The sequence below is a fragment of the Leucopleurus acutus genome (genome assembly GCF_964270905.1).
Source record: "Leucopleurus acutus genome assembly, chromosome: 19".
NCBI lineage: Eukaryota > Metazoa > Chordata > Mammalia > Artiodactyla > Delphinidae > Leucopleurus > Leucopleurus acutus.
This window is the reverse complement of record NC_139161.1, coordinates 22,214,844-22,283,238: the sequence shown is the minus strand read 5'-3', so window position 1 is coordinate 22,283,238 and position 68,395 is coordinate 22,214,844. Positions and strand designations below refer to the sequence as shown.

General features: G+C 53.3%; 5 protein-coding genes across 5 annotated transcripts; 4 read left to right on the top strand and 1 right to left on the bottom strand.

Annotated features, from left to right (window-relative positions):
• Nucleotides 1-12,602: 12,602 nt before the first annotated feature.
• SP6 (Sp6 transcription factor) lies at nt 12,603-13,730 on the top strand (the record flags this gene model as incomplete). The annotated part of the gene is made up of 1 exon (XM_082860560.1): nt 12,603-13,730. The coding sequence occupies one exon, from the start codon at nt 12,603-12,605 to the stop codon at nt 13,728-13,730; it is 1,128 nt and encodes a 375-aa protein (XP_082716686.1).
• A 6,528-nt stretch (nt 13,731-20,258) lies between these two features.
• Nucleotides 20,259-23,880, top strand: SCRN2 (secernin 2). Its single transcript, XM_082860231.1, has 7 exons — nt 20,259-20,865; nt 21,169-21,350; nt 21,945-22,144; nt 22,589-22,804; nt 22,901-23,066; nt 23,159-23,339; nt 23,570-23,880. The coding sequence occupies exons 1-7, from the start codon at nt 20,644-20,646 to the stop codon at nt 23,726-23,728; spliced, it is 1,326 nt and encodes a 441-aa protein (XP_082716357.1). The 5' UTR covers nt 20,259-20,643; the 3' UTR covers nt 23,729-23,880.
• A 585-nt stretch (nt 23,881-24,465) lies between these two features.
• Nucleotides 24,466-28,712, bottom strand: LRRC46 (leucine rich repeat containing 46; the record flags this gene model as incomplete). Its single annotated transcript, XM_082861582.1, has 8 exons — nt 24,466-24,836; nt 25,085-25,233; nt 25,533-25,602; nt 25,792-25,901; nt 26,188-26,234; nt 27,077-27,185; nt 28,497-28,602; nt 28,703-28,712. The coding sequence occupies 8 exons, from the start codon at nt 28,710-28,712 to the stop codon at nt 24,466-24,468; spliced, it is 972 nt and encodes a 323-aa protein (XP_082717708.1).
• Nucleotides 28,713-29,183: 471 nt separating this feature from the next.
• MRPL10 (mitochondrial ribosomal protein L10) lies at nt 29,184-35,422 on the top strand. The gene is made up of 5 exons (XM_082859892.1): nt 29,184-29,243; nt 31,127-31,296; nt 32,532-32,696; nt 32,951-33,095; nt 33,814-35,422. The coding sequence occupies exons 1-5, from the start codon at nt 29,192-29,194 to the stop codon at nt 34,068-34,070; spliced, it is 789 nt and encodes a 262-aa protein (XP_082716018.1). The 5' UTR covers nt 29,184-29,191; the 3' UTR covers nt 34,071-35,422.
• A 1,341-nt stretch (nt 35,423-36,763) lies between these two features.
• Nucleotides 36,764-48,399, top strand: OSBPL7 (oxysterol binding protein like 7). The gene is made up of 23 exons (XM_082859848.1): nt 36,764-36,906; nt 38,247-38,345; nt 38,454-38,579; nt 38,754-38,807; nt 39,419-39,532; nt 39,888-39,998; nt 40,094-40,211; nt 40,889-40,992; nt 41,346-41,438; nt 41,523-41,655; nt 41,744-41,838; nt 42,022-42,117; nt 42,788-42,925; nt 43,517-43,610; nt 44,544-44,776; nt 44,922-45,059; nt 45,909-45,972; nt 46,073-46,151; nt 47,076-47,220; nt 47,319-47,463; nt 47,550-47,676; nt 47,887-48,009; nt 48,178-48,399. The coding sequence occupies exons 1-23, from the start codon at nt 36,895-36,897 to the stop codon at nt 48,284-48,286; spliced, it is 2,550 nt and encodes an 849-aa protein (XP_082715974.1). The 5' UTR covers nt 36,764-36,894; the 3' UTR covers nt 48,287-48,399.
• Nucleotides 48,400-68,395: the final 19,996 nt, after the last annotated feature.

The window sequence follows — 68,395 nt, the reverse complement described above, 5'->3', positions numbered from 1 at the left end:
TGCTTTAGCACCCACGTCTTATATGTCCCAGGTTCCCGAATCAATATTGTAGGGACTTTACAGATGAAGCTTATTCTAGACTTTAAAGTCCCCCTGGGACCAGCTGTCTCCCATAAAAGCAGCCCATGCCCCCGCTGTGCGAGCATGTCCACTATGATAGGCGTCAAGATGGCTGCCCTGTGGGTGGTAGGATCAGGGCAAATTCCAGACAGGCCCCCACCCTGGCCAGAGGGGCAGCCCTCTGCCACCCCCAGAGCTCCAGGTAATAACCTAGGGGCCATGCCAGGCTCGCCAGCACCTGAGCCACCGGCAGCAGATAATGACTGGGGAGCTGGGCAGGCAGAGCCAACCCCTCAATCAGGAAGCAAATTAAAAAGGGGAGGAATCTCTCAGACAGACCACAACAATGAGACTGGCCCCCTTTCCAGGGCACTGCCTGCCTTCCCCCTCCCCTGTCAGATTTCGCCTGCCAGCTCCTGAATCCCAGCCCTCCCCTCTAATTTCCCTCTCGTGGGATCCAGCTGGAGGTTGTCTGGGTGACCCTGGCTGCAGGTTGGTGGCAGTGCCCGGCTGGCCACGACACAGGATGCTGGACCTCTCAGTGAGCCTCGTCCACCAGCCTGATCTTGGATTCCTGACAGGGCCCTGGGCACAGTGAGGGGTGAAAGACAAAGGGTCAAGGCATGCTTTTGTGCTTTTGGTGCCACACCTTGATGCCCATGAGGCAAACTCTGGATGGCTGCGACAATAGGATTTATAGAGAGCCCACCAACCCCCGGCCTGGCAGCCCATTCTCTGCAAAGGGTGTAATTCAATTCAGTGCAACACATATTTATTGCACACTCAGCACTAGTCATTGTACGAGATGCTGGGGGGATACAAAGATGAACAGAGAAAACTCCAGTCTCTCAAAGGGCTCATGAGCTCACACACACACACAACTAATCGTATCACCCATCAGGCAGTGTTAAGGCCTCTATATGTTAGAACTCTAGGAACACAGAAAAGGGTAACTTGGAGAACTGGGAAGTCTTCATAGATGAGGGGGACATATAAGTTGGACTTCGAAGGATCAATAGGAGTTCACAGGCAGAGAAATGGGGAAGAACATTTCAGACAAAGAAGACTATAGGGTGTAACACTGTATGAACAATAGGATGGAGTAGAAGCCCCCTGTGGCTGGAGCCTAGGGAGTGAGAGGGTTGAGGTTGGAAAGGTAGGCTGAGACCAGATGGGGAAATGGGGCTTAAATTCCAGGACCAATGGTACAGATTTTCTCTTGCAAGGAATGGGGAGCTATTGAACGATTTTGAGCTGAGGCATGACATGATCAGGATCCTGCCACCCTGGTAAGAAGAATTTTAACTGCCCACAGAGGGACAAAGAGGATTCTGCTTTTTCTGCCTCTTCTTTTCTCCATGGCTGCTGTCTAGCCAGCCCTTTCTCCCAGCTCCCACTCATTATCCTTGCTCCTTTTGTCCCAAACCTCCAACTCTTTGTTCCAAGCAGGCTGACAGGGCAGAACGCTTCACTCTCTCCCAGCTCTCACCCCAACCCTTCATGTCTCAGACATCTTGCTAGGTCCTTCAACCTCCATCACACAAGTGGGGGAGGGGCTAGGTGATGGGACAGCTGGTGGGGAAGCTGGGCTCGGTTCCTTCATGAATCTTTGGGTGTCAAGGCTTCTGTTGTGTCTTCCCTCCCTACCCAGGTTTCTGCCTTCACCATTACCCTCCCCGCCTAAGGAGCTTCTGGAAGCTTTGATTCCAGGGAAGCACTTTTCCATTCACTCATCTGTGCCCTATCTGCCCCTTCTCAAAGAAAGGTGCTGAGCTAAGGACTGTGTGGCATGAAAAGGATATGGTTCCTGCCCTACAGGAGCCTACCGACCGTAGGGAAGATAAGACAACTCTGTGGAAACAGGGCACATGACAATCAGTGCCAGGGAAGTTCACAGGAGCAAGCCAGTGACGTGCTGGTGAGAGAAGACTTCATAGAGAAAGCGTGAGGCTGGAGCTTGGAGGATGAGAAGCTTTCTTGAGGGCAGGTGGGGTGACAGGGGTGGAAATAGTTGGAGCAAACTAGGAAGGCTAGACATAGTTAGTGAAGATTAAGTCCAGTGGGCTGGGCTGGAGGCTCTGTACAAAGACCATTGCAAGTGCAGACTGGGAAGGTGAGGGAGGCCCAGTAGGAGGGTCTTAAATGTCATGGCTAGCATTGGGGAGCCATTGGACGTGTTGTTTTTTTTTTTTTTTTTTGCGGTACGCGGGCCTCTCACTGTTGTGGCCTCTCCCATTGCGGAGCACAGGCTCCGGACGCGCAGGATCAGCGGCCATGGCTCACGGGCCCAGCCGCTCCGCGGCATGTGGGATCTTCCCGGACCGGGGCACGAACCCGTGTCCCCCGCATCGGCAGGCGGACTCTCAACCACTGCGCCACCAGGGAAGAGCCCCAATTGGACGTGTTTGAGGTGAAGTGTGCCAAGGTGGAGGGACATTTCAAGATGATTAATCTGGTATTGGTCTGCGGGACACCTTGGGTAGGTGGGCAGAGAAGTGGGAGAAAACCCATTGGAGACCTAAAAAATAATCCAAATGAGAAGCAATTCCTGGCAGCTACTCACCCAGGTGGGCCCGCTGTCCCCCTCAGAGCGAACTACCTACCACTTAATAAATCCTCGCTGTGCTCTGTCAGAAAAAAAAAAAAAAGTAATTCCTGTCACCAAGTTGGCACCTGTCTAGAATTTTCACAGATCAGTGCTCATTTCCAACTCATTCATTCGCTCATTCATTCAACAACTATTTAGGCCACACTTACCAAGTACCAAAAACCATTTTAGGCTATTTCTTCATTCTTTTCTTCTCTCTCTCTCTCTCTCTCAGGTAAACTCTCACCTGCGCACATCTGGGGGCCTTAGCCCAGCCTCCTCCTTCCCCCCACCCCCAAGCTAATCCAGTAACTTCTGCCTTTGGAGCGGGTATATGGAAAAAATTAGAGAACTACACACAGTAAGGATTTGGGGGATGGCACGAGTTAGGAAAATCTGAGGGCAGGAGGGTAAGCAGCTTGGGCAGCAGAAAGCTCTTGATGGGAGGGAAAAAGCAAAGTTGACAGCTGAGTGTTGGGGCAACCCGGGATCTCTGGGGGAGGGAGGATGGGGGAGGAGGAGAGAGGTGGAGAGAAGAGTGGGAGACAGGCCTCTGGGTGAGAATGGGGGCCAGGAGGGAGGGAGGGACAAATTAGAGAGCTGGAGAAGGAAGTAGAGTCTTAGCAGCTAGAGGTGGGTGAGGGAGGAGGTGGGGCTGGGAGGCGAGGGCAGAGGAAATGGGCCCAGGCACTGGAGACAAAAGTCTGGGCGTCTGAGCCTCTGAGGAGCCGCCTGGAAGGTGCAGGCAGCGGCAACATCAAACTTGGGATTGGAAGGTTGGCTCTGGGAGTGAGCTGGAGCTGGGGGGGGGTGGCTGCAGGGGGAGCTGAGAGCAAGAGAGGGGCTTGAATCTACCCCGAACCCTGCTGGCTCTTTCCTCTGAATGCCTGGGCTCCAGAGTCCCACCACTGACGTGTAGGTTGAGGCCCCATTGGGCACCGCCCCCACCACTTGCCTACCTCATGACTGGTGGTGGGAGAGCACTTTGTTCCAAGGTGCAAATAGAGAGGAGGTAAGGGGGTCTCCTGCCAGACAGGGTCCAGGTGAATCAGGATCCGGGGAAAGCCCCTCCCCGCCAACCAGGCAGGGTCTCCACACACTCTTTACTGATCAGAGAGCTGGGGAGGGGTGTGGGCCAGCAGGTCCAGGCCAAGGGCTTCATCCTTTTCCTCTGCCCAACCCCCCACCCCACAAGATTCTCCCATTTTGGACTGGACCTGCTACCTAAGCATATGGAACCGATTGAAAGAATTTGTATGCTCACCTTATAATTTATGCAAATCAACTCTGTAATTAACTATAATTTGGAGGCATCCTTTGGTATTTGAGACATTTATCCACGAGGAAATGCCCTAGTGATAATGCTCCGTATTAACATTATTTACTCCACCTGTGTGGTCTCCTCGCCTTGCTTCCCCCCTCACTCTGATTTTCTGGGCTGGAAGGTGGGGAGGGCCAGGGAAGCCCCTCCCTGGAGGCTGCCTCCGTCCTGACGCCTGGGCTCCCCCAGGGAGTTGTACTCGCGCCCTGTCCTCTTAATTTTCCCTGGGATTAAAGGAAAGGGTGCAGCTCTGCCTCCTAAGCCCCCGACCACTCTACTCTCTCCTGCCTGATGAGTGGCTTTCTGCTGAGCTTTTTCACGCTCTTAAGGGCCTCAATGTTCTCACCTCCGAAATGGGTAGAGGAAGGACCTGTTGGGGCCTTTACAGAATAATTACTGCAAAGCTAAAGAGAGGACTGGGAATCTTCAGTCTAGAGATTTCTAGGGGTGTAGGGGGAGGAGCAGGACAAGAGTTCAGGGCGAAGATGCCCTGACTGAATGGGATGTGGTCACGAGAAAAGTCTCCAGGCCACTCTCCTATGTGGGTCACAATTCCTAGTTTCAGAGTGCTTTGGGAAACCAGTCTTATCCTGTTTCATCTGCTTTCCCCTTCCTGGTCTTCTGTCCCTCTCTGCTCCAGGACATGCTCCTATTAGCCTGAAATTCAGTTCACGTAACTCGTTGGGGATGATGGGGGTCCACCTAAATTCACCTCCAGGCCCCTTCTCCCTTTCCAGGCCATGTTCCCAGCCTCTTCACTCTCTTGGAGTTCTGGGATTCCTGAATTATCCATGAAAGTTCTTGGCTGGGCTCTGCCTCTGGTTCTAGGTGAACTCTTGTCCATTCCAAGCTGCCCCATGCTACCCTAAGTCAGGGAGAGGGTCTTCCCTCCCTATTTGACAATGAGAGATCCCAGATCCAAAATGTGAATTCTCTTGGACCCTCCTGGTTGTTCCAAGTTGAGAAGTAACTGAAAAGCAGACAAAGGAAAGGGAGGAGGGACAAGGCTTCAGCAGAGGAGGAGAGACCCGCTTCAGCTGCCAGAGTAGCCAGGAAGACTGCTGGGGAGCTCTGCAGGGAGGGACCATGTGAAGGGGAGAGAGAGAGAGAGAGAGAGAGAGAGAGAGAGAGTGTGTGTGTGTGTGTGTGTGTGTGTGTGTGTGTGTGTCAGGTCTTAAAAGTGGTACTTCTTTCTCTCCCACCATGTCCATGGAGGAAACAAAAGGAGGGAGTTGGAATTTGGAGAGTTCCAGCCATCCCAGCTCTCTCCCCTGGCAATGCTCTCATTTCCTCCATCCTGAAAGAACCACTTTTGTCCCTCTCCCACCACCTGGCCAACCTCTGGGGAGGGAAGGATGTCCTGCTCCTCCCCACCCCGATCCCCACCCCCCACCCTCAGCTGCCTCTTCCAGCTGAAATCCTCCTTTCCTGGCAGACCTCAGAGACTTAGATCTCAGTCCCACCGCTCCCCCAGGAGAGCCGGGGGCCACTGTTTCCTGGATTATCCTAGAAGCTTCCGAGGCCGTGAGGACTTGGCAGCATCCCTGCCCGAGTCTCTCACCTCCCACTCTGGCTCTGACTGTTGCCTCCTTTATAAAGCTTGGCTCTTCCATCACCCCCACCTGCCCCTCACTGCCGCTGCCAACTCTGGGCTCCATGGACTGGTAAGAGGGGCTGTTCCCTGTCCAGTTCAGGGGACAAGAGGATCAGGTCTTCACTCTAAAGTGGGGATCATTGAGAAGGGGTCAAAAGGCTTGATTCTCTCTGTACTGGGGAGGGGGACCTAAGAGGGAGATAGTGGATGCTTGGAGAACGAAAGAGGGTTCCTTGAGGTCTCTGGACTGGGCTGAGATCTGAGGGAGAAGTAGAGTGGTGATTCACCACTTTCACCGGTTAATAGATGACTGGGGACTTCATTCTGAGGAAAAAGATGGGCTAATATAACAGACATACAGGGCACACACTCACCACATGGAAGTTCATGCATGAGAGCATCTCTGCAGAAGTCATAAGGGAGAAACCGCTGTGCATGGCCTGTGGGCAACACCCTTTATGATGGAGGAGAGAGGACAGACACCCCACATTCAAGCCCCAAAGGTACACACTGGTGGGTAGGTACACACTGGTGTGGTGGTTACACACAGGCATGGTGGGTACACACACATCTGTAGATACACACACACACACACACACACACACACACACATAAATGCACTAGCCTCAGCTGGGCTCATCTTTCAGACCAAGAGTGGTTGTGACGCTATAGGGACATTTGGGTTTATAATAGAATTAGTACTCAGGGTAGTGCTTGGCCCTGGGTAGACCCTCAGTAAGTGTTAGTTCAGTGAATAAAGGATGAACGAAAGAAAACCATTTGGCTCCAGCTCTGGACCTTGTCCAGTTTCCCAGGAGGCTTGAAGAGTGTGGGGGAGAGGAGGGGATATGAGGAAGGTGTTAGTGTCCGTGATCACCAGCTCGCAGCTGGCTGAGTGCAGCCTGGAAGCGGGGGATGGGAGAAGAGAAGCGTGAGCAACTAGGAGACCAGGAATCAGGAGACTGGGGTTCTGGTCCCTGCTCTGCTTCTAACTTGTGTGACTTTGAGCTACTTGCCTCCTTGTTCTGAGGTTTAATTTCCCCTACTAGCAAAATGAGGGTTTGCACTGGACAATTTTTATGGGCAGAACAGTTTATAGTGTTCTGCACTATAAGAATGCAGATATCTATATTCTTATAGTCCAATCTCCATGGAGGGACAGTTGAGGTTTGGAAGAGACCACAGCAATCCAATCCAAGATGGGACCAGTTTGTCCTATCTTAGTAACAGGATCTTGATGGCTTTGATCTGGGGAATAGTTTAAAAATGTCGTCCTCTCCACCTTCAGGATATAGGGGAGCTGGACTGCCAGGGCCATCACTGCTGCCATAGTGAGGCCGGATGGGACAGCAGGCAGAACGTGTGCTTTAGAGCCTGACAGATCTGGACTCAGTCTCCTTCTGTCTCTTAACAGCTCTGTAATCTTGGGCAGGTCATTTAACTTCTTTAATCCTCGGCTTCCTCATCTGTACAATGGGGGCATAATAACAACTACTTTGCTCCATGCTCATGAAAATTAGAGATATTTGTGTGAAGCACCTGGAACGTAGTAGGTGCCCAATAAATAAATGCTGGTTACTATAAGCATGGAGACCAATGAGGCTGCTCCAGGTACAAAGTGGATTGCTGACTAAAATGAGGCATGAGAAGCAGAGGGGCGGCAAGAATGGGAGACAGACACTTGTGGCAAAATCTGTCCGTTTACCCCTTTAGTGGAATGAGGGAAAGGAGTAGAAATGGCCCAAGTCCTGGGCAGATCTCAGTGGGCTGCATGGTTCAACTTTGAGGTGAGATGAGAACATGGCAGTGGGCAGTGGTGATCTTGGCAGTCACGTCAACAGATCATGAGCACCATTAAGTAAGGAAACATCTAGAAAGTGGGAAATGGAAAGGGCTGGAATCAAAGGAACAAAAGCAGAGGGGTATCTGGAAGAAAAGAAAGTGCCCTGAGGCAGAGGCAGAAACCCAGGCGGTGCAGGACGTCAGAGCAGCTGAGTTTTCTGAGACAACTGCATTGCGGTTGAATTTCATGCTGATGAGTGCCAGGCAGATGGAGGGTCTTTGCTTCTGGGAAACCCGGGTGGCTGCAGGTCAGGACCAGGTGGGGTGAAAGGGGGCCTGGGGTGAAAGTGGGGTGGGATGTCTACTGTCCAGGGGCTGGATCCCTTTCCATCTTCTTTCCAGGAAAAGACGGAAGGAGCTAGGAAGACAAGACAATCTGGTGCCTATAAATAAATGGGAGAGGGGGCTCAGGTTTCCCATTGAGAGTCAGATCCTTGCTCAAGTGTTAGCACCTTAAGAGCTGCAGCTTTGGGGAACAGCCAGAGGCCAGCGGGCTGCAGGGAGGAGGAGGAGGAAGAGAATGCTTAGGGGTCGAATCAGACTTAACCCAGGAATTCGAGTAGCAGGCTCTGCAATGTGAGTCCGTAACTCTGTTCCGGACATGGCTGGGAACTGAGGTGCAAAACCAGCTAAGTCAAGATTTGCAGGCTGAGTGCACGGAGATAAAACCGTATGGACAGAGAGGGCTGTGGATTTAGCCGTGGCCACAAAGACCCAGAGCGTTTCTTGAGAATCTACATCTCAGGGGCCCAAGAGTCGGGAATGAAATCTGACTGATCTGAAAGTACAATCCCTGACATCTGGGAGGCACCTCGCGTCTTCCCAAGTGCCTGTCCTCTACCCCACAGGGCGGCTGCTCTAACCGCATTTCACCCACGAGGAAACTGAGGCTCAGAGCAACCTCATCTGCCAGGTCAGCTTAGCAAATGCAGGGCTGGAGCTAGAATTTTGGTCTGTCAACTTCTAGCCCAAAGATCTTTGTGAATATACATTTATCCAACAAACATTTGCTGGGAACCGACTTATTTAATAATTATAACGCTACCAACGATATCTTCCCTTTACTCTGAGCTTACCAGGGGCCCCACAGGCTAAGTGTTTTAAGAACATCAATTCCTTAAAGCCCCAGGAAACCCTCCCAACTTGTACTCAGGTTGTCCAGATGAGGAAACTGAGTCTTACAAAAGAGGGATTTGCACAGATGAATCAGACCCTGATTCTGGATACGAGAATGTGTATGTCTGGTGGGGGGAACCACACACAAAAAAGATCGATTTTCAAGTGGCTTGTGGATCAGTTTAGCCATTTAATAGTCGCACTTCGTATTCAGGACAGGTAAACCAACGGTGGTGGAATCGGGGCTGTACCCGCAGAAACGAATCAGCCTAAGTTCTGCTCGGGCTGTACGAAATAGACTGTAAAGACAAAAACGAAATTTAAAAAGCAGATGGCAGAGTCCGTAGGGAAAGCCAACCGAGGCAGCGAAAAAAATTAGGAAGTTGATCAGAGTGCCCCCTGCAACAAGAGTCACTTCAGGAGGTCAAAGCGGCCGGTTCGGGGAGGCATCCACCGGGAAGGGAGTTTCGTACCCGGTCGCACAGGCCAGTCCTGGCGGGGAAGGAGAGGGGAACACCCCTAACCACCGCGCTGGATATTTCAACCAACTCTGATCTTGAGAGAAGTTTTTAGGTGGGCGTCGCAAACGCCCTGAAATTCTGCACTGTGTTGCAGACGGTTGCACTGTGTATGTGCATTTGCTTTTCTCAAAGGAATCCAAGACCCTTCCCCAAAATTATGAACCTTGGGTTTAGACATTCAGATGAGAATAGGGAAGGAATGGTGGCAAGAGGTCGCGCAAATGTTTGCAGAAGTGTCCTTTCCCAGAGCTATCCCGGCTCCTGCCCCATCTTTCAGAGCCGGGGGCGAGGGTGGCTGGGCGCAGGCTGAGCACCTCTGGGACCGAAGGGAGCTCGGGTGTATTGGAGAGGCGGACCTGGGAGGCGCTGGGGTTGCTGCCCAAGGGTAGATGGAGAGTGAGGGCTGAGGCGCAGATAGAGACGGGCCAGATGGATGGGAAGAGGAGAGGAGGAGGTTACTCTAAAAAAGGTGAGTGGCCAGAGAAAGAGAGCCGGGCAGCAAGAGAGAGAGAAAGGACCGGGGAAGGTGCTGGTGGTGGAAAGAAGCGGCGGGAGGAATGGTGAAGGAGGGCAGCGGCCAAGACCAGCTTCTCACGGCCCAGGTCTGGGTGTAGACCGGACACATCCTTGGCGCTCAATCCTGTTTCCTTCTATCCTCTCAGTTCTGGGGCAGCGCTGCCCGACTGGGGCGGGTGGGTGGAGGGCCGTGGAGGCAAACGGCGCCCTAGGTTGACGCGGTATCACCCCCAGGACCCGCCCCCTCCTCCATTCCCGCAGGGTCAGAGTCCTGGGTGCCCGCCAAACCGAGACAGCTCGAGGGCAGTTTTCCACTCGATGGGGCGGGCCCCAGAACCTGGGAAACACTCCGCCCAGGCCCCTCGCCCCAGCAGTGCAGGGGCCAGGGAGGAGGGAGGGAGGGGGCAGGGTGCCACCTAGATAGCGATTCCCTCCGCCCGCCCCCTCCCCGCTGGCCCGGCCCGGCTCGGCCTCTGGTCCGGCAGAGCCCGCAAGGGTTAAAGGCGGCCACAGGTGAGGTGGGCGGGGCCGCGAATTCGGGAAAAAGGAGCGCAGGGCCGAGGATGAAGGCAGAGAGCGGTGAGTCACGGGCGGAGCTGTCCTCGCTCGCTTGCTCGCTCGCCGGCTCCCGCCCGCCCTCCGCCCTCCCGCCGCCTCTCTCCGCCCCTCCTCCGCCGCCAGCCGCCGGGTCTTGTTGCGGCCCCCTTTCGCCCTCGGCTCCTGCCCCTCGCCGCTGGAGAGCCCGCCGGCGCGCGAGGCCCAGGAGCGCCCGTCGGGAGGGCGCCAGCCTGCCGTGCCAGGCGCCCGAGCGCAGCCTCGAGGTAGGAACCCGGGTCAGGGCGGCGAGGGGTGCGCGCATCGGGGATCGTCTCGGAAAGACGCGCCCGGAACGCGCCACAGCCTCCTCCGGCCTCGGGGGAGGTGGTCTTAAAGAATCCGAGGGGTTTAGAGCCCCGGCGGAGTGAAAACGGGGCGGACGGGCGAGGCTGGAGACTGGGGAAACTGGAGCGACTGGGACAACTGGAGGATTGGAACCTTGAGGACCGGGAGTACGGAAGTCCTGACCACCTGAGCACCGGTGATGGGAGAGGCAGCCGGCGGAAGGGGGAAGGAGGGTGTCTCTACCAGCCTTCCCGCCTTGGGGAGAGGCAAGCAGGGGTACGCGCCCGGCTGTCTCCCTTCCCGAGATCTCGGTAGCAGCCTAGTGCATCCCAGGATTGGGCTCCCCGGCCCTGTGGCGGGAGAGGCCACTCTGGAGCCTGGGTCGTTAGCCCCACCCCCCCGCCCCCAACCCCTGGGGCCGTTCCCAGGCGCCAAAAGCTATTAGGGTCCCAGGCCTCACTGCTCCCGCCCAGCCCCTGCTGGGCTGCCCCGCCTGGGCCTGAGGCTCCATTCCTGCCGCTTCACCCTGTTCCTTTCTTGTGGTGAGGCAGCAGGAGCCTGAGTAGGCGCCCCAATCCCCTTCTCCCTCTCTCTCCCAGACCACCAGGGCGACCTCCCTGGTCCCAGAAGCAGAAGGTGGTAGGGTCATCTGAATCCTGATTTAGGAAGGAAAAGTCCCTGCCCTAAACCACTGCGTCTCCTCCCCCATCATCAGAGAAGGCTCAGGCACCCAAACCCACATACTCCAGGCATCATAGCAGGGCTCCAGACCTTAGGGAGAGGTGGTGAGACGAGGGGGAACTTCAAGCGACAGGTATGTGGTCCAGAGAGGGGTGGGGGGTTCTTTAGGTTCCCAGTGGTTTAGGGAAAGAGAAACAGACCAGGAATATACCGTATATACCTCTGGTTCACAGAGGTATATACAGTACATATTTACTGACTGAATGAATACATTTTTTTTCAAGTGACTTCTCCAAATATGGCCTCAGTTTTCTCTTCTCTGAAATAAGAGGACTGGCCTGGAGCAGTAGTTCTCAACACTTGGCTTCATGTTAGAATCATCTGGAGAGTCCTAAAAATGATCCAGGCCTAGAATGCACGCCCTATATAATCTCTTTGGGTAAATTCTTCCTCTTAATTTCTGTGTGATTCCGGCTTTTCCTGTTGCTCCCCCCACTCTGTCCCCGAATCCCTTAAGGGGTGGCAATTTTATCTTCCCGAGCGTGCTGGTAAGCTCTTCTCTGGCCGACCCCTCCGAGCTTCACATCTGGTCTCCCCTAGATTGGAGGAGGGCAGGGGTAGCAGCCAGAAAGCTGGCTGGGCACTGGTGTAGGTCAGGACAGGGAGGGGGGCTTAGTTTCTCTGGCAGGGAGAAGTCTTCTGGAAACTGACACTGCAGTTGCACCCCAGGGAGGTGAAGTCCCTGCCAGAGGGAAAGGGGCATGGGAGTGGGTTTGGTGGGGCTGAGGCAACCCAGCCAGGCAGGGAGCTGGGGTGAGTGGTGTAGAGCAGTGAAATGCTTTTCTTCACTGAGCAGGCCTCAGGGATGGAAGGAGAGCTCTTTTTCCAAAACCTCAGAACCTGCTTTGGGCTTCGGGAAGTCAGGTCACTTTAAGCTTTGGGTTAGACCACCTCCCTCTCCCCAACTGTGTCCTGAGTTAAACTGGGGAAGCTGAGATGGGCCTAGATTCTCCATTTGGGCTGGCAGCAGATCTGTGGGTGGGCGGGCATGGGGGCAGGGGTTATGGGGCAATGCCACTGCCCCTCCCACTGGGCTGGGCAGCTACAATGGTTCCAGCACTGTACTCTAGTTGTATCTGACTGACCTACTTGCCTGGGACCAGCCCAACTTCCAGGATGAGCTGGGTCCTATAGGAGGGATCACCTAGCGGAAGGTAGACGTCCATCGTCCTCTGCACCTCACACCCTCAACCCTTCCTAGCACTCCCAAGTTCTCTTAACCGATCTTTAGTCCCCACCCAGACAGGCCTTCCTCTTTTTCACCTGGGGATGGGAAAGAAGCATTTGACAGGGAAGGGAACTGGGCTAGGACAGGAAATGAGACAGTTACTTTCCTCACTTTACCTCATCTTTTCCTCCTTTAGGTCCCACCTGAGGTGCCCTTGACCATCCCTGTCCCCCACCCCACCCCGGATCCCGGCAATGCTAACCGCCGTCTGTGGCTCTCTGGGCAGCCAGCACTCGGACGCGCCTCCCGCCTCCCCGCCGCGCCTCGACCTGCAGCCTCTCCAAACATACCAGGGCCACACGAGACCAGAGACTGGGGACTACCCCTCCCCGCTGCAGCCTGGAGAGCTGCAGAGCCTCCCGCTGGGCCCAGAGGTGGACTTCTCACAGGGCTATGAGCTGCCGGGGGCCTCCTCTCGGGTAACCTGCGAAGACCTGGAAAGCGACAGTCCCTTGGCCCCGGGACCCTTTTCCAAGCTCCTGCAGCCGGACATGTCACACCATTATGAATCGTGGTTCCGGCCGACACACCCAGGCACCGAGGATGGCTCGTGGTGGGACCTTCATCCGGGTACCAGCTGGATGGACCTCCCCCACACTCAGGGCGCGCTGACCTCACCTGGCCACCCCGGGGCGCTTCAGGCTGGCTTGGGGGGCTACGTCGGAGACCACCAGCTTTGTGCCCAGCCGCCCCACCCACACCCGCACCATCTCCTCCCAGCCGCCGGAGGGCAGCACCTCCTCGGGCCTCCCGACGGGGCGAAGGCCTTGGAAGCAGCCGCCCCGGAATCCCAGGGGCTGGATACCAGTCTGGATGGGACGGCCCGGCCCAAAGGCTCCCGGCGGTCAGTACCCCGCAGCTCAGGCCAGACCGTGTGCCGCTGCCCCAACTGCCTGGAGGCGGAGCGACTGGGGGCTCCGTGCGGTCCCGATGGGGGCAAGAAGAAGCATTTGCACAATTGCCACATCCCGGGCTGTGGGAAAGCCTACGCCAAGACATCGCACCTGAAGGCACACCTGCGCTGGCACAGCGGCGACCGCCCCTTCGTGTGCAACTGGCTCTTCTGCGGCAAGCGCTTCACGCGCTCCGACGAGCTGCAGCGCCACCTCCAGACCCACACCGGCACCAAGAAGTTCCCCTGTGCAGTCTGCAGCCGAGTCTTCATGCGCAGCGACCACCTGGCCAAACACATGAAAACCCACGAGGGCGCCAAAGAGGAGGCTGCCGGGGCGGCGGCGGGAGAGGGCAAGGCCGGCGGAGCGGAGCCCCCCGGGGCCAAAGGCAAGCGCGAGGCCGAGGGCAGTGCGGCTCCCTCCAACTGAGCTCCTCGTCCCGCCTCCCCGTCCCGCCTCCCCGTTGGTCTCCCCTGGGGCCATCAGAAGAGAGCCCTCTGGCCTGATGCCCTTGTGGGGGTGGCTTGAGTAAGAGAAGGTGGTTATTTATTGAGAGGGAGGGAAAGTGGTGCGGGGGTCAGGGAGCCGGGTCGCTAGGGATTTCATAGTCTCTGGGGCTGGACAGGACGGACGCGTTTGACTGGGCAGGGAGGAGCTGCGCATGCCCATCAGTTCTCCCCTTCCTCGCTCTTTCACTCACGCCCCTGGGCTGGGGGGTTGGGGCGGACTACCCCTACGGTGGCTGGAGGGCCGAGGGGATAGGTTGGAGGATACGGCGCGTCCCCGGAGCAGAGAGGAGTGGGGCCGCCCCGGGCGCTCCGGGTAGCTGTCTGGACACGTCGTTAGCGCCTGGGAACCCGGACATAAAAGGGCCTCTGGAGCCGCGCTGCAGCCCGGGTCCCTTTCATCCCCCTTAGAGTGCTTTACCCCGGGGTTTCCGGAGGGAGAGCTGAGATGGGGTAGCAGAGGCTGGGGCTCCCCCTAAGGGAGGAGTTTCTATCTGGCTGGGAGGATTGTCACCGCAGAAATAATGTCTCTGATGTGCCTCCTTATTAAGCCTTCCAGACCCGGCCTGATGGAGCCACGAGGGAAGAAGGGAAGAGGGCCAGAATGGGCGACAGCTTCCAGCCAGAACGGTGGGGTGGAGGAGGGAGCTAGATGTGGAGGTTGAGCAAGGAAGTCTCCTCTAAAATGAGAGAAAGGGATTTGGTCAGGGAGTGGAACTAAGCCCTCCCCTCTCTAACTCTGATTCAGTCCTTAACTCTTGGTCTTTATAAAAGTAAAGTTCAGTAGTCCACTCTCATCTGTCACCCCAGGCAGGCCTTCAAGACAGCCAAGAGCCCTTGCTTCAGAATTGACGTAGTTCCTCACCCTTGGTGCCTGGCATTTGCCCTCCCCTTAGGGTTGGAAGGAAGAGGGTTACCTCGGTTGGGCGAGGGTAGGTGGGGGTGTCCCAGCAGAGGGACCTCCAGCGGTTCCTGCTCAGAGCGGAGGACTCTGTCCCTGCCTGGCCATCTGCTTGCAGAGAAGCTAAGCCCCACTCTTTCTTTAGCTTGACGCTCCCCTTTCGTGCTGCCTAAAAGCCTTGCCCCTCCTGTAGAGTGTGTTAGGAGGCTCCTCCCCATCTCATCTCTTGTGGGGCTCCCCTTCCATATGAGGAAGTTGTCCTGTCACTGGAAGGGGCCTGCGTTCTGAGGTGATGTCCAGGAAGCTGTCCCTGATTCCCTTCTTTAGATGCTAGAAATACATCCTGTTGGTAATCCTGGAGTGGGGAACGTGGGGAGGGGGGGAAGCCAGAAGAGGCTGAGCCAGGCAAAGGAAAAAAGCTGATGGGGGCAGGGACTGACAGGCCACAGGAGCCTGGAACTAGTGGGCTTTCCCAGGCTCCAAGTAGAGGCCTTAAGATTCCCCCCGACCTCCCGTTTCCCTGCCTTTCTTTCTCCACCCAGAGCCCTGTGCAAGGATTAGTTGTGTATTGATTTTTTAAGTTATAAGCAAAGGGTATTTTATTTAATATTAGGACATGTATGTTCATGTTTTGTGTATCTGTGTATGTGTGTGTTTCTGTGTGTGTGTGTGTTTCTCTACTGAGCCTGGGGTCTCCAGCCAGGGAGACCCCATCTTGTTCACCCCAGCCGAGGTCCTGGAGCCTAGGCCCACAGCATCTCTTCCTTCCTTGGGGATATCAGTCCAAGGATTGGGTGCTATTGGGAAGTGGGGCTGGGATCTGGGTGGGAATATGTTTGTGTAGAAGAGAGCCCTTCTTAAGAGGGATGGGGTGACTCTCCCTGAAGGATGCATGGGCCTGGGGTAGGTTAAGAAGTAATGTCCTTTCTTTATGCTCCCTCTTCCCCTACCTCCTGCTAATCCGACCAGAGGTCCCTTTCCTTGCTGAGAGGGCTGGGGGCAGAAGAGAGCTGGCAGTGCCTGCAAGTTGCCTAGCCAGGTGGATGAGGGGGAGAGAGGGAGGGCCCTGTGGGTGTGAGATGCCGTTTTCCTCCAGCTGAGGAACCAGCCACCTCTCCCTTTGCTACTAGGACAGCCTTTCCCAGTGACCGTCCTCAGGGGAACTCCCAAATGTGCGTTGGGGAGAGGACAGCACGGATATTCCCCCCATGGAGGCCCTGAGGTCTAAGGTGTGCTGGTGAGCACTTTGGATAGGTTTTCTTCTGCTCCCCTCTTTTATAGATCTAGGTTGCTTGGCTGTCTGCCCCCTTCTAGGCAGTCCCCTAGAGGAGAAATGTAGGATTTTTTTTTTCTTTAAGTGCTGTGAACCCATTTTGGGGGGGAGGAGGAGGAAGAAACAGCCTGTGTTTTTTATGCCACAATAAAGTCATCAAACACATCACTGCTTCGTTTGTCTTCCAGCTCTGGTTTCCTTTTTGACTCATGGTGTCTCAGCAGCAAGGACCAGGCTGGCTGCAGGGTGGGGTGGACACTTCTCTTTGATCCTGCAGCCCTGGGCAGCCTCACCTCCCTTTGTTTGGGGGCAGAGCTGAGCTGATTGAAGGGTCTGATCCTGCCCGGAGGTTGTTGATGCAGAAGGAGGGTGGCGCTCCCTCGGGGTTGGTAGCTGGGCTGACTGTCCCTCCCTGGTCTTCTCCTGTGGAGATGAAAAGGTTCTAGATATTTCCTTCCTCTTCCACATGGAAGCCCCCTCTTTTGCCTCCCCTGCCAAGAATGCCGGTTCCCTGCCTTCCCACAGATGGCCAGCCCCTTGGCCCCCTCACCCCACCCCCGTGGGTGTGTGCCTGTCAATCAGGCCTTCTGGCTCTGAGAGAGGTGGGGGTGACTGACAGCGATTTCTTCACCCAGGATGATCCCTATCAGGGACAAGGTGATGAAAGGCAGCCAAGATATCTGATGGGCTCCCACCCAGCTGAAAAGCATGAGGGAAAGGTTCCTAGCGCAACTCCCAGCTAGAGACCTGCCACAGTTATGCAACCGCGGTGTGCACAGAATTTCCTCACTGGACCCATCGGGAACCCCCGGATATGCACACTTTCCCAGGCTGCTCAAACGCCTGGTGCGCAGTTGGTGCCTAACACACGTCAGACGAGTAAAAGCCTCGTGGCTCCAGAGCCCCGAACCTGGGAAAGTTGACAGAGGGTCAGTTTTTGGCTCCAAGGGGGCAGAGTAGGGTATTACGTTCTTTCACCTCTCCATCCTACATCTTGGCCAAAATTATCATCTACCCCAGTGGGATTCCTGTTTCCCCCCACTCTAACCCTAACCCAATTTCTCAGAGCCAAATATGGTACCCAGGCTGGCCCATTCCACCACTTGTTTGGGAGAGTCTGGGGTCACAAAGTTTCTTAAATGGGGGCATCCGAATGGTTTAGGGGTTACAGAGGAAAGCAGACCACTTGAGTGGGCCAAATGTTTGTTTCTGTCTGCCTGGGTGGAGGAGGGACAGGCGTGTTACGGGGACCTCAGGCCCACCCCACTCCCTGGGGCTCCGCTTTTGTCTTCCTGGTTCTGGGGGACTTAGACCCCAGGAGCCTGGCGAGTCCTCTCCTGCTCTCCCCCATTGCTGCCCCCAGGGACGGGAGGGCAGCTGTGGGGCTGGCTGGGCCTGTCTGGGCAGGGCTGGGACTGCCCCTCCTCCCCTCGCAGATCCTTCTGCCTCTCACTGCTGTGGCCTCTCCCGTTGCGGAGCACAGGCTCTGGACGCGCAGGCTCGGCGGCCATGGCTCACGGGTCCAGCCGCTCCGCGGCATGTGGGATCTTCCCGGACCGGGGCATGAACCCGCGTCCCCTGCGTCGGCAGGCGGACTCTCAACCACTGCGCCACCAGGGAAGCCCTGACCTGCGTTCTTATCGGGGGCCTTTGGTGGGGCCCTGACGCTCACTTGCTCGCTCTGACGGCAATGCTGGCTGGCTGCAGCCACAACCCCGCCCCCACCCCCCCCAGGCCACCTCCGACCCCTCAGTTCTGGCACCCCTGGCAGGACAGTCCTGGAGGGGCTGAGAGGGAGTTTGGGAAGTCAAAACACCTGGGCTGGCCCTCTGGGCAACGTCTCTGAGTCACCCTCTCCTCTCCTGGGAAGTGGGAATAGAATCCCTCTAGGGTGGGTGAGTGAAGTCAGGAATGGGAAAGTGACCGAGGAACCTGAAGCCTGGGACTGCAGCCTGGGACTGTGCTGTCCTGCCCGGTCCTGCCCCCCAGCGGGCAGCTGGGGAAGTTCAGGATGTGAACCGGCTTTCAGGTCAGCCACCTCGGGGACTCGCGTTTATCACCACACAGTCTTGATGTTTGCTTCTGGAATGACGTCCAATGGCAACCTCCCGACCCCCACCCCATACATAACACCGGAAGCAGCCTTCACCTCCCATTAATCCTTGCGAGTCTGGCTGCTCAGCACCTGAGCAGTGTAGGTTTGAAAAGAATCTCAGGCGCCAAATAGTCCAGTTGCTCCCACCCGGTAGAGGGCATATCAGAGTCACCCATGGAGTTTTTCCAGATGTTCCACTTCACTCCCCAACATCCCACCGAATTATGTCCCTTGGGGGTGCAGTAGAGCAGCGCTTCTCAAACTTTACACCTGGGGGTCTTGTTAACATGCAGATGCCTATTCAGTAGGTTTGAGGTGGGGCCTGAGATTCTGCATTTTTAACAAGCTCCCAGATAACGCTGTTGCTGGCAATCCGAGGACACTTGGAGAAGCAAAGTGTTATATTGTGTTGTGCAATGGGAGTTGCGTCGTTGAAAACTAATCCCTCCTCATCCCAACCATGGCTGAGAACCACTGATCTAGTCCAATGCCTTCACTTGCTACTGGAGGAACTGAGGCCCTGGCAGGTAAAGTGACCTGCCCGAAGAGACCCGCGGAGCTATATCATAGCAGGAGCAGGATGAGATGCCAGTCTGCACAGTTCCGGGTAGTGCTCTTCTCTGCCTCCAGCCCAGCTTCTAGGTCAACCTTCTGTGCAAGTGGCAGTCCCCTTTCTGAAAGTGGAGTCCATCTCCCTGGAGACAGCACCCTCTTGGGAATCATTCTTGTTTATCTAGAGGCAATCAGAAAATACCTCAGATTTCAGATGTCCCAACAGCCTTATCTGGGAGGTCTTCCCCGGCCATCACCCAGCACACCTGCCCGCAGCCTGCCTCCTGGGGAAACCTCGACCTCAGCCTTCATTCCCATCCCAGGAGTGACCACAGGCTGGGATGCTGTGGCCAGGGCTCCAATCAGCAGCCCTGATTGGTTGGCAGGGTGGATGTGGGAGAAGTATATAATCTGCCGTGTCTCCCCTCCCCCCTTTCCTGGAGGGCTCCGTAGAGCAAGAGGGTGTGAGATGCATTAGCTTAAATGCTGGTTATGGAGATGGTTTACAGAGGAAAATGACCTGGGAAGCAGAACATTTGGGCTTGGAGTCTACCTCCACATGGATATGTGCCCCCTTGGCCAGGATTTCTCCTTTGCTGTTTCAGTTCCAAATCTTTGGGCTAGAAATTTCCAAATTTCCTTTCAAAGCTAACCTCCAGTGAGTTTGAGCACTGCGGGGCAGAATTGGCCTTTTGGAGGTCGGATGGATTTTGTGCCTATGTGCCTTAAAAAAATGCATTAAATTATTCCTACACCTCCTGACCTGTGACCATTCTTTTTTTTTTTTTTTTTAGCATCTGTATTGGAGTATAATTGCTTTACAATGTTGTGTTAGGTGCTGCTGTACAACAAAGTGAATCAGCTATATGTATAAATATATCCCCATATCTCCTTTGCGTCTCCCTCCCACCCTCCCTATCCCACCCCTCTAGGTGGACACAAAGCACCGAGCTGATCTCCCTGTGCTATGTGGCTGCTTCCCACTAGCTATCTATTTTACGTTTGGTAGTGTATATATGTCCATGCCACTCTCTCACTTCGTTCCAGCTTACCCTTCCCCCTCCCCGTGTCCTCAAGTCCATTCTCTACGTCTGCGTCTTTATTCCTGTGTGACCACTCTTATAGATAGATCTATTTCCGAGGGGTTGGGGAGTGGGAGGTGGGAGATGGGGAGGAGTAGGAGGGACAGGACAGAGAGAGGATGCGGGGGAGGGGGCACCAGCCTGGCGTTGTACCTTTGTAATTCAAACCAGGTTACAAGTAGCTGAGGTTCTTCCGTCATCTCCGGATGCCCTAGCATTCCCCGTTCTCTAACAAATCAGCCAAGTTTTTCTTTCCTCCCCTTTCACGTGGGCTCCTTTCCACCCCCCAGGTCCCTCTCTCGACAGTGGCCCCATTGGAGGAGCTAGCGGATTCGTCGCAGCCTTTAACTGGCCTGAAAGCTGCGCCCGGGGTAGGGCAGGCAGCCAGCAGGACTCCGAAGGCCGCCTCGCTCCAAGAAGTGGTGCTGGCGCGCGCCCTGGTGGAAAATCAAGGAACTGCAGGTGCTCGATTCCGACTCCGCCCCCAGGCCCAAAGCCTTCCAGGTCATCTAGGAGCCTCCGCCCCTTGAGACCGACCTTACCCGAAGCGGAGCCAGTGGCGCTCGGGACTAGGCTGCGGATCCTGGAGGGAGAGAGGGTGAGGGGCATACAGTATTGGGGAAGCGAGAAACTGGCAGACAGAAGAGTGGCGTGCGATTCTTGGAGAGGGGTTGGGCAGCGAGGGAGACGCTCCCGCGACTGCCCTGAAGGGTCAGGACTTCTGGGAGAGCACGGCCCTCGGAGCATGCGGTCTGCGCCCGTCTGCTGGCTCCCAAGTCTGGAGCCTGGCGAGAGAGTGGGCGTCTCCGTCGCGCACGCCGGGCATCGAGTGTGCGTGCGGTGCTGAGCGTCCAAAACCCGACGGCAGTGTCTTCCCTGAGTGTCTCACGTGTTGGGAGAAGGGCTCCCTAGGACTGCGCCCCGCTCAGGATAATGGAGAGGTGGCACGAGAGGGACACACTCATCTCCACCTCTCCGCAGATGGCATCGTGGAGCCCTGACACCCCATGTTCCTGCGACTGCTTTGTCTCGGTGCCCCCGGCCTCGGCCATCCCAGCTGTGATCTTTGCCAAGAACTCTGACCGGCCCCGGGAAGAGGTGCAGGAGGTGGTGTTTGTACCGGCAGGCACTCACGTCCCTGGGAGCCGGCTCCAGGTGGGTTAGGCCTTATAGGGTGCTGGGAGTTGTGGCAGAACTAGGCGTTCTTCTAAGACCTTCCTCCTCTGCTCCCCCCACCTGGGAAGCTGCCAGATGTGGTGAAATGAGCATGAGCTTTGAGTCTACCGACTGGAACCTAACCTATTATTTAGTCTCTGTCGACCTCAGTTCCCTCATCTGTAAAATGGGAATAATAAGACCTTCCGCGAAGGACTGTGTAAGGTGATGGGCATAAGTGCCACCACTTTATAGGTACCTCCTTTCTGAGTGGACTCTCCCTTTCTCCTCCCTTATCTCCAGTGCACCTACATTGAGGTGGAACAGGTGTCAAAGACCCATGCTGTGATCCTGAGCCGCCCTTCTTGGCTGTGGGGGGCTGAGATGGGTGCCAATGAGCATGGTGTCTGCATTGGCAACGAGGCGGTGTGGACCAAGGAGCCAGTTGGTACAGGGGAAGCCCTGCTGGGCATGGATTTACTCAGGTGTGGACCCTGCCTCCCTCATCCCGTCAATATACCAGAAATCTGGGGCTGAGTACTGACCCAGGCCATCCTCCTTGCCCTGCCCCCAAGACTGGTTCACAAGCGCCTCCCCCTTTCTGCCCACTTTGTCATCATCTCCAGGGAGGCTGTCCCTGCCCCGCCCCTCTCTTGGCCCCATCTCCACAGTCTGGTAAGGAGCTCCCAAGTGTGGCCATCTCTGGGCTTCTGCTGACCCAGAAATAGGACAGTGGTTTAAAATTTTTTTCAATAGAAGTAAAATTTTTTTCAAATGAAATCTCAGGGAGAATTTTGATTTGTAAAACCACTAAACATGGAGCAGCTCTGATTGGAGAGGTTGGAGGGCTCAGGGCACTTCTTTCTCCAAGAATACGTTTCAGTCCTTTTCATGAACCCCTTAGAGCACAGCTTGAAAACCACTGGCCTATATGTGCTTAATACAACCAATGTTGGCCGATTTTCTCTGTGACTTGGGCCTGTCACCAAACCTCTCTGGGCCTCTTCTGTCCACTGAAGCTCTGCCACCAGCCACTGATACCCCATCGCCCTCTGTCCCCTGGACTCTCTTTGTGCCAGGCTGGCTTTAGAACGTGGCAGCTCAGCCCAGGAGGCCTTGCACGTGATCACAGGCTTGCTGGAGCGCTACGGGCAGGGGGGCAGCTGCCGGGAGGACCCCATGCCATTCTGCTACCACAACACCTTCCTGCTGGCCGACCGGACTGAGGCATGGGTGCTGGAGACGGCGGGGAGGCTGTGGGCTGCGCAGAGGATCCAGGGTGAGCGGCCTGGCGCTGGGGCCTGCCTCCCAGAGGTGTTCCCCTTTTGGGGTGGGAACAGTGCTGGGGGCAGGGAAGGCCCGATCCAGGAGCAAATGTCCCAGGTGGTGGGGGCATCCAGGGAGATGGGAAATGAGTCCACTCAGGAACTTATCCTCCCCCCTCACTTGGTTGAGTCCTCTTGTGCTCCACCCTGCTGCTTCCTCCGGGGAGCCTTCCTGGACTTCCTGGTGGCCAGGTTTCTCCCTTAAACGCAAGCAGGTTCCTCTTCTTGATGCTCACCACAGCTGCAAGCTCACAGTTATTTCTGTGATCGGTTTGTCTGTCTCCCCCTCCACGAGGGTTGTCTGTTCCCTTCACCACTGTGTTCTCAGCACCTAGCTGAAACCCTGGCACAGGACAGGGGCTTAACGATAAACGAGTGACTCCCCATCTCCTCCGCAGAGGGGGCCCGCAACATCTCCAACCAGCTGAGCATCGGCACGGACATCTCAGCAGAACACCCTGAGCTCCGGCCCCACGCCCGGGCCCAGGGCTGGTGGGGTGGGCAGGGTGCCTTTGACTTTGCACAGACCTTCTCCCTGACCCAGCAGCCTGTGCGCATGGAGGCTGCCAAGGCCCGCTTCCGGGCCGGGCAGGAGCTGCTGCAGCAAAGGCAAGGTCAGTGAGTGGATGGGGTGGGGGCCGGCCTCCCTCCCCTCCCACAGCTTCAGGGGGCTTAGTCTGAGGCCGGAGGGCCCCTTTCTGCCCTGGCAGGGGGCATCACGGCAGAGGCGATGATGGGCATCCTCAGGAGCAAGGAGAGTGGCATCTGTATGGACTCTGGAGGCTTCCGCACCACGGCCAGCATGGTGTCTGTGCTGCCCCAGGACCCCACACAGCCCTGCGTCCACTTCCTCACTGCCACGCCAGACCCGTCCCGGTGAGAGTGTGGGGAAGGCTGGGGAGAACGGGCCAGGCAGGGGAGACGGAAGGGTGCGATAGCCCTCAATCCTTCCATCCCTGTCCCATCAGGTCGGTGTTCAAACCTTTCATCTTCAGTGTGGGAGCGGCCCAGGTCCCCCAGGTGCTGTCCCCCACTTTTGGAGCACAGGATCCTGTTCGGAGCCTGCCTCGATTCCAGACTCAGGTGGATCGCCGGCACGCCCTCTACCGCGGACACCAGGTGGCCCTGGGGCTGATGGAGAGTGAGCAGGTAACCCCCAGGGAATCCCCCACTCCCAGCTGGGACTCTGGAAACATGAGGGGACCTGGGAGTGGAGGAAAGACTGCAGAGCTGGGGAGAGGAGTCTCTCCCTTCAAAGCCAGCTGTCCAGGAGAATGTTGGGCGCTCTGTCCTTTCTCCTGCTTCTGTGAGATGGCAGCCACGCCCCCCTTCCGGAGGGAAGCCGGTCCCAGGGATTCAGCGCTACCTTTCCCGGGCAGGATCGTGGGCAGCAGCTCCGGCAGAAGCAGCGGGACCTGGAGCAGGAAGGCCTGGAGGCAGTGCGGGGGCTGCTGGCCAGGGAGTGGGCCCCACCGCCCCAGGAGCTGGGCGGCCTCTTCCAGGCCTTTGTGGAGAAGGAGAGCCAGGCATATGCCTGAGCCCGGCTCCTCCCGGCTTGGCCTGGGGTGCAGCGGGCTGCAGTGGGCACAGGACCCCTGGGGTAGAGGGACAGAGCAACCCCTTCACCGCCTCCGCCTTGTTCTGAGTGGCCGGGTCAGCCTTTGCCTTAATAAATGTATTCTGTTTCCTCGTTCAGTGTCCAGGGCCAGTGGGCGTGGGAGAGCCAAGAGAGGGCAAAGGGCAGCCCTAAGGTGGCTGCAGGGCCTCTGGGTGCCTTGCTGGGCGGTGCATTCTTCTGACTTGGTGAAGGTCTTGGGGGGCCCTGTGGGGAGAGGAGGTGGCCCCCAGGCGTGTGGGTGTGTGTACACGGAGGAGCATGCATGCCTGGCACAGCAGGTGGCCGCTACGTGGGGAGGATTAGAACCAGGGCTTTTTGGTCCTTGACCCGAACCTCCGAAGGGCACTCCCTGGGGGGGCGGTGAGATGTGTGCACTGCGAGATGGCCTGAGGCGGGGTGCCCGTCCCTTGGGCAGTTCCTGCAAGATCCTGTTCTTTGGAATCAGGCTCTGTGTTCCTGCCACTGTTTCTGGGTGCTTTTACTGACAGCTTCCCCTGAGATTCCCCCGAGTGACACAGAAGACACATGCAGGGCCTGGGGATACTTTACTGGGGACAGGCTTCTGTCACAGGCGAGGGCTCTGAGGGGGAGGGAGACCCACTCCCCTCTTCGCTCGTCCGTGTTCCTGGGGCTTTGCTGGTAGCGATGGGCTGCGCTTCACTTCTTGATTTTTTCGGTCACAGTTTTGGTCTTGCTGGGGGCCCCAGCCGGCGAGGCCTTGGCGGCTGCGGCCGCTCTGGCCCCCTTCCCTGCCTGAACAGTGCTTTGCTGGCTCCTGGAAGCCGGAAGGCATGGTTTCTTGGTGGCAGAGGAGGCTTGTGGCAAGGAGACGGGCTCGAGGGATGTCTCCTTCCCTTGCCTGGGAGGGACGGAAGGGCTGCTGTTCCCGGCCATGGGTGCCCCTGGCAGCGGTGGGAGGTCGGTGAGGGCGGGCCGCATCTCCACCCTCAGTAGGTGCTCCAGCAGGGCTGTCTGCTGCCTGTGCTCCCGGTGCCTGCTCGTCTCCTGCTCCAGCTCCTTGAGGAAGCCTGTGAGGGGCCAGGACGGTGGGTGGTGGATGGAGCCCCGGGCTTAGCAGGAACAGACTCTCCCCTACCATCCCTAATGAGGAGGAGCCTAAGATGGGGTGGGGAGGACGAGTCACCTGCATGCCCAGACTGGTCTGGCCCGGGGACCACGTCCCCAGACACCACCGCTGTCTTAGCTTCTCCCAGATCCCACAGGGCAGGCAGGGGTGTGCTCTGGGGATGCTGCAAGCCTTGGAAAGCAGGGTCACCTCGCTCTGAGCAGAACGGGCCTCTCAGCTCTGGGAACTCCTCGTCCTCATTGCTTGAGGCTTGATCCTCCTCGTCCGAGGTCCAGCGCTCTGCCACAGGCTGCCCGTCTAGGTCCAGGAGCAGTGGCAGGGCTTCTGTCACCAGCCTCCTGCAGGGCAGAAAGAACAGAGGCTACCACTCAGAAGGGCACGCCTGCGCGTGGAGTCTGGGAGGATGCACAGACACAAGCCACAGCAGCCACTCCAGGAGGGGAGGTGTTCTCGAGCTGGAAGATAGGCCTGTGGTCAGGCCAACCAGCTGAGGGCAGGCCCCAAGTGGAGTTATGGGGGGTGGGAAGGCCAAAGGGGCCCAACTCGAGCTGCAGTGAGGGTGGAGAAGGTGCCAGGGATGGCCCCCCCAGGTTTGCAGGCCATCACCCCTCTCTTCCCACCTTCACTTCCTCCTCACCTGTAGCTCTCCTGGTTGGTGCAGCTGTTTCCAGTCAGGTTAAGGATGAGAAGGCTCTCGGGGAATTCATCTGCACACAGCAAAGAGAGGAATAATGAGGTTCTCACACCCACCTTCCTGTCTAAAGCCACTGCCTCTTTGCACAGCCCCCCAGAGCCCCGGAGGATGTGCCGATAATGCAGGCACGGGGAGGGAGAGCAGAGAGGAGGGAGGGCACCACCGGGACTTATTCCATGAGCCAGGGCAAGGACGTTCCTACCCAGCTTCAGTATTTCTATCAGGTTATCAGAAAGGTCCAGAAACTGGAGGTGTGGGAGGTCGCGGAGGTTTTCCACCTGCCTGATTCGGTTTCCTGCCAGAGACAGGAAGCTGTAGGGGAAGGGAGGGGGAGAGACCGCTGAATCACAGAACAGCTGAAGCGGGGGACGGGGGGACCAGGCGTCCGGGGCCCCCTGGCTAGGCAGCCGGATGAGAAGTGGGGACGCATGGCCTTCTGGGGTGAGGGAAGCAGAGCTAGGCTTGCAGGGTCCTCGGCTGACCAGCAGCTGGGCTTGGGGAGATCTGAGCTAGTTCTTCGGGGTATTACCAGGTTCCTCCCCTTCATCCTCCCTCTTCTTCCCTCCCCCCACCCTGCCTGAGCCCTGGCACCACGTACCGTAAGGAGGGGACGCAGGCCAGGTTCTCAATTCGCTCGATCTTATTCTGCAGGAAGAAACCGAGTTGGGGAAACCAAGCTGAGGTCAGCTGAATGGGGGGCCTTTTAAAGGGACAGAGCCCCAAGACCATGTCTACTCTTGAGGCTGGAGATGTGGCACTTTGGGAATGATCATCCCACTTCTTGAACTGGTTGTCACTACCTTGGGATGATTTGTTTTCTCCAGGTGGATGGTTGAGGGCATAAACTTGGGGCTGGGCTAAATTTGATTTAAGTACCCTGATCACCCCACAACCAAAGAGTGACCTGGACATCAGAGAAGGAAACCAAGGGGAAACGGGGAAAGGGAAAAGGCTTTGGTGGTGGATTACACACATGGAGGGGACAGTGTACCTATACTACTTTGGTCTGTCAAGTTTCTGTGGGGGAAGGTTAAGGGATCTGGGTATATTCAACCTGAGGGAGGCTGGAGATCAACCACCCACCCACCCCCACTACCACCACCACCAGAAAGCCTTCAAGGTTCTGAAGGATGCTGAGGAATCTCGTGGTTCCTTCTTCCTTTTTTTCAAAACAGGAAATGGACTTGAGCTATATAACGTGAGAGATTTAGGGCAGACATCAAGAAGGACTTCTAGAACAAGAGAATTGTCTGACAAAAAAACAGTGACTCAAGAGCATGGTCAGCATGTCTTTTGGGTGGCTTGGTCTTTCAATTCAAGATAATTCCTGATTCATCTGGAAACAGTTGCTATGAAGGTCTGCCTGCCTGAACACCAGTAAATGGGCAAGATGACCTGGTTGGCTCCTTTCAGATGAGACAGACATGGCCCACAGGGGATGCAGTCCTGTCCACAGGGAGGAGTAAGGGCAGGAGGCAGGAAGTTACCCCTTGCAGATAGAGGCTGTGAAGATTCTGGAAGCCCTCTAGGTTCCTGATAGTGGTAATTCCCTCCCGGTCCAGGCGGACAGTCTGCAGTTCAGCAAGCGTGTGGAACCTGGGCAAACGGTCAGCAGGGTTGGCTAACAAGGCCACTTCTGTGGTCTCTTAGGAGGAAGACGGAGGGGAGGGTGTTTCAAGGAGGGGGTGGATGGCTCAGTGATTGCTCAGATGTCAGGGACACCTGCTTGACTCATGAGGCGGGGTCTAGATCGGGGAACCTGGGTTGACTTGGAGACCTGGGTATCTGCCAGTAGCACTGGGAGGGATAAGAGTGAGAGGTGAGTAAGGGCCCTTGGACTGGGAAACTGGGTGATGGCAGCTTACGGTTCCTGCAGAGGCAGGGGAAGACTTCCTCCAGCCAGCTTGGGCTGGGACAGAGAGGGGACAATCTCTGCAGGAAGATCCTTCCTCACCTCCCTTCTGAGTGGTCCATGGAGGGAAGATCACTTGTTCCACCCACCCATTCATTAATCCCCAAACATTTACTAAGTGCCCATCAGAGACAAATGAAAGAGTCCCTGCCCATCACTACTAGGGAAGCTGGCCAAACATCTATGACAAGTGGATGACAGAGGCATGTGCAAGGGACTAAGGGAGTCCATGGATTATACACTGCATTCAGACTGGGGTGTTCAGGGAATGCTTCCTGGAGGAGGTGACATATGAGTAGGCGTTAGCCAGGAAGGTGAGGGGGGATGAGGAGAAGGCATTTCAAGCAGAAGGTATAGTATGTGCAAATCCAGACTTTCTTGAACTTTAATGTGCCCATGAATCCCTTAGGGGGTCTTGTTAAAGTTCAGATTCTGATTCAGTAGGTGGGCCTGAGACTCTTCATTTCTAACAAGCTCCTAGGTGATGCAGATGCTTCCCACTCATCTCAGCACCACTCTGAGTAGTAAGGTGCTAAGATGTGAGAACACGGGGTCTTAGAGAAATCACACACTTATGGAGAGTGGCAAGAAATAAGGCTGAAAAGGCAGCAGAGGTCAACTCAGGCTAAGGTGTTTGGATTTTATTCTGGAGGTACCAGGGAGTCAGGTTCTATCAGATTTGTCATTTAAAAGGATCACTTTGGCAACAGTATAAGGTGCCTGGACTGGGGGTAGAGAGACTAATTAGGAGTTTGTTGAGAGATGATGACTTACTTAAGACCCTGACTTAAAGCAATTGAGTGGGCATGGTGAAAAAGAAATAGAATGATTTTTAAGGAGGGAGAATAAGTTGGACATTGCCACTGACTGAATGTGTGGAGTTAAGTAAAGAGAGGGACAAAGAAAGGTAAGTTGACAGATCAGTAGAGCTCAGGGGACTGGTCATCCTGTGTGTTTCAATATTCCAGCACCCCTTTCCTCTCCCATGCACTCACATCTTCTCTGACAGGTCCTCATCCTCAGGGAAGGCCAAATTCCGCTTAGTGATAAGGGCTTCAGTAATGCACACACCGCCTTCCTCTGGACTCTGGGCAGGCTTATCTGTGAAAAGAAGAGTCCAATTGTTACATTTCCTGATTCTTGGAGGCCTGACTCTACTGTTAGTCAATTGTTCTACCCAACATCCCACCTCCCTACTCACCTCCAGGCATGATCTAAAAGCTGCTGGCTTGGGGAGGGATTTGAACGAAGAGGAGCAGAGCAGCTTGGACAGCCCCTGGGAATGGAGGAATGGAGCCCCAGGATGGTATGAGGATCAGAAGCTCAGAGAATTGGGGGACAAAGGAAAGGGGTTGATTCAGAGCAAATTGTTGGGGTGGCATAGAAGACGAAAGTAAATCGAAGTGGAGTTTGAGGGGTGTATAGGGGCTTTACTGGCCGCCTACAGGGGGCTTGTAGGTAGATGGTGGCGCGTGCGGATGGCAAGAGCGGTTGAAGGAGTCTAGTGTCGTTGCTAGGAGACTGGACGCCAGATGGGTCATCCGGGAGGGCAAGCTCGCCGGTGCCGGGCTCGGCGCATTCGTGTTGCTGCTCCAGCCGGCGGCTCCGCCCTCCGCTTCCGGCCCTGGGACTACCCACAATCCTTAGCTCCTTCCGTCTCGCTAGGCTCCGGGCCGTTCTTCCGGTGGCGATGGCTGCGGCCGTGGCTGGGATGCTGCGAGGGCGTCTCCTGCCCCAGGCGGGTAAGGAGCGGCCCACGTCTTCTCGGCGCGTTCCGGCCGATGCTCTCTACTCGTCTCCCTCCTCTACTACTAATCCCGTCCCGAAATCTCTGATCCCAGACACCTCCTGATGACCCCTGACCCCAGCTAGATCGCCGGCCTCCTTCCCCCATCTAATTTCCTGTGAGTCCAGACTCTAGTAATAACGACAACACAGCAAAAACGTCAGCGACAACTACAGTATTTATTCTCGACGCCCCAGTCCCCCTGCCTTGTTTGGGGTTTCTCTAGCCCACCACCCAGCTCTTTTCTGCCTCCAGAGATTCCGTAAGGTCTCAGCCTAAATGTCATCTCAGGCCTTCCCTCGCCACCCTCCGCAAAGGTTTCCCCTGTTAAATCTGTATCTCTCACCCTGTTTACTGACCCCTTCGCCTTATCACAATCTAATTTAGCATGTTTTTATTTATTGTTTTCTCTATCAGACTATAAACTCTATAATGGCAGAACCCATGTTCATTCAGCATAGCCAGCATGTGGCATGGTGCCTGACATTAATAGGCATGCTATAGATATTTGTTTAATGAATGATTTTGAGTACGTGATATAGGTCAGGCACAGTGATAAGTACTTTACATGTATTATTTCATTTAAACCTTAAAGCGTCCTTTGAAGAAGGCATTATCTTCCCCTCTTTACAGATTAAGAAACTCAAGTTTAGACCAATTGAGTGACTGGTCAAGGTCACAGCTAGTAAGTGGCAGGAGAGAGATTAAAATCTGGTTCCACGTGTGTCAATTATATCTCAATAAACCTGCAAAAATTTTTGAAAAATCTTGTTCCATCTGATCTAACTTAACAGTTAGGTTTTGTGGCCACTGGCAAGAAAACCTCTCACTTAAGCAAATCTCCATGCTCTCTGACTGTTAGAGCCACCTTCTGGCTGCACCTTTCTCTGAGATCCCATTCCGGCCTTGGGAAGGGCTGAAAGTGGGAAGCTCTAGCTTGGGTCCTTTTGTTGAGCGTGAAGCGGTTACCTTGGCTTAGGGCTTTCGAGTGGCTCCCTTGTCTTCTGAGGGGTGCTCTCCAGCAATGCCTGTAAACAAGAAGCATAGAGAGGAGGGAGACTTGTTTGGGGGAGCTGTGAGGACAGTATAACTTTTCCCTCTTGCTTCAAATCATGGGGGAAGGAGCAATGCGTAGAGCAGTGGTTCTCAAACTTCAGTCAGCATCAGCGTCACCTGGAGGGCTTGTTAACACTGTTTTCTGGGCTCCGCTCCAGAGCTACTGACTCAGTAGATCTAGGACGGGGCCCGAGAACTTGATTTTCTAACAAGTTCCTGGGTGATGCTGATGTTGGTTTGGGGAGGGGTGGTGGTGGTGCACACTTTTGAGAACCACTGGCTTATAGCAGGGGTTGGCAAACTATGGCAGGGCTAGTCACCATCTTTCCTACATAGTTGTATTGGAACACAGCTACATCTGTTTGTTTACATATTGTCTATGGTTACTTCCATCATACAGTGGCAGAGCTGAGTAGTAGCGATAGGCCATATGGCTCTCAAACTTAAAATTTTTATTTGGTCATTTAAGAAAACATTTGCCCAGCTCCCTCCTCCTTTTTAAAATGTATTCAAAATACTTTCTCCTTTGTTCTCATTTTTTCCTTATCTCTGCATAAAGAGCTGGAGAAATGGGCACCTCCAAGGATCAAGCACCTGAGCTAAGGTCACCAATTAAAGAGAAGAGAAGGTTCGGGGATTCAGCTTTCTAGCAGAGTTCCTTGTCCCACTCAGTGCTGAGGCTAGCTCTGTGAACTCTGGTTGTCTGTGCCTAGGGGGTGGGTTTTGTCCATCTGGTGCAGACTAAGAGACTGCTTCTCACCATATGGCCGTTTCTTCTCCCAGGCCAGCTGCCCATCCGCCAGCTTGTCCGCTATGGCTCCAAGGCTGTTACCCGTCACCGTCGTGTGATGCACTTTGAACGGCAGAAGCTGATGGCTGTGACTGAGTATATCCCCCCCAAACCTGCTGTCAACCCCAGATGCCTGCCGCCCCCTCCCAGGCCCCCCCAGGAGGTAAGAAACAGGCTGGGCATGTCGCCTGGTGGTGGGATGGTGGATTAAAGTGATCTTGTTTCTGTGGCCATAATGAAGTAGCAGTCCAGGACATGGTCATCCACATCATTACTTCCCCACTTTGACCCTGTAGTCCAGATACTTTCAAATGAAATCTGCACTTGATTCTGCGTCGGCCTTTTGGGCTTTGTGGTTTGGACAGCGTTCCTGGATTTCCTTCATTCTTGTCTCCAAAAATGTGTGTGTGAAAGCTATCCACACAGGCGGAGGTAGGAGAGAACATCGCTCCCGTCTTGAAGCTTCCACGTTTTCTTAGAGGAACAACACGAGGTTTTTTGTCCTTGAAAAAGACCAGTGGAGAACTGGTAACTTCATGGTGGTTCTCAGCTCCACAAGTTCTCAACTTTGAGAAACACTGTCTTGAGAAAACAAAGTCTTGTTCTGTAAAAATACCTCAATTTTGAATTAACATTGCAAAAGAGTGATCTTGTATTTATAATTGGTAAAATAATTCAGCATGAGTACAGTGTCAGGGATAATTAAATGATTTTACAGTATTATTATCAAAATAATGTTTGCTGGGTCAGACTGCTGTCCAGTTCAAGGGGACTGAGCATTCTCAGGTTTTAAAAACACTACTCTAGGGAATTTCCTGGCAGTCCAGTGGTTAAGACTCCGTGCTTTCACTGCCCAAGGCCCGGGTTCAGTCCCTGGTTGGGAAACTAAGATCCCGCAAGCCACATGATGCAGCCAAAAAGAATAATAACAAAAACTTAAAAATATATATTTATTTACTTATTTAGGCTGCACCTTGTCTTTGTTGTGGCACATGGGATCTTCCTTGCAGCCTGTGGGCTTCTTTAGTTGTGGCATGTGGACCTCTTAGTTGCAGCATGCATGCCGGATCTGGTTCCCTGACCAGGGATCAAACCCAGGCCCCCTGCATTGGGAGCACAGAGTCTTACCCACTGGACCACCAGGGATGTCCCAATAATAAAATTTTTTAAAATTAAAAAAATAAAAACACTGCTGTAAAGCCTGTGGTTATCAAATGGAAATGAAAGGATGGAGTGGGAGATAGAACATGTCTCAGAGTCAGGGGCCCAGCTCTCCTGCCTGTACCCTGATCTTCGTTAGGGCATCACTGGAAGCTCCAGCACCTGTCCCTGAGGGAGTAAGGGTTATAAGGAGACGGGGCATTTTACATCCCCTTGGGCCTCCTTTTCTGACTGCAGGAGACAGGCCTCGTCCGGCTCCTCCGTCGGGAGATAGCAGCAGTTTTCCGAGACAACCGAATGATAGCTGTCTGCCAGAACGTGGCTCTGAGCGCGGAGGACAAGCTTCTCATGCGGCACCGGCTGCGGAGGCACAAGATCCTGATGAAGGTCTTCCCCAACCAGGTAGAGAATGGCTCCCTGACGTGGGTTGCCGTATTCCCCTCCCTCACCCCCATCTCAAACCCCAGCATCTCTCCCAAGATGTGGCACTCCTGACTCCTCCCTGCCACGGCAGCCCTCTAGTCCGGGGCCTAATCTGTGATTAGGGTTTGAGGAGACCCTCGGCTTGAGCCCTCAGCCTGGTGTGGCCTGTGACCAAGGTGGGTGACTCCTTCTCCTACTTGACCCCAGTAAGCCCTTCTTTCTTGCTGTTCCAGATCCTAAAGTCCTTCCTGGAAGATTCCAAGTACCCAAATTTGCTGCCCCTTTTTGTGGGGCACAACCTGCTGCTGGTCAGTGAAGAGCCCAAGGTCAAGGAGATGGTGCGAATCTTGAAGGGTGTGCCTTTCCTGCCGCTGTTGGGTGAGCAAGCTCCCCTGCCAGTTGGGGATGAGGGTGAAGGGGAGTGGGTGCTAGAGCAGCCTGCTGCCATCTGCAAGGCTTTGTGGGTAAAGCTGTGGACATGCTTGGAGGGGACACCCTCTCGCGATGGAGCCTGCGTCGGTAGCACCATTTGATGAGGGCTGCTTGTGTGTGTCACTCCGCGGAGGGGAAGTTCAGACACCTTGAGTCTAGCAAGGGGGTAGTGGGTATTGAAACCCACAAAGTCAAAGATACTTAAAACAAATAGCCCAAGTGAAGGGTGCTGAGGGATAGTGAGCAATGTTTCCTAGACTCCCCTGATGCTGAGAGTCCCTGGAGGTGCTTCTTTCAGAGAATACTGATTTCACAGGTCTGTGTTGGGGGGCAGGAATCTGTGTTTATTATACAGACTCTCCCCACCCCGCCCCCCCGCCCCAAACACACACTCCATGGTTCTTCAAGGAAGTTTAGGAAGCTGACTTAGTGGGGGTTGGACCAGGTAGATGTATCATGTAAGGGATTCTAGGGAAGAGTTAGGAAGGAAGGGAGAGGATTGATCTGAAACAGTGGGAGTGGGGCGGGGCACAAGTGGGAACCAGATTTTGGGGAAGGCTGGGAGGTAGAAAAGGGCAATGGAGAGCAAATTCCTAGGGTTGGACCATTATTTTTGGAGAAGAAAAGCATTTGTGGGAGCCTCGCTGATCCTGTGTTCTTCCAGGTGGCTGCGTTGATGACACCATCCTCAGCAGGCAGGGCTTCATCAACTACTCCAAGCTCCCCAGCCTGGCCCTGGTGCAGGGGGAGCTGGTAGGAGGACTTACCCTCCTCACGGCCCAGACCCACTCCCTGCTTCAGCACCAGCCCCTCCGGCTGACTGCCCTGCTGGATCAGTACGTCAGACAGCAACACGAGGAGGACCCTGTCGTGCCAGCCAGTGGGCAGCCGGATCCTCCCGACCCTGTTCCGGACTCGTAGCCAGCCTCTTGTACCCAGCCTGCCCATAAATACACTCTGCCCCGTTGGCTGTCAGAGATATGGGGAACTTGGGGTGAGGAGTGGCGTTTGTTACCTGGCTTTCACTGACAAAGATCTCTTCCAGTACATGGCAACCCAGAGATGCAGAGGGATCCCATTTCAGAACGGAGGTGGCTCGTAATCACTGTCTTTGTCCCTAGTTTTCCCAACTTGGGACCTGATAGCAGCGGTCTCTTTCCATTCTCCAGGTCCAAGGCGGAGAAGCCTTTGGTTTCTGTGTTCACTGCCCTTGCTGCACGTGCCTCCCAGCCTATCCGCTCGTGGCTCCAATGTGCCAGAATAGCGCAACTGAGTAATTGATTGTGCTGAGAGTGGCATCTGTTGAGAGCCTACTATGCCAGGCTCCCTTTCCATGTGCTAGATCCTGTATTCCTCACATGTCATCCCCATTTCACAGAGAGGAAGACTAAGGGGAGGAGAAGTTAAATAGCCCGCCCACGGTCATGCAGTTGGCAAGAGTCAGCACAGGGACTGAGCCAGGCTCTTCCTACTCTGAAGATGCTGCCCTGGTTTTCTACACTAAAGCTTTTTCATTAGGGTCCCAAGTGTGCTTGGGTGTTAATTCTGCGCCCTCAGGGTGTGCCATGTCGTGGAAAAGTTGGGAGCACTGCTTTATGATAAAGTGAAGTGCATTTTACTTACTGTGTTTTGCTGTTGACAAGCTTATCCTCCCTGTAGGCTTATTCCCAAGGTCATCTCTGACTCACTTCTCTTCCTAGAAAATCCTTCCTCTTCCCATGTCCAAGCCTGTTACCTCCCTGTACTTGCTCCCACAAATGGCATTGCTTAAGCGCTTGTCCTTTTGAAGGCAGCTGCCCTCTTTGTCCAGTATCTGGCCCATCTCAGGTGGTTCAAAACAAAAGAGCTGGGACTTCCCTGGTGGCGCGGTGGTTAAGAATCCGCCTGCCAATGCAGGGGACACGGATTTGAGCCCTGGTCCGGGAAGATCCCACATGCTGTGGAGCGACTAAGCCCGTGCGCCACAACTACTGAGCGTGTACTCTAGAGCCCGTGCCACAACTACTGAGCCCACGTGCTGCAACTACTGAAGCCCGCGCACCTAGAGCCCGTGCTCCGCAACAAAAGAAGCCACCGCAATGAGAAGGCCATGCACCGCAATGAAGAGTAGCCCCCGCTCGCGGAAACTAGAGAAAGCCCGCGTACAGCAACGAAGATCCAACGCAGCCAAAAATACAATAAATTTATTTAAAAAAAAAAAAGCTGAGGGAAAGCCAGGATTCTGTTTTAATAAGGGGGTCTGGGGGCTCTTGAGTAGGAGGCCTCATCCAAGTCTCAGGGAACTGGAGGTTTTTAATGGAGAGGGGGTGTATGACAAGAAGCCTGCCCTTGTCCTTGGTTGGAGCGCATTCCAGGTGGACGCGGGTGATGCGGGGAGTTAGTTGATCATTGCTCTAGGAGCAGTGCCACAGCTTCCTTAGTCCTGGGCAGACTCTGCTCTGGCAATGATGGTCTGCAGCAGCTTTTCCTTCCCTGGTTCAGGACCAGCTCTCCACAGTGCCCAGCTCTGTGCCTTTCGCCCAGGGATGCTCAATCAATAGGAATTGAATTAAAAGGCCCCTGAGGCTCCTGGATGCCAGAGCTGGCCTGGCCAGTGGTGCCCAGTGCTCTCCCTGACTCCCAGAACCCTGCCAGGTGCTAAGAACGCCCTCCTGGGGTGGCAGGGACTGCTGAGGTTTTGAATGGAACAGAGAGCAGGCATCACCTGAGAGATGTGTAAGCCAGGGCCCATGGGACGGCTGGCTGGGGAAGTGGCCTATGTCATATTGGGAATCAAAGAAGAACCTCGAATTGCATCCTTCTCCTGCTGGCGTTGCCTGAAACCACAGCATTAAACCCACTTCTTTCCAGAAAGTGGCTGCACTGCACTTAAAGCTGTCAGTCCAGTTCATATTCATTTGAGTGAATTCTAGACCTTTCTCAGGTAATTTTTAATTAGAATTGAGCAGCTGCACACAGTACTCCAGCAGAAGGGCAAAGGTATTCAGAAAGGGAGGCCAAGGGTACCAGAGTTGGCTCCAGCTAGCCTTTTAACAGCCAGGTGGTTACCGCCCCAGACCTGCCCCCCATCCAAAGACTCGGTAGGCTGGGGGGTGGGGGGTGTCTTACCACATAGGTGCTTCCGGCCCCCATGGGTCCTGACCTGGTGGGGCATGAACCCCAGTGACAGCCTCACTGTGGCCCTCTTGAACTATGCCCTGCTGACTGCCTTTGGCACTGTCAGCTGTGGTTCCATGGGTCACCCCTCCCTTTCTGTCAACCTGAAAGATTTGCTGACTCCAAATTCCACAATCTATTTTCAGATGTAAAACTGAGAGGCAGGGGTTAATAAGGAAATGGCCTTGGGTACTAATTGGGGTCAAGGCCATACTAGTGTGAGCAAATTCTTTACCAGCACTAGCTTGGGGCCAGCAGCTCCCTAGTCCTCTGTGATCTATCTGGAACTGTGCCCACTGGGGACTCTGCTGTCACTCCCAAGCTTTCTGGGTGCTGGGGAGTCGGCTCAGCCCTGAGTCCTCCGGGGAGCAGGGGGGCAGAGCTGAGCGGCTGCCCGGAGTTTGGCTGGAGGAGGGGCCGGGGGAGGGGGAGGTGAGGAGATCCGGCTAGAGGGGAGGCTCCGACGTCTCCTTCCTTCCTGGTTCCTGCTGCAGCTGCCGCCACTGCTCAGCTCGGTAAGCAGGGAGCTGGCGGCTCGGAGACGGTGACAGAGGCGGAGCGGTGCGCGGGCCAAGGAGCACTGGTGTCCATGGACCCTGGGGTAAGGGGGCCACGCTGGCATCAGCTGACATTCCCCAAGAAGGGGACATTCACCTGAAGCTGGTGGGTCTGCTCTTCCAGAGATGAGGGCGGGAATGGAGGTGGAAAGGGGGCACCCACCTGGCTCACCTCGACCTGCACCCTCTACTAACAGAGCCTCCCCTCCACCAGCAAGCAGTGAGGGGCCAGGATCCCACGGAGCCAGGAAAAGGGCACAGAGACACCCAAAACACTGGAGAGTTTGTTAACTTTCAATGGCTGAACGTAGGAGTTTTCCCCCCAGGTCAGCCTCTGGTAGCATCGGCCCCTCTGCCCTGACCTCCTGGCCACCCACACCCCACCACGTCCCTGTCCCCTCCTGGCCTCAGCTCCACCGGAAGATCTGGGCTGCTTCCCCAGCTTCAGGCCAACCTTGCCCCTCCAGTCCCCTCCCCCATCTCACACACACACAGCCTCATGCATTATGGATCTCCCCGTGGAGCCAGGATGGCCAGGGCTGGTGCCAAGGGCGCCTGTGGGCACTGCTGCGGGGCCTGTGCGGTCCTTGGCGTGTGTCTCCAGTGGCTCGTCCCCCGCTCTCTCCAGGTGGATGACACTTCTTAGGAGCCCCAGGGATGGGGATGAAAGAAAGGAGGCTTGGGGGACGGGGGAACAGAGGGTCCGAAGTGGGCATCCTAGGGGGGCGATTGATGGGAGGCACAGGGGAAAATGCGGGCTGTCTCAGGCCTCAGTTTCCTCAGGCAGAAAAATGGGAGCCCAGGAACTAGAGGATATGGAGGCCAATTGGTGGGGAGCTGGGGTCAAGAGGTTGGGGGGCTCTGTAAAGGGATGGCAGAGGAGTCTCCATGCCGTGGTGCTGGGCTCAGGGATCCTGGCGGAAGAGGAGCTGGGTTGAGATCTCACATGTCTAGTCTCTGGATTCCTCTGTCCTATTTTGGGACCTCTTCCTTCACTCCCCTGCCTCACCTCTGATTACCCCCAGGGAATCCTCCAGAGAAAGCATGGGGTGTTTCCTGGAGCCGGGGAACGTGTGAGTGCCTAAGGTGGGGCAGGGCTGACTTTTCGAGGTTTTCTTTTGGCACCGGCCTGCCTGCTGCGCGCTCCACCTCTCTGGGCAGCGGGCGCTGAGACCTGCCCAGAGTGGGGTGGGGACAGGCTTGGGAGAGGTGTGGCAGGTGAGCGGAAGATGTGCTCGGGGGCTCTCATCCCAGAGGGTGCAAGAGGGGCTGGAGGTGGGGAAGGTGATAGCCGAGTCTGTGCTAACAGGGTCTTTCTCTGCTTCAAGGGCCCCCTCAGGACAAGGTGACATCTTTCTCCTTCCACTCTTCTCTACGTCCTCAGCAGGGAGTGGCCACTCCCTTCCCCATGGACTTCCAAGAGCGGGACCCTCCCTCCCTGGCTGAGAGCACACAGTCCGCCAAGCCCAGCAGTGCCCAGCAGGTCTGAGGGTGGGGAGTAGGCAGTGGGCGCGCCGAGCTTGGCCCACAGGGGAAAAAGGCAGAGCTGGTCGCTTCACCGGCCGCTCCCCAACTCTGTCCTGGACTGCAGGCCTCCGAGCTGTGGGAGGTAGTGGAGGAGCCTCGGGGCCGGCTGGGGGCAGAGGGTATCATGCCTGAGAGGCAGGAAGGCCACCTGCTCAAGAAGAGGAAGTGGCCTCTGAAGGGCTGGCACAAGGTAAGGAGACAGGGCAAGGGGAGGGGCCGGATGGGGACGCCGGACGGGGATGTGTGGGGTTGCCGGGGGGTACAGTCTGTTTGTGCGTCAGAAGAAACTTCTGTATGGTTGCTCTCTCCCCACATCCTTTCCTCTCTGGCCCCCGGGCCCTGTCCCTTCTGGGCAACGTCACAGAGATACTTTGTGCTCGAGGATGGGATCCTTCACTACGCAACGACTCGGCAAGATGTGAGTCAGGGCCTCGGCTGGGGGATGAGGGAGGACTTTGGCCCCAGAGTGCCCTGCGCGGGAAGGGGGCTTCTGGAATCCCCCAGAGCAGGGTCTGAATCCCAGGGACACCAATTATTGGGTGTGGGGTCTTGGGCAGGTTACTTCCCTGGGCCTCAGCTCCTCACTTCTACGATGGAGAGAGTGCAGCCACCCGTTTATAGAGTCTTTGTCTTGGTGAGGGCTCTCAGGACAGTGCCGGGCATAAAATAAGTACCCAAGACATGGGAGCTTTGTCATCGTCGTCCTTGTCCTCTGCTCTTGCAGGAACAAGGAACTAAAGGCCTGGACACCCAGGCTGTCTCCAAGAAGGTGCTCCTTTCTCAGCCTCGCAGATTCCTGAGGGTGGGAAAAGTTTTCCTCACTCTGTGACTGCCTAGAGCTCAGATTGTGACTTGACATAGCGGGGTGTCCTGTGCGCAGGAGGACGACTGACAAGTCCTGCTGATACTGTGACTTGGGCATGAGGGTGAACCTGCTGCCTGGCCCTTGAGCCTAGCGTGACCTCAGTGATGGTGGCCCTGGTGGCCTAAAACAAGTCCCCCTTTCCCCCTCCGATCTCTCCACCCCAGATCACCAAGGGGAAGCTCCATGGCTCCATTGATGTCCGACTGTCGGTCATGTCCATCAACAAAAAGGCCCAGCGCATTGACCTTGACACTGAAGACAACATCTACCACCTCAAGGTGACATCCCTAGGAGCCAGGTGGTGGCTTGGTCCCCAGCCTGTCAGAGGCACTGGGGCACGCAGGAGAGAGGGACAGGGGCCGAGGGTCTGTCTGAGTTTGACCAGAAGGGAGTTCCTACCATGTACAATAGCCAATGGCAAACTGGCCCTGTTGGCTGTTGTGTGAACAGGAACAGAGCTGAAGGCTTGGAGACCTGCAGAAGCTGTTTCTGCCTCCCCGCAAGGGACCTTTGCACAAGCTGTGTGCTATAGGGAGAGACCCTGCCTGCCTGCGGACCAGAGCCCCAACTTCTTGCCTCTAGAAAGCAATCCTTCCTTTCATGCATCCCTCCCCTCCTCCATCACCTCTGCAGATCAAATCACAGGACCTGTTCCAGAGCTGGGTGGCTCAGCTGCGTGCCCACCGCCTGGCCCAGCACCTGGATGTGCCCCGAAGCCTGCTGCCCAGCACCACTCACCGGAAGGTAAGATGGGCCCTGGGGCAGCGACAGATGATGTGGGGATTCAGGATGAGACTCAGGGAGGCAGAAACCTTGCTGACCCTTGACTCACCCCACAGGTTCCTGGTGCCCAGCTTCCGGCAGCGGGTAGTGCCTCGGCTCTGCCAGGGGTTGGACCACGGGAGAAGGTGTCTTCCTGGCTGAGGGACAGTGATGGGTTAGACCGCTGTTCTCATGGTGAGGGGCCCCTGGCACTGCGCCTCCGTGGGAAGGGCCCATGCTATTGCATCTAGGTGGCATCAGCAGTCACAAGGAGGAGAAAATGTTACCTCCATCCCTGCCTCTGGGAGACCCAGTCTGATGGGGGAGACAGCCTCCGTCTCTAGGCTGATCAGGTCTCCTAGGGCCCTGCCCTGGGGAGCCTCAGGCTTACAGAGAATGATGGGGCTCGTACTCTAGGCATATAGACAGACCCGGACACAGGGCCAGGACTCATGAAAAAGAAGATCCAGAATGCCAACGCAGGGAGGGGTCCTGAGGAGTAGTGCCAGGGAAGGGGTGTGCACTAGAACCGGATTCCTGGAGTTGCAGGCTGCGATGCTGGCCTGGGAGAGGGAAATGCAAACCAAGGGGGGAGAGCGAGAGTGGGAGCCCCCTGGCCTGTGTGGAGGTGGCCGAGGTAAGGTGTGGTCTGGGAACAGAGTGCAGATTGGGGTGCGGGCGCTTCCGTGAGGCCAGACCAAAGGGTGGGAGCTGGGAACTGCTTTGGGCTCGTGAGTGGGGGAGGGCAGCCAGTGTCGGCATTTCCGTGGCTGCCGGTGAAGTCTTTGGAGGAGGAAGGGAAGCTAACGGACAGACTCTGGGGGGCCTGGCCAGTGTTGGGAGAGGGACTTCCTCATTCATCCTTCCCGCAGAGCTCTCTGAGTGTCAGGGGAAGCTCCAGGAACTCCACAGACTCCTCCAGAGCCTGGAGTCCCTGCCCCGGATCCCCTCAGCCCCTGTTATCCCCACACACCAGGTAAGGTCCAGGGGAGGAGGCAGGGGCCCGCCCAGGGCTATCTCCGCTCTTGCTGTCTTCATCTCCATCACTTCCCCGGACAGGTCCCCAGTCCCCCTTATATGCTGCGGTTTCCTGGAGAGCCACCATCTCCCCGTTGCCCCTCCCCACCGTGTCCAGACCGCCTCAGGGTTGTCTTTCTGCCCCTTTGGAGCGACCCCTTCCTCCTGTGCCCAGGCGGCTGCCAGGCTGTCGGTCTTCTGCCTCCGGGATGCTGGTGTCTCTGCGTCCTCCTTCATGACCGTCTACCTCTCTCCCGGCTTTGGTGGTCTTCCCCACCCTGAGACTGAAACTCCCTCACCTCGACTTGCCAGGCCTCGGTGACGACCGAGAGACCCAAGAAGGGGAAGCGGACCAGCCGCATATGGTGCACACAGAGCTTTGCCAAGGACGACACCATCGGGCGGGTGAGGTGGGGTGTGGACCCCGAGATGCTGGGTGGGAGGCTCTGAAGGAGGCTGCACCCTTCAACCCCTCCCCTTCGCCTACAGGTGGGTCGTCTCCACGGCTCTGTTCCCAACCTATCTCGCTACCTGGAGTCCCGGGACCCCTCGGGCCCCCGCGGGCTGCCACCCCCAGACTATGCCCACGTGCAGCGCAGTTTCTGGGCCCTGGCTCAGAAGGGTGAGTGCGTGCCCTGGGGGTGGCTGGGGGCAGGCGGGGAGAGGGAGAGGGAGAGGAAGGGAGTCTGATGGCCGGCCTGCCCCCACAGTGCACAGCTCGCTCAGCAGTGTCCTGGCCGCCCTCACCACTGAACGGGACCGACTGAGGGACCTGCACCAGGGTTTGGATCCGTCCAGGCTGGGGGTGAGGCTGGGGGCAGGGTGGCCAGTGGGAGGAGTGGGCCCGAGCCCTGAGGACTGCAGACCTGGGGGTGGTCCCGGACCTGGGCCGGGAAGGGAGGTTGGAGGAGGCAGGCTGTGCCCGGCAGGCTGGGGAGGGCTTCACCCGCCCCGTCCCGGCACCTGTGCCCTCACCCTCTCCCTGCAGGTCTCTGAGGCCGCAGCCGGCCCGAGGCGCCTCCACTCGCTGTCCGTGTCCTCCGACACCACTGCAGACTCCTTCAGCTCCCTCAACCCCGAGGAGGTGGGAGCCGGGGTGGGCTGTGGGGACCATTCCTCTGGGCCTTCTTTCTCAGCAGAAGTGAAGGCGTGGTTGGCGTTCAGACCTGAAACTCCAGCCCCTTTCACGGAACACGGGCAGCAGCCACATCTGGGTCATTTCTTAACAGCGTGCAGAGTGCTTTTGTTTTTAAGTCAGAGTCCCGTGAGGCAGTGATTCTTACCCTCAAGTTCACAGATGAGGAAACTGAGACTCAGAGGATCTAATTGATGGGCCCAGGCTCCCATACCACATGGGTTTGAATCTGGCTCCACTGTATGCTGGCTTCATGACCCAGAGCCTCAGTGTCCTAATCTGCAAAGTGGGGGTAATAATTGCACCTACCTGGTAGGGTGAGTGTTGGGATTGATGGAGTTGATACACGCAAAGGGCTTGGAGCCAGGCTCAGAGTCAGTGCCCAGGCAGTTATTATGCAACCCGTGTCTCCTCACTTCCAGGCCGGGATCTTTCCACCAGGCCTTCGTACCCCACTACACTCGCTCCCCTCCGCATCTTCTCCTGCTCAGCAGGTCTCAGACTCAGATAGTAAAAGTCCCCAGTCACACTTCCCTCACAAGGGAGCTGTCAGGCCAGGGGAGCCCTGCCTGACTCTCCCGGCTGGGCCTTGGGCCTGACACCTGTCCCGCTCCCACAGCAAGAAGCTCTGTACATGAAGGGGCGAGAGCTGACCCCTCAGCTGTCCCAGAGCAGCGTCCTTTCCCTCGCTGATTCCCACACAGAGTTCTTTGATGCCTGTGAGGTTCTCCTCTCTGCCAGCTCTTCTGAGAATGAGGTGAGGGAGCGGGGAAGCTGGTAGTGAGAGAGGAGGGACCCTGGGAATAGAGGGGTGCGGTCCCGGGAGACTGGAATCTAGATTCCCAAGTCCTTTCTAACCACCTCGGCCACTTCTCTGGGAACACGTCCAGATCTGCTGGGTTTGTGCGGCCCTGCTTAGAAATCTCTGCTGGGGACCCTTCTTCCAGTTTGACATGCTCCATCCCCATGGGTTCTACTGAAACTGCTGTCTCAGCTGCACCCCGTCATCTTTCTGTGACCTCGTTTCAGCCTTAGCACTCCCTTGACGCTCACCCTCCTGACCCTGAATCCCAGTAATCCCCAGCTTCCTTTCCCTCAGTGTCCCGCCAAGCTCCTGGCTGTCTCCCTGCTAGTTGTAAGGCCAGGCCCTCTCCCTCCCAAGGTGGCAGGGCACGCCGTGATTCCAGGCCTCCCAGGGCAGTGTCCTAGGGCTCAGACCCTCCCAAGTATATTCTCTTCCCCTTCCCACCAAAGGGCTAGCTGGGCAGATTCTTGCCAGGCCCTGGGCACTGTCCAGCTGCCTGGGGGAGGCCTAGTCTGCCCAGCCTGTCATCTGTCCCTGGCCCAGGGCTCAGAGGAGGAGGAGTCGTGCACCAGTGAAGTCACCACCAGCCTGTCCGAGGAGGTGCTCGACCTCAGGGGAGCTGAGCGCTGTCAGAAAGGTGCCAGCCAGACGGGCAGGAGGGAGGGCAGGAGGTGGGCACAGCAACGGGGTTCGTCCAGGCCCAGGCCCCTTGGGAAGTAGTCCCTTGTAGTACTGGTGGGCTAATGGCTTCGGGTGCTGACTCCAGGGGTGACCCTGGGGGTGAGTAAGGCTAAGCTGTGACTGTGCTCCAGGGGTGGCCCTGGGGGCGGGGCAGGCTCAGCCTGGGGCTAGTCTCCACTCTGGGCTTCTGCGAAGGCTCGCGTGGGCCTGATAGGCAGAAGGGCCCGCTTTTTAGCAGTGTGGCTTTGTACGTGTCATTTTCCTTCTTGGAGCCTGTTTCCTCATCTATAAAATGGGCTGAATAATTTTATTTGTTTTATTTTATTTTTTATTTTTTTTGTGGTACGCGGGCCTCTCACTGTTGTGGCCTCTCCCGTTGTGGAGCACAGGCTACGGACACGCAGGCTCAGCGGCCATGGCCCACGGGCCCAGCCGCTCCGCGGCACGTGGGATCTTCCCGGACCGGGGCACGAACCCGCGTCCCCTGCATCGGCAGGCAGACTCTCAACCACTGCGCCACCAGGGAAGCCCTGGGCTGAATAATTTTGACATTGGTTTCTGTGCTTATGAAACGGAGCAGAAGCCAAGGGTGAGAGTCAGGAAGGGCTTCTGGGGTGCAGGGTTTCTTTTTCCAACAGTGGGAACTATCCTCTGGTTCTTAACTCTGCTGCTCACCTAAATCCCCAGGAGCTCATCAAGAATTAACCACTCCCCATCACCCCCCAAAAAACAGAATTAGCCCCCAGCCGCCTGCCCCATAATGAGTCGAGCCTGGGGCCTGGGAGCGAGCAGACCTGGGAGCACCTCAGGAGCTCAGGAGGCCGCGGGCCTGGATGCGAGGTGCCCAAGGCAGAGTGACAGGCGGGTTGGCCCCCGGATTGTGTTCCAGGAGGAGCCGTGGGACCACCCCGCCGCCGATGCCTACCTGCGGCCAGTGGGCCCGGGGCCGACGTGAGCCTGTGGAACATCCTGTGGAACAACATCGGCAAGGACCTGTCCAAGGTGTCGATGCCCGTGCAGCTCAACGAGCCACTCAGCACCCTGCAGCGGCTCTGCGAGGAGCTGGAGTACAGCAGCCTTCTGGACCAGGCCAGCCAGACCACCGACCCCTGCGAGCGCATGGTGGGTCCGCCCAGCCCCCGCCCAGGCTGCCGCCACCTCCCAGGATCCGGTCTACCGGGCCCACCCCGGGCCCCCGTCCTGGCTCATGGTAGGGTGGTGGCGGGGCAGCATCTCCTCTGATCCCCCGGCGCCCCGCCCCCTGCAGGTGTACATCGCAGCCTTCGCAGTGTCAGCCTACTCCTCTACATACCACCGGGCGGGCTGCAAGCCCTTCAACCCTGTCCTGGGGGAGACCTACGAGTGCGAGCGGCCTGACCGAGGTTTCCGCTTCATCAGTGAGCAGGTGAGGCCCTGGAAGAAGTGGGCTGGTTGGGGCAGCCATGTGGCCAAGGCCGGGGAACACCCGGGCTTCAAGGGGCCAGGGCGTGGGCGAGAACACCCGACAGTCGGACCGTCAAGGGAGGAGCTCCCCACTCCTTGGGGAGAGGGATTTCAAACAAGGAGTTACTGTACCATATTCTAGAGCTGGGATTCTGGAAGCTCATAGGAGGTTATTCAGCTCTGTTGGTTGCTTGGTTTTTAAATCCTGAAGGCCACGGGTAGTCACGGGAGAGTTTTAAGCAGTAGAGTGACATGCTTAGAATTGCAATTTGTAGGGAACACTCAGGCAGTGGTGGGCACCAGGGGATGGGGAGAGGCAAGGAGGGCAGGCTGTGGGATCCCTGAGTTCAAGGTTCCAGATGGGGAGCTGTTCTAATGAGGGCAGGGCCGAGTTTTTCCAAGGGTGTGTTCTGGAGATTGCAGGGTGATAATCGGCTTCGGGGGAGAAGATGATTAGGGAAGAGGGTCCTCATGGGAGGGCTGGCTTTCAGGCAGGCCATGGGTGGAGGCCCCACCTGTCACTGCTAGAGGACTTGGGCAGGATCTCTGGAGGGCACCATGCACAGGGTCGGCCAGGAGGGCCCTAGAGGGGAGGGAGGGAGAAGGGAGAACATAGGGGCTTCGTGGGAAAGGAGAGGGAGATGGAATTTGGGTGGTGGCCAAGGACACCTAGACAAGAGACCTGGAACTAACTGGTCTTCTGGTTCCCAGGGGAACTGGGGATGGGGGTGAGGGATGTTGGGGGCCTGGGGTCAGGAGCAGACCCCAGGGTCCTCAGAGCAGCCTCTAGAAGACTTCCTTGCTCATCAAGGTCTCCCACCACCCCCCCATCTCGGCGTGCCACGCGGAGTCTGAGAACTTCATATTCTGGCAAGGTAAAGGGTGGGGCTGGGGGTGAAGCGCAGATGGGGGAGGGGCTGGAACACTCTCTGGTCTTATCTCTGCAGTCGTTCTCCTTCCCCCACCCAACTCCAGACATGAAGTGGAAGAACAAGTTCTGGGGCAAATCCCTGGAGATTGTGCCTGTGGGGATGGTCAATGTGAGCCTGCCCAGGTGAGTGTAGGCACAGGCCCAGCCTACAGGCCATCCTCCCTGGGCTGGGATGGGGAGGTGGGAGGGACAGGAGAGAGAGGCCTGGTCTGAAGCTGCTCAGGGTGGGGCAGTGTCTGTACATTTATACCTGGGTTAACAGCAGTTGTCAGTAAAGAAAGGTGAAAAGTCTTAGAGCTGGAAGGGCTCGTCAGGGTCATCTGATCAAGTGGCTTTCGCACTTTTTGACCATGACTCACAGTAAGGAATGCATTTGAGACTTCAAGTCAGTGCACAGTAACCCATTCACACACACACACACACACACACACACACACACACACACACGCACGCACGCACACAAGCCTAAAGTGATTCTAAAGTGCTTTCAGGACTGCTCACAAACCACATTTGAAGCACCCTCATCTAGCCATGTTATAGGTGGGGAACTGCAACCAGAGGCCAGCGCAGGGGTGGGGAAGACCCTGGACTTCAGGGTCAGAAGTCCTGGGCGGGAGTCTTGGTTCTGCTGCTTAATTAGACAAGTGGCAGAAAGACTTGACGCCCCAGAGCCTTGAGTCTGCTCGTCTATAAAATAAGAGTAATAAGTAATGTTCGACAGAAGTGGGGAGTAAACAGGCTGATATATGTGAACAGGCATATATCCCAAGGACATAGACCCGCCTATGTTTTTACCCCTGTGACTTAGGCCCTCTGGAGCTTTCTCAACAGATGGAGATGTGTTAGTTGAATACTTTCTGGGAAGGCTGCTTTCCTTTATAAATATGTCGTCCTTCAGGGAAGGACCATGAGCTGGAACCAGGACCCCAGGGTTCCTTTCCCAGACCCACATGACCTGCTCTGATGAGACAGGCATTCCCCGGCTCAGGGTGGCACTTGTTCCCCAGGGCCGGCCAGCTGCCCCCCGCCATGCTCTGTCTCTCTCAGGTTTGGGGACCACTTTGAGTGGAACAAGGTGACGTCCTGCATTCACAACATCCTGAGTGGCCAGCGCTGGATTGAGCACTACGGGGAGGTGCTCATCCGGAACACGCAGGACAGCTCCTGCCACTGCAAGATCACCTTCTGCAAGGTGGGTGGCCTCCCTGCCCCACCCGTCCGTCCCAGCAGCTCGCCCCGGGGAAGAGGAGGGGACACCTCCCTAAGCCCTCTGTCCCACCCCCACCCCAGGCCAAGTACTGGAGCTCCAACGTCCATGAGGTGCAGGGTGCCGTGTTCAGCCGAAGCGGCCGCGTCCTCCACCGACTCTTCGGGAAGTGGCCTGAGGGCCTGTACCGGGGACCCCCGCCGGGCGGTCAGTGCATCTGGAAACCCAGTAAGTGGGGCGCTTGGGGCGGGCTGGGCAGAGGCGAGGGCAGCTGTGCACAGCCCACCTGCCCCAGCCCCCTGCCTTCCCCCTAGACTCAATGCCCCCAAACTATGAGCGCAACTTCGGCTTCACTCAGTTTGCTTTGGAGCTGAATGAGCTGACGGCAGAGCTGAAGCGGTCCCTGCCTTCCACAGACACGCGGCTCCGGCCAGACCAGAGGTCAGTGCCAGGCGGGCGCCGCTCCGGAAGCTCCGGGCTCCTCCCTCCCCACGTGGGTTTCCACGCAGACCTGGCACGATGTCCTTCCTTCCTTGAGTTGCCTCGGGGAGATGGGACCCGTTTGGGGGCAGAACTGGGCAGGCACAGCGGCCTTGGCTTTGGGGGCCTCTGAGAGTGGGCAGTTCCGCTGACCGCCGTCTGGATGCTCAGGTACCTGGAGGAGGGGAACATACAGGCCGCCGAGGCCCAGAAGAGAAGGATTGAGCAGCTTCAGCGAGACAGGCGCAAAGTCATGGAGGAGAACAACATTGTCCACCAGGCTCGCTTCTTCAGGTGCCTCTGCCCCCCTCTCCAGGTCTCTCTGCAGCCCAGGCCCCCCTCCTCCTCCCCACTAGCCCCTTCCTGCTTTGAGTGGGGCCGGCAGCGTAAGGCAGCGTCTCGGGACCCCGGCCTCAGTGCTGGGTGTTCACCCCTCTTCTTCCACGGCCCCCTTCCCCCCAGGCGGCAGACAGACAGCAGCGGGAAGGAGTGGTGGGTGACTAACAACACATACTGGCGGCTGCGGGCCGAGCCGGGCTACGGGAACCTGGACGGGGCCGTGCTCTGGTAGCCCAGGCCCCAGGGGCAGGAGGCCCCGGTCCCCCCTCCTGCTCCCACCCCGCCACGGACACATGGGCGAGGCCAGGCTCTCCCACTCACTGCCCTGGAGACCAAAGGGGAAGCCCTGGCTCTGGCCCTCTCCCCTCTGCCGGCCAGAGGGGCTGCATCTCAGCCCATCACCCACCCCTTGTTTGGGGTGGGAAGCAGTATTCGTGCTTCCCCAGTCTTGTTGCCCCAGACAACCAGCATGTAAGACCCTCCTTGCTCTGTCAACCCCCTCCTTACCCCCTGGGGTACTTGGGGGAGACTCCAGGCCCTCCAGGATCTGTTCCCCATTTCAGTGCCTTCCTAGGACACAGGGGACCCCTCGACGTTCCCCAGGATTCCCATGCCCAGGACTCGGGCCCCAGCTGTGAGGTTGGAGTGAGTGAAGGAGAGGGGATGGCCTTTTCTCCCACCCCCGTCCCTCCCATGCCCCATCTCCAGCATCTTCTCCCCCTGCCCTGGCCCAGAGGGGCTCCCTTTGCTTGGCCCTGGCAATTTCTCCTATCCTCCTGGATCCCCTTCTCCCAAACTGCAAAACGCCTGCAGCTCCTTCGTCCCTGGTCCTCAAGTGGTTTCCTTCAGTCTCAGCTCAGTGGATCCCCCAGAGCAGACAGGGCAGGAAGGGCGCCTGGCCTCTGACCCACCCGGAGTGAGCGAGCACTCATGAGAGTGTTGGTTTGTGTAGAAGAGTGTGTGCGTGTGCCTGTGTACTGCTTGCGGGCGAGCAGGATTCCTCGTGTAGGCCGGATGTCCCCTGCGGGGGGTCCGCCACCATTGCTGCTCATTTTACCAGTCTGCCTCTGATTAGGGTGAATTGCTATGACATTCCAAACTCCAGTAAAGACTGTCCCAAACTTTGGCCTGTGACCATTCATTGAAAAACACGTGCGCTCAAGCCCAGTGAAGGCCCATAGCTCCCCACTCACCTGGGCTAAAGACCCAATGTCATCTCGCTCCCTGAATCCTCACCTCCCGTCAATTCTGCCTCAGTGTCTCTCTGACCCCTTCTCGTGATTGCACCTAGCTTAGGCTGGGCTCTTATCAACTTTCACCTGGACTATTGCAGTATCCTTGGAGCCTCCAGTCACTTCCATTCTAATGCTGGCTTTCAGGGTGATATTTTATTTTATTTTATTTTATTTTATTTTATTTTTTGGTACGCGGGCCTCTCACTGTTGTGGCCTCTCCTGTTGCGGAGCACAGGCTCCGGACATGCAGGCTCAGCGGCCATGGCTCACGGGCCCAGCCGCTCCGCAGCATGTGGGATCTTCCCGGACCGGGGCACGAACCCGCGTCCCCCGCATCGGCAGGCGGACTCTCAACAACTGCGCCCCCAGGGAAGCCCCCATGGTGATATTTTAAAAGAGAAATATGGTACCTCGTACCTGCTTCAGATACATCCATTGCTTCTGAGCGCCTCAGGGGAAAACCCAAACTCCTTAAGCAGGCAGAAAACTGTGTGGTCCCTGTCTCCCTCTGGCACAGAAGCTGCCCCCACCCCCAGCATCCTCGGTCAGGTCTGTGCTCACCCTCTCACCCCCTCAGTGACTTTTCAAGGGAAGGTGGGAGGGGGGAGGGACTAGAAGAGATGGGAGAACAGGGCGAGCTGCGTTTCTCCCCCTCCCGCACCGCCTCGGCTGAGTTCAGGTCCCAGCTCTGTTATTCCAAAGCTGTTCTGATCTTGGTCAAGTGCCTTGCCTTTCTGGTCAGGGACTCCGTGGTCCTTCATTTGGCTTCTTTTGTGTCTTAGAGGAGAATGTATGTCCAGGCTCCTGATTTCATTAGTTGTCTCCTAGCCCCTCAGCCCACCGCACTGCACACACAGGCCCTGCTCTAAGAAAAGGAAGTCAGGGCCCGGGGTCAGGTGTTGGCTAGAACAAGCAGTGAATTCTGCTGGCAGTGGGGAGCTTCCTCAGGCAGGCATCTGAGGGGACTGGGCTCATCCTAGGGACACAGGCTGCTGGAAGCTGTGCTAGAGTTTGGTCATCTAGTGCAGGGGTTTGGGCGGAGTCGTTATGTGCTGATTTGCAGCTCTCAGGGGACACCTCACTTCCTCTCCTGGAGGACAGGGTCCAGATCTGATCCCCTGAAGCTGGAGGCACCCACCTCCCTGCTCCCCAACGGCATGCAGCCCAGGTGGCTGTGAGTGGGCTTTACCCGCTGGCTCTGCTACAGGGAGAAGCAGGGATGTCCCAAGAGCTGGTCATGCTTTCTCAGGGGACAGCAAGAACAGAGGGGACCCGTGAGCTACAGCAGCCCTCCCAATCCTAGTCCTTTTCTTCTTCCCTCTCCTCCAGCCCACCCCCACCCCTGCCCCTGGGGTGGGTGGGGGGCGGTCCACATTTCCACAGTTTATTTACAGAAGGTGCTAAAAGGAACACACTTGTCCTGACACCATGCACCAGAAATGACCTCAACCCATTCCAGAAAAAAGCCAAAGCCTGCACACATTCAGGGTCTTTTTTAAAACAAGGTACACTGTCTTCCTCCCCCACCCTTTCTACCCAGAGCCACACACAGCCTGACTGACCAGCCTGTGTTCAACTTCCACATATTTTAAGAACTAGAGTTTCAAATAGGCCAAATTCCAAAGTTATTTTTGTAGCGGAGACAGGAGACTAGCAACTCCTCTGCCCCCAGGAGCCAAGCCGTCTGTGGCTATCGCCGTCGAGACCAGTATCCTCTCCCCTCAGCGGTGAAGGTGGTCAGGTTGGTTTTGCTCTTGCTGGGGCATTCCCTGCTGGAGGACTGTCGTCTCTCAGAAGCCCTCCCCATCCAGCCAGGGTTCGGTGGATCGTTGTTGACAGGGCGCTAAGGACAGGCTGAGGGGAGCCTGGATTTCTGACTGCAGGTTGTGTTCTGTGGACAGAGTGTGAAGGGGCAAAAGCAGCTGTGGGTACAGAGGGTGGTGGCCACCTCCTGGGCACCAGGAAGACAGTTGGGGGTGTAGCTCAAGTCTGGTCTGAGAAAGAAATGCTGGGTCTCCTTCTCAAGCCCCTCTCAGTCTAGTCTGAGGGCTCACAGCAGGATTGCTCACCGTGGGGCCTCAGGGCAGCCCCGCCCAGGCACAGACCCCTGGCTTTGTTGGGAGGATGTGGCGGGCCTGGGCCGAGGGCAGGATGTGGGCTCAACGGTCCACATCTTGCCTCGGCTTGGGAAAGAGGCAAGGTGGGACACACCGGTTTGTAAAGCCGGGCACCTGCTTTCCAGATGAGCAAAGGTCAGAGCTTGAACAGCAGGGGAAAACCTGGACCCGAGGGTGGTGGCAGAGGGTGAGGGGGGCAGGTGAGAGCTGACAGTCCTGACCTCACCTGCCATGGACCCTCCAACCCCAAATCGCTCCACCTAGAGACAGATTAAAATCGTCTTTTAAAACTTAGTTACTCTCAGCCATAAAAAGGAATGAAATTGGGTCACTTGTAGAGACGTGGATGGATCTAGAGACTGTCATACAGAGTGAAGTAAGTCAGAAAGAGAAAAACAAATATCGTATATTAACGCATAAATGTGGAACCTAGAAAAATAGTACAGATGAACCAGTTTGCAGGGCAGAAATATAGACACAGATGTAGAGAACAAACGTATGGACACCAAGGGGGGAATTCGGCGGGGGGCAGGGTGATGAATTGAGAGATTGGGATTGACATATATACACTAATATGTATAAAATGGATAACTAATAAGAACCTGTTGTAAAAAAAAATAAAATTCAAAAATTCATAAAGAAAAATCAAAAAACCCCTAAAACTTAGCTACTGAGAGATTCCCTGGCGGTCCAGTGGTTAGGACTGGGTGCTTTCGCTGATGGGGCCCAGGTTTGATCCCTGGTGGGGTAAATAAGATCCCGCAAGCCACGTGGCATGGCCAAAAAACCCAAAAATTAGCTACTGAATTGCTGATGGGGATGCCTGGGTAGCAAGGGGCAAAAAAGGCCAGAAAAAAGACCAGAACACTCATAACCTGCACCCTCCCAAATTCCCTGGATCTTCTGAATAAAGGGTGGTTGGGGGTGCGTGCTTGTGTGTTTGTAGTGAATCGCAGAGAGGAGGGAGTGCTGAACCAGGCCAGGAGCCAGTGTCAAAGGTAAACATAGTCGGACATTAGCTGAAGTGGTGAAAACAGATTTTATTCGGTGACTACTGACAGGAGGGGAAAGAGCTGAGCTCCGTTCTGATCTGTGCAGAGGAGACTGGGCGGTTAAGGGGACAATGAAGGAGTGGGGAAGGACAGCAGGGCCTCAAGCAGCTCAGAGAAGAGAAAATTACAAAGGGTCGGCAGCGTAAGTGCGATGAGGCCAGGGTGCCCGCGAGCAGCGATCATCCTAGGATCCTGTCCTCTGAGAGAGTCTGGGAGACAGGACCTCTGTCCTTCCCGATGACTGCATTTCAAGTAGTGGTTTTCAGGTCCTTGAGAAAAACACTCTTGTCGTAGAAGGAGGAGGTACGGAGGAAGGAGTCACAATTACAAGCCCTTTTTAGTCAATGCTCTAAGAAAAGGAAGCCAGGGCCCGGTGTCAGGTGTTGGCTAGAACAAGCAGTGAATTCTGCTGGCAGTGGGGAGCTTCCTCAGGCAGGCATCTGAGGGGACTGGGCTCATCCTAGGGACACAGGCTGCTGGAAGCTGTGCTAGAGTTTGGTCATCTAGTGCAGGGGTTTGGGCGGAGTCGTTGTGTGCTGACTTGCAGCTCTCAGGGGACACCTCACTTCCTCTCCTGGAGGACAGGGTCCGGATCTGATCCCCTGAAGCTGGAGGCACCCACCTCCCTGCTCCCCAACGGCATGCGGCCCAGGTGGCTGTGAGTGGGCTTTTCCCGCTGGCTCTGCTACAGGGAGAAGGAAAGCAGCATCGGGGCAGTGGTGGGGATACCCTCAGGGTCTGACCAGCGCCCGCTCGGGATGCAAAGGTGTTGATGCCTGACTTCGAGTCCGCTGGTTTCGGTCCGCTGGTTTCAGCCCGCTGGTTTCGGCCCGCTGGTTTCGGCCTGTCCCACAAAGGCCCTACTATTCCCCTTCTTCACAGGCACCGTAAAGATGCCTGGTCACATTGCCTGGGATCCTCTTTAGGGAAAGCTCAGGGGGCCCCTTGTGGCTGGCCATTAGCTTAACGATGCCCTCTTCCTGGAAAGGGCCCACTGCACAAGTGACTTCCCCCTTCAGAGACCCTCTGGTTCCCGCATGGGCAGAAAAGGAGGTGGGGCTTAGTGCTCTCCCCCTGGGACCTGTCTCTGTGCCCCTTGGGTGGTCAGGGAGGGCAGCAGAGACTTCAGAGGGACCCTCACAGGCTGCTCTGGGCTAAGTCTTGCTCACCTATTCCTGGTACAGACTTTCTTTTTTAGAATTTTCCCGAATATGGACTCCGAATAGATTGCAGGCAGGATCAGATTATATTTTTATTTATTTATTTATTTATTTTTGGCTGCGTTGGGTCTTTGTTGCTGTGCGCGGGCTTTCTCTAGTTGCAGCGAGTGGGGGCTACTCTTCGTTGCGGGGCGCGGGCTTCTCACTGCGGTGGCTTCTCTTGTTGCGGAGCACGGGCTCTAGGCACGTGGGCTCAGTAGTTGTGGCTCGTGGGCTCTAGAGCGCAGGCTCAGTAGTTGTGGCGCACGGGGCTTACTTGCTCCGCGGCAATCTTCCCGGGCCAGGGCTTGAACCCACGTCCCCTGCATCGGCAGGCGGATTCTTAACCACTGTGCCACCAGGGAAGCCCCCGGTACAGACTCTTAACCCGGCCACCTGGCCTGAAGAGTTCAGGAACTGATCCACCCTGATTCTTGCCTCATCCTCTCCTCACCTGCCCCCATGCAGAGAGGGGTCACTGAGAGCTCTTGAGATCCCCAACACACCAGAGTCGCTCAGCATGGGGCTCTGGGGCAGGGTGAGCTAGGCCCTAGGAGTTGGGGTTAATGAGACTACCCATGTCATTAACATATGTCATCACACGGTACAAAACCCTCAGGTTGCTAGAAGATGCTTCCAGGCCCCAAAGTATTTGGAGGGGTGCTTTCGTATGGGTAAGTCCAAAGTGTTTTTACTGTGCCCCAGGATGCCAGGGCACTGGGGATGCTGGGCCTTGCTGGTTCCTAACATGAGAGGCCTCTGAGAATGATGGGTGGGCTGGACTATGGGGAGGCCGTAGGTGGAAGAAGAAATTGGAAGGGTCTGGACAGGAGCCAGAAGGAGAGAGAATGGGGAGGAGAGTTGGCTTTAGAGTCCCTGTATGCAGGATGGAGGCAGTGAGATTCGTCAAGTAGCCTCAAGAGGGCACCTGGGTCTCCTGAAAGGACCCATTCAGGCACATCCTGAGCCCACCTGGTGAGTGGCTGGCTGCATCCACTGTTCGCTGAGTATCAGGCCCCCGAGAATCTTCAGGGGCTGGCTCCCAGCTCAGCAGTGAGAAATGAGAGCACGGACACCATTTATCAGCAGTGTATCCAACCACTGTTCACCTGCACTCTTCAGAGAACACTCACTGGGCCAGGAAACCCCCTTTTCTGGGAGACCCAAGTGTCCCAACCACTCCCAGAAACGAGCCAGGTGGTCTGGGGGAGGCACTCTGCTGGTACCTCCTCACTGCCAGGTAACAGTGCCCCCAGGGGCTGTTTCAAGACCCCTCCACCACACAGAGCCCCTATGAGAGAACTTTCCGCTAAGTTTCCACTAAGCTTCTACTAACACCTCTCCTGCTTCTGTGGCCCCCAGACCCATCACACACTGGGTCAGGAAACTCTGAATTAGTATTCTACCCTAACTTTGAACTTCCAAAGAGAAAGGCAGGTAGAATGTAGAGTAGGAAGAGGGCCATCCTTAAGTCCAGACAAGAGGTGCCCCTGTCAGGGCCCTCAGCTTTGAAAGGTCTGGTTCTGGCTTTCCTCTGACAGCGCCCCTCCCACAGGGCTGCAGGTCTGTGGGGTGGACGGAATTCCTGACCAACTGGCTTCTAGGCCACAGAGCAGGTATCTTTTCCAGGCACACCCTGTCAAGGGTTAACTGCCCACCAGTGTGAGCAGTCCCACCCATGACAGAAATGAGGATCTGCTGTTGGCCTAGTGCCGGGTCTCCCTACACTGACGAGGAGCTTGGAGGAGTCTGGAAATTCTAAATTCGAACCTGACCTTTCAGGTCATAATGAAGTTATATTTTGTCAAGTTTGGATAATAGAACATATTGGTTAGCTTGGTTTATAACCTTTAAGTATTTAACACATGATACACAGGCCTGCATTTGTACTCCTGTTCTGGGCCTGTGTTGTGTTTTTCAAGGGTGTATGCAAGGGTGTATGCCTGTGTTGTGTTTTTCAAGGGTGTATGCATGTGTGGGAGGGTGTGAGGGGCATCCGTGTGCTCTCCTGGGAAGGATGAGATTGGGGATGCGAAGGGAGCTAGGTCAGTGCCAGTTTAGCAGAGAAGTCTTGGCTGCTGTGGGAAGCCATCTCACCTAGGACCCCTGGAGAGAGCTAGAGAGTGGGAGATAGGGAGGGCTGGTCCCATTAGCTCCCTTCTCTATCACCTAGCAAGATACTCCAGGCCTAGGGCAGCTTCTCTCCTCCAAGCTAGTCCATCAGAGGCTGGCACACTCCCCTTCCACCACCTGCGAGGCAAAGTGGGCAGGGGAGAGCACTGGACTAAGAACCAGGAGGTCTGAGTTCTGGGTCTGGCTCTGCCATTTATTCCCTTCCTCCGTTTTTCCCTCTGTAGGGTGGGTATAATGATAACGGCCCAGTTTCTCTCCTTTGTCAAAGGAGATTGTGAGACACAGCAGTGGGGCACCGGACAAGGGTGGCTTCAGATGACCTGGACCAGAGTCACCACCAGCTCTGCTGCCCCAACACATGGGGCCTCCCAGTGCAGCTCTAGTCCTCCCTGAGAGAGAAAGTTGCAGAGTTCAAGGGTGGGCATGCAGACACCAGTCAGTGCCCTAAGTTTCCCAATACTTTTTCCAAGAAAAGGAAGATACAAAGCACCTTCCCCAAAAGGTGGGTGGTTCAGGCACTGGTCAAGGGGAATGGCCACCACCCCTCACCTCTGTGGGCCCCTCACCATCAGTGCCTGAGACAGAACACGGCATCCCTGTGTCTGTTAGCTGACTGATCCTTCCCAGTTAAGGAGCCTCGGACTCTGAGAAACTCCTGTCCCACCTGAGTCAGACACTCCAAGCTAAAAGGGGCCAGAAAGTCCTGGAAGGGCAGCAAGTCCCAGGCTGATAAAGATGAAGGTTAAGGGACAGAAGTGGGCACCTGCCCCAGGCACTTTCGCCTTCACCTGTGGCACCGACACGGGGTGGCCGGGGTGGCAGGTGGCCCTGGTGCGTGTGGACACCCAGCTTCGCAGGAGACCCGGGGACAGAAGCGCGCCTCCCAACCCGGCCGCTCGGGTGCAGCTGGCCCGGTGACCGCGGGGCGGAGCCAGAGGACCGGAGACGCCCGAGCGCGGGGCCCGGGCCGTGCGGGAGGGAGCGGCGCGCCGCGTCCTCGGTCGCCTCTGCGCTTCCCCCGGGGCTGCGGGGCTCGGGGCGCCGGGGAGGCGCGGGGTCCGCGGGGGCGGCCGGAGTCTCCGTGCCCTCCCTCCGCGCGCACGAACGCCGGTCCCCTTGCCCAACACGCTCACCTGGCGCTGTGGGACCGGGGACCCCGTCCCCGCCTGCGGCGCTCCCCCAGCAGAGAGGACAGGCCCGGGAGCCCAGTCCCGGACGGCCTCCCCCAACAGCCTCACCACTCATCCTCCCCACCTCAACGAGTATGAGGTGTGTCCCGGGGATGACCACCTGGAAAAGGAAGTCCTGACCGAGGGGAGGACAGAGAAGGGGCAGCGCGGGCTGGAAGAGCCGCAAGGGGTGAGGACAGGAGGCGTGGAGGCAGAGATGTCTGAAGACGGAATTATCTAGAGCCCCTGTCATGGAGAGGAGGTAGAGACCAAGTTCCCTTTCTAGGTTGTCGGGTTTTCCTTTTATTTCTTTAAAACGACAACAATATAGCGCGTGGATTTTTTCGTCTTTTGTGTGTGTTTTGTTTTTTGGTGTTTTGTTGGTTTGTTTGTTTTTACCCCCTCTCCACCCCTGTTAAAAATAATGCATGTTCGTTGGGCAGTTAGAAAATACGAAAAGAATAAAGATCTGTCTCCTAAAGCAAAGGAAACAAAAAGCAGAAATAAACAAATGTGACCTAATGTAAAAGCTTTTGCACAGCAAAGGAAACCATCCACAAAACGAAAAGAGGACCCACTGAATGGGAGAAAATATTTGTAAATGATATGACTGATAAGGGGTTAATATCCAAAATAGGTAAACGGCTCATACAACTCAATTCAAAAACAAACAAGTGGATTTAAAAATGGGCGGAAGACCTGAATAGACATTTTTCCGAAGAAGACACACAGATGGCCAACAGAAACATGACAGATGCTCAGCAACACTGATCATCAGGGAAAATGCAAATCAAAACCACAATGAGAGATCACCTCACACCTGTCAGAATGGCTGTCACCAAAAAGACCACAAATAAATGTTGGCGAGGATGTGGAGAAAAGGGAACCCTATAGGGTTGGTAAGAATGTAAATTGGTGCAGCCACTGTGGAAAACAGTAAGCAGGTTACTCAAAAAGCTAAAAATAGAACTACCATATGATCCAGCAATTCCACTCCTGAGTATATATCCAAAGAAAACAAAAACACTAATTCTAAAGGGTACATGCTCCCCAATGTTCATAGCAGCACAATTTACAATAACCAAGACATGGAAGCAACCTATACGTCTATCAACAGACGAATGGATAAAGAAGATGTGGTATATTTATATACACAATCGAATACTCTTCAGCCATAAAAAAGAATGAAATTCTGCCATTTGCAACAACATGGATTGACCTAGAGGGTATTATGCTTAGTGCAATAAGTCAGATAGAGAAAGACAAATACTGTATATTATCATTTATATGTAGAATCTAAAAAATAAAACAAATGAATGAATATAACAAAACAGAAATAGACTCACAGATAGAGGGAAACAACTAATGGTTACCAGTGGGGAGAGGGAATTGGAGAAGGGCAAGATAGGGGTAGGGAACTAAGAGGTACAAACTACTATGTATAAAGTAAATAAGCTACGAGGATATATTGTGAAGCACAGGGAATACAGTGAATATTTTTTTTCATTTTCTTCTAGAAGCTTTATAGTTTTAGTATGTATATTTAAGTATATTATCCATCTTATATTAACATTTGAGTATTACATAAAATAGGAGTTGATTTTTTATGTATGGACAGACAATTATTTTAGCAATATGTGTGGAAAAGACTTGAAATGAAAATCAATTGCCTATGGACGTGTTGATTTATTTCTGGACTTTCTATTCAGTCCATTTATCCATTTATCTATCTTTATTCCTGCCAAATTGCCTTTATTTTATTTTATTTTTTTATTGGAGTATAGTTGCTTTATAACGAATATTTTATAATAACTATAAATGGAGTATAATCTTTAAAAATTGACTCACTATGTTGTACACCTGAAACTTATATCATATTGTAAATCAACTACACCTCAATTTTTTAAAGTCCTAAAAAAATTGTTAAAAAATATAGCCCATAATCCCATATCCCAGGGACTGTCTTCCACTCATTAGCATTTTCTTCCCTAATGTTGCATGATCACACCGTATACATTGATGGTTTTGTATCCTACATCAGGACTACATTCCCATGTCATAGTCTTCAAAAATATGATTTTAAAAGTATATATGTAATATTCCATTGAAGAATAGAAGGTTTAGATTTATAACCTTTAAAACATATCATAATAACACAGAAATGAAAATTCTTGAAGCTTTATCCACATCTGATTTTTTAGGCTAAATTACTAAACATGGAATTATTAAATCTAACGCAGCAGGTTTCAAGTCTGGTCGCACATTCTGCTGCTCTGAGAAGTTTTACGAAAGACCAGAGCCAGAGCGGTCCAGGTGGGGTCTGAGCCTATTTTCAAAATGCTTCACATGCAGCCCAGGTTGACAACCGCTGATTTAAGGGTAGGAATATTTTATCTCAGTTTAGTTTTGTTCTGAAAGTAACATATACTCTAGAAAAATATTCAAACGAAAGGAAGGTATAAAAGTTATAAGACACAATAAGCATCCTGCCCCCACATTCCCTCCCACTGCCAGGGGCTCCTCTATTAGCTGTTTGGTGCTAGTGGCCCTGCCTTTTTCAGTGCGTGTGTATGTATATAAATGCATGTATATGTTCAAACACGGAGATATGTTTATGACGGGCAATGGCATATCAGGCAAATAATAGCAAAATAATACATACTCATTACAAAAACAAATCAAGAAATACAGGAGTATATACTCCCAAAGAAGGAGATTCTGGACGGCTGACAACTTGAGCCTGTATCATTGAAGCTGAACCACAATTCCAACCACTATTGGAACTGCCTTTCAAATACTGTGGGTTTTATGAGAAGAATGAAATGGCGAGGAGCCACAAATGTTCCGGCAAGAGCAGCAAAGAGCAAACTGCACTAGTTCAGGCAAAAGGTAACACTCACTTGGCTAGTGCTATAGACTGAATGTGTCCTCCCAAAATTCATATGTTGGAACCTAAGCCCTAATGTGACAGCATTAGGGGGTGGAGCCTTTGGGAGGTGATTAGGTCATGAGGGTGGAGCCCTCATCAATGGCATTCGTACCCTTATAAAAGAGACCCCAGAGAGTTCCCTCACCCCTTCCGCCATGTGAGGACTCAGAATACAGCCATTTATGAATGGGCCGTCACCGGACACCGAATCTGCCAGCACTTTGAACTTGGACTTCCCAGCCTCTAGAACTGTGAGAAATGAATTTCTGTTCATAAGCCACCCAGTCTGTGGCATTCTGCTATGGCAGCCCAAACAGTCTGAGACAGTTAGGCTGCTGGCGGTGGTGCTGGAGAGCTCTCTAGTCCACCAGCCCCACCCACATCTTGCTTCCCTCACCACCCCTGGACCCCATGGTCACTGACTGAACCAGCCTTGCTATAGAACCTCCCTGCTTGTATCTCTCTTCCTTCCTGCTGGCCTCCAACCTTGGATCCTCCCACAGTCAGTTCCCACACATACGGCCGGGTTCTGGGGCGTATTGCCCAGCTCTGGATGGACGAAGACTGTCAGAGATACATGGCCTTTAATATGAGATCACGTCAAAGTTCTTGGGGGAATTCCCTGGCGGTCCAGTGGTTAGGACTCTGTTTTCTCACTGCCAAGGGCCCAGGTTCAATCGCTGGTCAGGGAACTAAGATCCCACAGGCTGTGCAGTGCAGCCAAAAAAAAAAAAATAATAATAATAATAATAAAAAGCAAAGTTCTCAGCAATAGTTCAGAGTCTTTTTGCATTTGAGCAACTGCCTCACCTGTTCTCCTCTGACTTCCAGACACTTCTAACCGAAACATACTCGCCCAAATATCTAACTTCTGACAAACTTGATAATAATTTTTATTTCTTCAATATTAATCAAATAATAATGGTTTTTCTTTCTCTCTAGTGGATTTTGGTCATTTGTATTCTGAGAAAATTGCTCATTTAATCCACATTTCCATATATATTAGTATGTAGTTGTATGTGTTATTTTCATTAACCCAGTAACTGTTATCATATCCCTTTCTTTTTTAAAAAAATATTTATTTAGTTATTTATTCATTTGGCTGTGTCGGGTCTTATTTGTGGCACACGGGATATTTTGCTGCGGCGCACAGGCTTCTCTCTCTAGTTGCGGTGCATGGACTCTAGCGCACGCAGGCTTAGTTGCCCCACGGCATGTGGGATTTTAGTTCCCCAACCAGGGATCCAACCCACGTCCTCTACATTGGAAGGCAGATTCTTAACCACTGGACCACCAGGTATGTCCCTCACATCCCCTTCTTAATTCTCAAATTTATTTCTGTCTGAAGGCTAAGATTTAAAAGACTGATAATACAAAGTACTGGAAAGGAAATAGAACAGTAGACCTCTCTTACTTTGCTGGTGGGAATGTAAATTGGTACAACCACTAGGGAAACTGTCAATATTAACTAAAGCTAAAAATGCATATATATACTCTAGGACCAACAATTCCACTCCTAGCCATAGTCCCAACAGAAATGAATGCACGTGTTCCCTAAAAGACATGTATAAGAATGTTCCTAACATTAATTATTCATTATTACCAAAATGGTGGATAAATTCCAGATGTCCATCAAGAGGGAAATGGATAAATAAATTGTGGTATGCCTATACAGTGGAAAACAAAGCAATAGAGCAATGAAAAAAGAATATATCACTACTTACAATAACATGAATGAATATCACAGACATAATATTGAGCAAAGGAAGCCATACTATGTACTGAATGACATCATTTATGGAAAGTTCTATGGTGTTAAAAACCAATTGGTGATGACCTTTACAGAGAGAGGATTGGCTGAGAGGGATTCCAATGAAAATGTTCAAAATTCACCAAGCTATACATTTAAAATCTGTGCACTTGACTGTGTGTATAACTGTACCTCAATAAAAAGTAAAAAAGAAAAAGGAAAGAGTACTTCTGTTTTGCAATATTTTCCCCAAATGTGAATTTCCTCTTCCGGGAACTGTTCATTTCCTTCTTGTTTCACATTTTATTAATGGATACCATTTGGTTATTTTTAAAAGTTTATTATTTCTAGGGACTTCCCTGGTGGTCCAGTGATTAAGAGTCCACCTTCCAGGGGCTTCCCTGGTGGTACAGTGGTTAAGAATATGCCTGCCAGTGCAGGGAACACGGGTTCGAGCCCTGGTGTGGAAGATCTCACATGCCATGGAGCAATTAAGCCCGCGAGCCACAACTACTGAGCCCAAGTGCCACAACTACTGAAGCCCATACGCCTGGAGCCCGTGCTCCAAAAGAGAAGCCACTGCAATGAGAAGCCCGCGCACCGCAATGAAGAGTAGCCCCTGCTCGCCGCAACTAGAGAAAGTCCACGCACAGCGATGAAGACCCAACGCAGCCAAAAATAAATAAATAAATTTATTAAAAAAAAAAAAAAGAATCTGCCTTCCAACGCAGGGGACGCGGGGTCGACCCCTGGTCAGGGAACTAAGATCCCACATGCCGCGGGGCAACTAAGCCTGCATGCTCTAGAGCCTGCGTGCCACAACTGGAGAGAAGCCCGTGTGCTGCAATGAAGAACCTGCGTGACCCAATGCAGCCAAATAAATAAATATTTTTTAAAAATAAAAAATAAAATGTTAATATTTCTAGAGTGAGCATAATTGAATAACACACATGCTATATGCCCAGGATTGTCATGGCTGGCTTTTCCTAAGGTTTTATAAATCATTACTTGAGGATTGCTGTGAACCTCCCCTCTAAATTTAAAAAATGCAAATAGTAATTCTATTATATTAATTTTAATTGTGGTAAAATGCACATAACATAAAATTTACCATCTTACCATTTTTAAGTGTACAGTTCAGTGGCATTAAGTACATTCACATTGTTGTGCAACCATCACTACCATCCATTCTGAGAACTTTTTTCATCTTCCCAAACTAAAACTCTATATTCATTGATTAATAACTCTCCATTCTCCCCTTCCCTCAGCCCTTGACGATCACCATTCCACTTTCTGTCTCTATGAATTTGACAGTTCTAAGTACCTTACATAAGTGGAATCATACACTATTTGTCCTTTTTGACTGGCCCATTTCACTTAGCATAATGTCCTCAAAGTTTATCCATGTTGTAGCATGTGTCAGAAGTTCTTTCCTTTTTAGGGCTGAATAATATTCCATTTTGTGTATACACCGCATTTTGTTTATCCATTCATCCATGAGTGGATGCTTAATTTGCTTCCACCTTTTTGGCTATTGTGAATAATGCTGCTCTGAACAAGTGTGTACAAATGTCTCTCTGCAATCTTTTTTTTTTTAATTTATTTATTTTTGGCTGCGTTGGGTCTTCGTTGCTGCACACGGGCTTTCTCTAGTTGCAGCGAGCAGGGGCTACTCTTTTTTGGGGTATGCGGGCTTCTCATTGTGCTGACTTCTCTTGTTGTGGAGCACGGGCTCTAGTCGTGCGGGCTTCAGTAGTTGTGGCACGTGGGCTCAGTAGTTGTGGCTCACGGGCTTAGTTGCTTCGTGGCATGTGGGATCTTCCCAGACCAGGGCTCGAACCCATGTCCCCTGCATTGGCAGGTGGATTCTTAACCACTGCGCCACCGGGGAAGTTCCTCTCTGAGATCTTGCTTTCACCTCTTTTGAGTATATATCCAGAAGTGGAATTGCTGGATCATATGGCAATTCTATTTTTAATTTTTGAGGAACTGCCATACTGGTTTCCCATAGTGGCTGCACCATTTTATATTCCCACCAATATTTCACAAGAGTTCCACTTTCTCCACATCCTCCCCAGCACTTGCTATTTTTTGTTTTATTCTGTTTTGGTTATAATAACCATTTTAACGGGTGTGAGGTCAGCAAACAGTAATATTTTTGAATCGGGTTAAATTTTGCACATTGTGATTTGACAGGATTTTGAAGAGGTCAGTTGCTGCCTGAAATATGATGTGAATGTTACACGGGGAAAAGTATGTTTTCAGGCACTAGAGAATCATATTGTCAACACTAAAAGAAAAGAAAAATATTTTCTTACATATTTTTATATATAAGAAAAATATCAGGTGGAAGAGATGGAAGCCTTAATCATCTTAACTCCAAGCCTGGACCCAGCACAAATTCTTTGGCTCCTGCCTTGGGCAAAATCCAGAACCAGAAGAGTCAACAGATTCAGAGTTGAGAGCACTGATGACTTAGGATAGCATCGCAAAACCCCAAGGGGTGAGAGGAGAAGTTATTTTTGTCTCAGGAGAAGGGAAGGCAGCAGAACACTTGAGATGACCCTGATCTGTCCAGGGTGCTGACAACACAAAAGCCATCCTGCCAAACACATTGGAAAGATTTGATGCTAATTATGAAATTAACTCCAGTGGCTTTATGGCTTCCAGTCTCAAGGAGGGTCCAGAATCCTCCCTCCCCCCCAACCCTGGAGAAAATTAAGTCAGAGACATCGTGTCCTGAACCAAATAGACTAGAATCCCAAGGAGCCTTGAAAAGAGTTACAAAGCTCGAAAAGAAGTACAACTAAATAATACCTTGTTTAAGAATACATGAACATTGGATCATAATTTTTAAACAAAAGAGTGATAAACTCACAACTCAAGGATTGTGGTAAACTCCGGGGGAGACTAAGGCAGCTGGGTAGGGAAGGAGGACACAGATAGAGGCAAAGTTATTGGTATTGTTTTCGTTCTTAATTTGAGTGTTTGATTCATAGGCATTTATTTTAATATTACACTTTAAGTCCTAGGTATAGGCCACATGTATTTTTTTACATGAACCAAAAATACAATATAAAAGATAATGAAGATTAAGAATATTCCTTAAAAGAATCTTGAAAAAAAATTAAGCCTAGGGATGTGTTTACCAGGTGCTGAAAGAACTGGGCCACCCAAAGAAATGAAAGCTTTTGTTTTTTTCATTTCTGACATTGTTTGTTACTACTGAAAATATTTAAATTGTTAATTTTACACTTTTATATTGAAAATGTCATTATATAAAATTATGCAATATATTATAGACTAGTTTAGAAATATTGCTTTGTCACTCTCCCATTTTATGAAACTTTTTGATCCAAATTGCTCCTTTGATATCATTATACTTGTTTTCACTACTGGGACTGTTTGAGCACTTCCATCCAAGCTACTTGAGGATAAGCAATTTGTGCATCACGTATGATGGTGTCCCTGGAAATGTTATCCCAAGATACCCATTCACTATTCGTGATCTTCACAACAGAACCACCTATTATATACATTTTAAATTTCTATTATGAAAGCATTACAAAACACAATGACCCCCATATTCTCATCCTCCAGGATTAGCAATTATCAAACTTTTCCCACACTTGCCTAATCTATTCTTTCTGTTATTATTGTTTTAAACTCTGGACCTCACATATTTTTCAATCCTATAAATTTCAGTATACATCTCTGATATATGGATATTTTCTTCAAAATTCCATCCATTATCATGTCTTTAAAAAATAATCATTTTTTTGGTGTCATCTAACATCTAGTCCATTTTCAAATTTTCCAAGTGTTCCAAGAATGTTTTTTTTTTTTTTTCAAGAATGTTTTTTTATAGCTGGTTTGAATCTGGATTCAGTCAAGGTCCACACACTGCACTTCATGATGTCTCTTAAATCTCTTATGTTTTTAAAGTTAATTAATTAATTTATTTTTGGCTGCACTGGGTCTTCGTTGCTGTGCACGGGCTTTCTCTAGTGTCCCCTGCACTGGCAAATGGATTCTTAACCACCGTGCCACCAGGGAAGTCCCTTAAATCTCTTTTCATCTAGAGTGTCCACCCTCTTCTCACTCTTCTTCTACTACGATGTTGTTGAAGAAACCAGGCCAGTTTCCTTGTAGAATATCCCATATTCCAGATTTCTCTGTGTCTTTGGGATGGCATTTAACTTGTTCCTTTATCCTCTGCATTTCCTGTGAACACGAAGTTAGTTCTAAAGGCTTGATTCGATTCAGGTTTAACTTTTCTCTTGGATAAGAACATTTCAGAGGTGGTGCTAAGTCCTTCACGTCACATGTCCCCAGAAAGCACATAATGTCAGGGTGTCCCATTCTTAGTGTTGCCAGTATTGATCAGTAGGTAACAACTTGAAGCCTCCACTGTAAAGTTGCTCATCAACCTTTCATTTATTCCATGATTTTAAAAATAACGCCAACCTCTTAATATATAGAAAAATGCAAACATACAGAGAGGAGAAAATAATCACTCATGTTCCTACCTCCAAAGGCAATGATAAATTCTGCTTTTTAGATCATTTCCTTCCATGTAATGCATTCATTTTTCCTCGCTGTGGTCATATTAGTGTACATTTTTATAATGTATTTTTATAATACCACTAAAGTACTTACAGGTGTTATTAGAACTTTATGACCATCAGTTTAGTTGCAGCAATGCACTAATTGTTGGTTGTTACTAAAACTTCTGAGCCAGTGTAGGGTAGGGCTGGCAAGCAATGGGAAAGAAGCTTGATTTCCTCCAAGATGAGTGGGGCTGGTGGTGACATACAGAACTCTGCTGTGTCGGGGAGCAGATTCTCTGCCCCAGGTCCCTCAGGCTTAGAAGCTTTACTCCCTGCTTTCACGCACTCATAGAGAGAAGTGCCCTTTGATTTTGACATCCTAATCTTAAAGTCGTATTCCATATAATAAAAGCACAAACAAGGAGCAGATATTTATTGCAGCATTGGTTTTGATAGCAAAAACCTTACCATCCCACATGGGAACAAATGAATTAAAACCCAACAAAATAGAAATTAGAAAGCTACTTTTCAGATGCATATGAAATGGTTTTTGGGTAAAGACTACAGATTGAACACATATACATAATTTTTCTCTCTACCAGATCACCCAGTAAGTGTATAAACTAGGTAACTAATAAAATCAAATAACATCATTTTAGCAATATTTAATTTCAGTGTAATCATACAGTAAAATTCACCCTTTTTAAAGTTCCATTTTTAAAATTTTCTATGCATTTTAATTTTTTCTATGCATTTTAACAAATGCATATCCCCCCAAATTTCTCTTGTGCCTTTGTGTTGTCAACTCCTTCCCACACCCCACCCCCTACAACCACTGATCTGTTTTCTGTCCCTGTAGTTTTGCCTATTCCACATGTCATATAAACGGCATAATAGAATATATAGCCTTTTGAATCCGGCTTCTTTCACTTACCATAAGACATTTGAGATTCACATAGTTGGGTGTATCAACAGTTCATTTCTTTGTATTGCTGACTCGTTTTCCATCGTATGGATGTATCATAGTTTATTCATTCACCAGTTGAAGGACATTTGTACTATTTCCAGTTCTTGGCAATTATGAATAAAGCCACTATAAATATCCATGTACAGATTTTTGTGTGAACTTAAGTGTTCTTTTCACTTGGATAGATATAGAGGGGTGGAATCACTGAGTCTTATGTTCAGTGTATGTTTAACTTTATAAAAAATTGTTAAACGTATCTTTAACTTTATGAGAGACTGCAAACTGTTTCCCAAAGTGGCTGTACCATTTTGCATTCCCGCTGGGAATGGATGAAATCTTTATTGTCTCCACATTCTCAACACCACTTGTATTATTAGGGATTTTTAAATTTGTTTTTTTGTTGTTGTTTTGAGCTATTTTATTTTATCTTATTTATCTTTGGCTGCCACACGGTTTGCGGGATCTTAGTTCCCCATCTAGGGCCACAGCAGTGAAAGCGCCAAGTCCTAACCACTGGACCGCCAGGGAATTCCCTGTTTTGAGCTATTTTAATAGATGTGTAGAGTTATCTCATTGTGGTTTTAATTTGCATTTCTCTAAAGAGTAATGATCTTAGCATCTTTTCATGTGCTTGTCATTAATATATCTCCTTTGCTGAAGCATCTGTTTGAATCTTTTGCCCCTTTATCATTGAATTGTTTTCCTGTTATTGTATTTTTAGAATTCTTTATATATTCTATGTCCAAGTCCTTAATCAGATAAGTATTTTGCAAATACTTTCTCCCAGCCTGTGGCTTGTCTTTTTATTGTCTTAACAGTATCATTTGAAGAGCATAAGTTCTTAATTTTGATGAAGTCCAATTTTATCAATTTTTCTCTGCTTTTGGTATAGTATTTAGCAGATTTTTGCCTAACCTAATGTCAAAAATATTTTCTTCTATATTTTCTAGAAGTTTTATAGTTTTACATTGAGGTCTGTGATCTATTTTGAGCTTTTTTTTTTATTTAGTAAATTCTCTTTTAAAGTGATTAAAAATAAGAAAAAATAACCTTATTGTTACTTTAATTTTTACTATTTTTACCACTCTTCATTTCTTTAGTGGAGTCTGCTTATCACATTCATGGGTTATTTTTAAAAGATATTTATAGACATTAAAAGAAAAACATAGCAATTGAGGTAGGAGACAGTATCAACAAAATTTTGGAAACTGGAAACAAATGGTCAGTGATAATACCACGC

Coding starts and splice junctions, on each gene's coding strand:
- SCRN2 (XM_082860231.1), top strand. CDS start 20,644: ATGGAGAGGTGGCACGAGAGGGACACACTCATCTCCACCTCTCCGCAG. Junction 21,351..21,944: donor CTGGGCATGGATTTACTCAG/GTGTGGACCCTG, acceptor TCTTTGTGCCAG/GCTGGCTTTAGAACGTGGCA. Junction 22,145..22,588: donor GGCTGCGCAGAGGATCCAGG/GTGAGCGGCCTG, acceptor TCTCCTCCGCAG/AGGGGGCCCGCAACATCTCC.
- MRPL10 (XM_082859892.1), top strand. CDS start 29,192: ATGGCTGCGGCCGTGGCTGGGATGCTGCGAGGGCGTCTCCTGCCCCAG. Junction 29,244..31,126: donor GCGTCTCCTGCCCCAGGCGG/GTAAGGAGCGGC, acceptor TTCTTCTCCCAG/GCCAGCTGCCCATCCGCCAG. Junction 31,297..32,531: donor CTCCCAGGCCCCCCCAGGAG/GTAAGAAACAGG, acceptor TTCTGACTGCAG/GAGACAGGCCTCGTCCGGCT.
- OSBPL7 (XM_082859848.1), top strand. Junction 39,533..39,887: donor ACAACATCTACCACCTCAAG/GTGACATCCCTA, acceptor TCACCTCTGCAG/ATCAAATCACAGGACCTGTT. Junction 43,611..44,543: donor AGCTGAGCGCTGTCAGAAAG/GTGCCAGCCAGA, acceptor ATTGTGTTCCAG/GAGGAGCCGTGGGACCACCC.